General features: G+C 40.7%; 1 protein-coding gene across 3 annotated transcripts; it reads left to right on the plus strand.

Moving 5' to 3' along the window:
- The first annotated feature begins 44,560 nt into the window (after positions 1-44,560).
- Positions 44,561-49,904, plus strand: LOC147897889 (uncharacterized). 3 transcript variants are annotated; one of them, XM_087379994.1, is made up of 6 exons: positions 44,561-45,948; positions 46,302-46,454; positions 46,559-46,948; positions 47,135-47,211; positions 47,315-48,754; positions 49,221-49,903. In XM_087379994.1, exons 1-6 carry the CDS (start codon positions 45,735-45,737, stop codon positions 49,302-49,304), a joined length of 2,358 nt encoding a protein of 785 aa, XP_087236120.1. In that variant the 5' UTR covers positions 44,561-45,734; the 3' UTR covers positions 49,305-49,903. The 3 variants fall into 3 exon arrangements, with proteins under 3 accessions (XP_087236120.1, XP_087236121.1, XP_087236123.1); XM_087379995.1 differs by having other exon boundaries at positions 49,224-49,903; XM_087379997.1 differs by lacking the exon at positions 44,561-45,948 and having other exon boundaries at positions 46,320-46,454; positions 46,543-46,948; positions 49,221-49,904.
- The last annotated feature ends 22,185 nt before the right edge of the window (positions 49,905-72,089 follow it).

Genomic DNA, 72,089 nt, shown 5'->3' on the forward strand with positions numbered 1-72,089 from the left:
AAGCGAGAGAAAGAAAAGTCTCTATGTTTGACAGCATATATTTGGATAGAGATCTCACTCTAGAGGAATTGAAAGGTGCAGTAAACCAAATGGGGAAGGGCAAGACCCCAGGAGAAGATGGACTTGTTTTATCAAGTCTTTTGGGAAACAATAGGCCCCTACCTCATGCTGCTCTAGCAAGACTCCAAGGCAAAGGGCTTTTTAGACCCAAGAATCAACACAAGCATGATAAAACTTATACCTAAAGAGTGACCAAAAGAGGAATTGAAGAACTGGAGACCATTGACTATGCTGAACAGTAGCTACAAGATCTTTGCAAAGGCACTGTGTCCATCAGATATGATATGGATGGTCGATCAAGAATTAAACACCGTTTTTCCCTCAGTGTGATGCACAAACATAAAAAAATACGGTCCTAGGTGTGTTATCTGATCAAGTACTTATCGGATTGGCACACCACTTTATACATAAGTCAATACCTTCTAGTTTGAGAAACTTGCAAAGTATTGTGTCCATCAGATATGATTTGCATGCTCGATAATGCATTATACACCATTTTCCTCCTAGTGTTATGCACCACCGTTAAAAAACGTGCTTCCAGGATTGTTATCCAAACAAGTACTTATGGGATGGGTGTGCCACTTTGCATGCAGGTCAATACCACCTAGATAGAGGCTTGTGCAGATTATTATACCCATCATATATGAGTTTCATGGTCAACCAAGCATTAAACTCTGTTTTTGCCTTAGTGTCATACACAAGCATAAAAAAACACTGTCCTAGGTGTGTTTTTTCAACAAGTACTTATCGGATTGGCATGCCACATTGCATATAACTCAATACCACCTAGTTGAAGGTGCGTGCAAAGTATTGTGCCCATACTATATGCTTTGCATGGTCGATCACAAATTATGCATTGTTTTCCTCCTAGTGTTATGCACAACCGTTAAAAAACAACCTCCCAAGTGTGTTATGCAAACAAGTACTTATGGGATGGGTACACCAGTTTGCATGAAATTCAATACCACCTACTAGTTTGAGGCATGTGCAAAGTTTTTAACCCATTAGATAGGATTTGCATTGTCGATCAAGAATTTAACACCGTTTTTGCCTTAGTGTGATGCACATCCATAAAAAAACAAGCTCCTAAGTGTGTTATCCGAAAAAGTACTTATCGGATGGGTGCACCAAATTTCATGCAAATCAATATCACCTAGGCTAAGGTGCATGCAAAGTATTGTGCCCATCGGATATGATATGCATGGTTGATCAAGATTTAAACACTGTTTTTGCCTCAGTGTAATGCACAAATAGGCCAAAGGGCACACTATCGAGTTTGATGCTGTGTATTATGAAATGCAATGACCTTTGGCATGTATATGAGCAATTATATAGCAAGCAAGTGCATGGAAAAAGAAACAATTCAAATTTGTAAATAGTGTTGGATTTATTAAAATATCTTTGCACATGCACAAATTGCACTTTTTCAACTTCTTACATTTTAGGGTGAATTTAGATACCAATACCGACAACTATTAATGTTTTAAGACCACCATGTAGTAGTCCCACTAGTTTGGATTCCAAATTTTCAATCCATTTTGATTTTTAACAAATCAAAAAAAAGTTATGGAGCATGCCCTCAAATGGGTATGCATCACTTTAGCACAACATTGGAGGCCCATTAATCCATGCCTAATGTTCTCATTTAGGTGTGTCCTTGGGTTGAGGAGAAGCTCACACAGTGTATTTTTGAATGATTAGTTGGTTGTATGTATGTATAAAACAAAATTTTTATGTTCTTGAATAAATTGCTATATCCTATAGTCTTCAAGATGCATGCTTCACATGCAACGCAACACTTGTAATGCTTTGATGGTCTCATTCCAAATTCTTGTTTCAAAATTTTTTGCTCTCATGTTCAATTTTGAATGTGTACTACAACTTGAAGACAAAGTTTGGCGACTTCCGTTGAGTAATGCATACAAGTTATGGGTTATGCAAGACACCTATGTACAAAAAAGTCCCTGAACCTCACCAAAAATGGCTTCACCCAAGCAAACAATGACCCTATGTTGTTGAGTACAATGTTCATTGAATTTAGTGGAACAAAAAAATCAAAATAAATAGGAAGTCATACAAACACTCAAGCAGTGGAGGAAAGTCTTGGAATAATATTGTGTCGCCAATGTTAGAATTTAAGAAGTGATCTCTACAAAGGAAGCAAATTCCAACCACCATACATCAAAAGTTTTATATCACATCAAATCACGTAAATTTGGGTTCCAAATTCTATTTTCCAACTTCACATTCCAACTTCACACTAGCATGAGAAGCCTCCACCACATCATTATTCTTTCCTAAGTAGGGATTATAGTGCATAAGGCTTCTACTTTAGTCCCCTTAGGAGAAGGAAATGATGTTATTTCAAAAGCTTAGGAGACCTATCGAGTGGAGAAGCAAATCAAAACTGATGTCAGAGCAATGAGCCAAATTGTCAGAACTCTATATATGGGAGTGATTGGAGATCCTACTTGGCTACATTCAATAGGTGATTGATAAGAAGAGGCAGAGCTTGAAACAAATAAAGAAAGAAAGTATATTATAGTCTACAAAAGACCAAAAGCTCTATGAGGCTAAAGAAACCAGAGTTAGTTAAGGACTGAGAGTCTAGCAAAACCAAAATGTCAGTTAAGGACTGAGAGTCTATCCTAATGTCTCGAAAGACTTATGTTATTACATCAGTATAGATTGAGTGTCTCCACATCTATGTTGGTGTCTTAGCCAATTTGAAATCAAGTAGAAGGGAGATTGTGGTATTGTGTAAGCAAAGCAATTTCAAGGATCATCATCTATGTGCATGGTAAGGAATTTTGTGATCGATGAAACTTTGGATTCAAACAGCCTTATTGGTAATTTTGCTTTAGGGTGAACTTTCAAACATCCTTATTGTGGTATTTTGCTTCAAGGTGAACTTTAGGATGAACTTTCAATGAAATGTCTGTTTGTTTTTATGTTTTTCACTGACCACACATAGTAAAAGAAAAGAGAGAGAGAAAGGAAGGAGGGGGGGTATGGGCAGCTCCTTTGATCACTTTTTTTTTCAGGTAGCACCTTCGTGTATAGATCTCATTAGAGTCATTACTACATACTCACATACTCATCACCGATGAATCATGATACCATTAGGGTAGTATTTCTCTCCAAACAATTGCCACACTCTATGAAGACTACCAGTGATGCTTGCACAATACCCTATGACAACTACCAAACGATGCTTGCCACACACTTTGAAGAATAGCACAACAATGCTTGCACAACACCCTACATAGCATATTAGTCATCTGCCAATTGAAAATTTACGTCAGTAGAGGTTTTATTCTGAATTTGAGTGTCCTTTGGGATTTTTTGGCTATGATTGAACGCATATGGACCTTCAAAGTCATGAAGCAATTGGCATAAGTTGAGGTAGGTGAGATGAATCCTTGCATGATTTTCAATGAAGACCTATTATATGGGCATGGAAACTAACAAGTGTCCATATAAGTTGCAATGTGCATTAGGTGTCCATTGACATGGGCTACAATTGCAAGAACCTATGAATTGGATGAAAGGTGGCATCCCATTCATTGAGAGAAGCATCCAACCTAAAGAGGTTTGCCAACCTAAAACCCACAAGAATGGCAAGGGTAATCTTAGACTCGCGAGCCTCCACCAAAGTCTGTGTGCCATCAATTAGCATTGGAAAATAAGCAGGAGAGAAACCATGCCCCTTGTGAGATATAAAATTAGAAATGATTATAGCCTTGAAGCTTTCCAAGCTAATTGAGCTATGGTGCACAACTTTCCTTCTTAACTAAGCGGATTCAACTATAAGGCAAAGTTGAAGAAAGTAACTTGCTGAATGCATTGAATCATCACACAAGGATAAAACTTCACTATGGATGATGATTTGTAGTGGATGAAGTCAGGCAAGTTTGGGCGGTTCTTGCTAATTTGAAGCTATATAGATTAACACCTAACATGGATGATTTTGTCAAGTTAGTTTCATTAAGATGCTAAACTTTTATATTGGCATCAAAATTTTGTATGCCCTAATAAATATAAATTTTTGAAACATTTGCTAGGATTTGAAACTTTTATGCAAAAAAAATTAAAGTTTGGCCAAGATTTACATTTTTTCCTTAAAAATTTAAAAAAATATATTTAAAAAAGTACTACATTCTACCAATATTGTGAAACTTAAAAAATGAGCTTGAAAACTTTTGCCAAGATTTTATATTAAAATATAAGCATAGCTTTGATAAAAACTTCCCTGGCACCTAAAGATGTCCAAATACAACACGAGTCATCTTGTATTACATGTTGAACAAGGTTGCCCATCTTTGTTGATGCCTTAACAGACCATGCTATCTTAGCTTATGAGACTATAAATTTGATTAAATGAATCTTACACTTATATCAAGACCTTATTGGCACATTTTTGAGCTGTATGCTCTTTTAGATTCTTCTCTATCTAAATCATCATCTTCTCTATCCTCCAACTCATCAATATGCACTAACTACTCATCTAGATATAGTAAGCTTGCTATCTTGATTCCAAAGAAGCTCCTTCTATTCATTCTGCTACCTTCTCCTTTTGGCCTAGGTGGTCAATAAAAAATCCATGTCATAAAAGACATGTTGGTCTCCCATGGACATTAATAGAATCTCTTTCTCTCTCTCTCTCTCTCTCTCTCTCTCTCTCTCTCTCTCTCTCTTTCCCTCTCTCTATCTATCTATCTATCTATCTATATATATATATATAGGTCGGAGGGTTTTTTCTTTTGGGCAACTAGTCTTCCTTGAATGAACATCATATGGCTACTCATTCAACTGAATTGTTGAGTAAGCTAGCACATTCAATTTTGAAGTGATTTTTTTAACAAACTAATATCCCAAGTGTGATCAAAGGTCATACAATGGTGAGTTGCTTGAAGTTGAGGGTTATGTATCCTACTGTGTAGAATGGCATCTAGTTGCTACTACTGTTGACCTCAAGACTATTAAATGTATGTTTAATGTGGCACATGGAGCAAACACAAGCCATCCTTGTCCAATGTACATGCAAACGAGAGTACTTGCAAAGGGTGGTAAAAAGAATCAAAAGTAATGGGCTTCTAAGATAGATCAGACTAAGGCACCGGATAGGGATGTTTGAGGGGATATCCATCATGGAGCCCAATTCTTAAAATTCATCTTGAGAGAGTACACATTTGTACACTTCATGCTATTGTTAGAATAATTGAAAAGTTAATACATCTGTACATCATTGATGCATATAACTTGAAGCCCCAACAAGAGAGTGAGTGGATGATTGCAAGAATTGAAAAGGTTCTTTTAGATATGGGACTACACTTTGGGGAAGTAAAGATTACAAAATATGAGAAATGATCAGGAAAAATAGGCAATGTTCCTTGTAAGCCAAGCTTTGGTGGCATCAAGGCTTCAAATTTCCTTTTTACAAAGAAGAAGAATGACAAGCTCAAACGTGCTCATGAGTTTGATGTATGGAGAAAGTTACACAATGCATGTTGTGAACGAGGGGGGGAAGGGACAAAAAAGATTGGAAAGGGATTGAGTGTGGTTAGGCTCTTAATAGCTTGGTAGCTTTACTACAAAAGAAAAGATTTGAAGATGATGATGAACAATGTTTCATCAATGCTATGAATGACTTTAGCTGGAATATGGAGATAGCTTGGGTAAAGAATCATTTCACACAGTACATGGTAATCTCTAGCTTGGATATTGACATGTGCATATTTAATGGTCCTATATAATTACTAATTTGTTTCTCTTTTTGGCAGCACATTTTATATGCTCATGCACAATATATGGCATGGAATTATGGATGCATCGAAGTGTGGTCCACTTAAGGCATGGAAAGATTGAATTGGCAACCACGTGCATATAACAGAGTGACCCAATATGGGGGTAGTAGAACTAATTCAAACCCAATGGTTCAATTGGTTCAATGGTGGTACAGGCATATCAGAATAAGAGCAGCTGCAACAATAGCATTGATTGAAAGACTCCTTAGTGTCCCATGCAGTGTGCAAGATGTTAATGCAGAGGATGTAGAAGAAGAATATAAAACTCATCAATGCAAGAAAGAGTCATGCAAGATGGCATGAAACCTGTCATAGATAAGGGTGCATATGGGTGGAGGCAGATGAAAATGATGGTGTAAACTCTACCAATGTGGATGCCCATGCATAAGTTTTCGAATTTCTTTGTAATTTTAGTTATGTGATTTGCAATAAAGCCAACTTATAATGGCCGTGAATTGCACTACAAATAAGAAACTTTGAGTTATTATTTGGATGTTAATTATAAGTTTTTAGCTCAAGGTTGCACCAATTTTATTTTCTTTAGAGTTATATTAAAAATAAGTATTTCTAAAAATTAGGGCTTTGGGCCCTATATAAAAGAATTGGCCCTCGTTTTCATTTCATTATTTAAAGAGCTCTCCATTTCCACACCACCTCCCACCCCCTGACATTTCCACCCTTTCTCTTGCACCCTCACCCTTTCTCTTGCACACTCTCTCCATCCTCCAAGGCCAGGTCCAAGATCAAGACACCAAGGAGATTGGCAGAGCAAAACCCACCTCCCAGACTCAGATACAAAGAGTGATATCCCTCCCTCCTCTCCACCCAATTATCCCCATCGAAGGGAGAAAATGCCATTCCAAAGGCCAAAGAGGGAGCAAGGGGCAAGGCCGTAGATAGAGGGACCGAGGAAGGCACAAGAGGATCATGATGCAAAGATCAACGACTCAGAGAGCATAGAGGAGGATCACAAGGAAGAGCAACAACAAAGGAAAGAGTAGTGGACGAAGTCAAGAGTAGAGAATCAACATTTACACCCGTGGGGGAGAGGACACCCACCTCCAATTCCAAGGCAAAGAGGCCCTCCACATCTAGGAAGAGGCCCTCCATGTCAAGGGCAAAGAGGACCTCCTGAGGAGATATAGGACTGTGGCACTTCGGGAAATCGAAAAGTTTCAAAAATCTATTGATCTACTCATCTTGATGGCAAGCTTCGCAAGGGTGGTATGAGAGCTCACGCAGGACCTCAACAATAGTCCCATGTCCCAACATTACAGGCGTGGAATTTTGGAGGCTCCATGGTGCATTTCCAAAGATTCCTTGCTTGCCTTACATCATGTAGCTGACAAGGTAGGCCTCATGGATGACACCCAATTGGCTACAAACCACAGGAAAAGGGTCACTATGACTGCCAAACATATGCAATTCATTGTTTGTCTTAGGAATCCCAAGGGCACTTAGGTTTTTTGTAATATATACCTTGGGCAATGGTTAGGGTTCAGTTAATGTACTCTACCTTTGGGCATCGGTTTTGTATTATCATCTTTTGAATATAATAAAGTGTCTTTTTTTGTATTGTCTTTGTATGTGCAATCTCAAATTTATTTTCATTGTATTTGCAATCTACAATCTACTTATATGCAATCTCAATTTACTTACATGAAAAATGAAATAATATTCAGCAAATCTCAATGAAACATGCAAAAGGAAATAATACTCAATTTTACTTACATGCAAAAGGAAAAAATATTCAGTAACAACAAGAAAATAATTTGAAATTTGTATTCTTTATTGACTCAGAGTGGCATTACAAAGAGCATCCACTTTAGGGTGCAAGTTACTCAAGCGTATGCTTCTTCTTGCTTGGTTCAGATCCCTTTTTCGCTTGTTGAAAAAGAAAGGGTTGCACAATTTCATTTTCTATGACTTGGGGATCTGTAACACCAGCTAGCCTTGCAATAGCTGTGATGCTATGGAGAGGTCTAGATCATGTGTTTGAGAGCAAAAATAAAGGTACATTACAACTAATCACAACAACACGATCCACAGTAGGATGGATGGCCCTCATCTTCACCATCCAATTAAGAACCCTAAACTTCATAATATTCAACTTTCCATGTGGCAATAATTGCCGATGGAAGACCAAAATATGTTGAGCCACTCTATTGATGTAGTGACCAATTGAAGCCATCCCCCCACCAGACCCTCTGGTTCCACCCTTGCATCTAGCATATTCATCAACCCATAAGATATCCTACAACCAACATATTACATCAAAACCCTAAACCATGATTTGTGATTATTAAAATTTAAAAAACATCATTTTTCAAGAATAAATAAGAATTAGGGTTTTCTCACACAAGAAAAATAATCTATTAAAACAATCATGTTTGGGAGGCCATTGAGACATTAGTTTCCATATGCATGATTATGCAAAAAAACCCCTTGCAAACCCTAAATCTGACATCATGTAACAAGGACCCAATTTTTGCAAAAATTGGGTCTTGATCAATCATTGCATAAATTGCACCCTGGTGGTCGCACAATGTCGGCTTTAGGGTTTGTAGGGGGTTTTTTTGCGTAAAAATCATGCATATGGAAACTAATGTCTCAATGGCCTCCCAAAAATGAATATTTTAATGATTATTTTTTCTGTGTGAGAAAACCCTAAACCTAATTGTATCCCCTATTGGCTGAATAACCCTAAACCTAATTTTTTCCCTATGGGAGAAAACCCTAACAAGTGGGAGGGGGTTGTGGGACTTGGGAGTTTAATTTATCCAATTTCAATTAGTAAGGAATAAAAAATAAAATTTAGGGTTCAAAACCCAACCAAATTTTTTTCTTTTGAACCCAGGCTATCTTGCGTGCATACTAGGCATGTATATGGATTTTTAGCCCAAAATATGCCCTGAAGGCATGATATCCAACATCGTGCGACCAGGGCCCTGTTTTTTCAAAAAGTAGGCCTTGGTCGCACGATGTCGAATATCATGCTTCCAAGGCATATTTTGGGCTAAATATCCATCAACATGCATGAGGCCCTGGTTGCACGATGTCGGATATCATGCCTTCAGGGCATATTTTGGGCTAAAAATCCATATACATGCCTGGTATGCATGCAAGATAGCCTGGGTTTAAAGGAAAAAAATTTGGTTGGGGTTTGAACACTAAACCCTAAACCCTATTTTTAATTCCCTACTAGTTGAAGACAAAGCATAGATTTTCCTTGCTAAAATGAAACCCAAAATTATAGAGATGATATTGAATCACATGATGAAGATGACAAAACTACATACCTTTTCTGACTCATCGTAATGGTATCAGATACGATGTCCAACTAGACTCCCTTTTGTGGTTATCTTAAACTTCATGCTGGCTTGAGGTGCTAGCTTCTCCATCTCTCTCCCCGGACAATGTCCTCTACAAATTCATGAACTCGTCATTAGACATGTCATACTCTGGTGTGGCATCCTCGATTGCCTTTTGTGCTTGTTGGATTGCCTCCAAATCAGTGAGGGTCGAGTCATCAAAGTGTGCAATCTCATCAATTGTTGGATTTTTGACTGGAGCATCAAAGTCAATGACATCATCAAAGGTGTCATTCGAGATTCGACATAGCACCTCATCCTCTCGAAGACCGGTTTCTTCCATCACTTCCAATAGGATAAGGTATTCTTCACCCTCATTCATGATTGGATCAACCGAAGCAAGGTGTGGCTTGGTTGCTTGCTCTGGATTATAGGTGAAGGATGGATATGCACGGGTCATGGATATGATGATAAGATGACCTTGCTCTCAACTTGCTCCTCATCTAGGTTAATAGTATGCTCCTGAGGTTCTATTTCTAGGTTTATGTCATCTCCTTCACCACTTGTTGATGGACCTACTCCACCACTTGTGGATGCAGAAGGACCCTCGGGTTGCTCTCCAACATCCTCATCAAACTTGCTAGTTGCAAGGAGAATGGTAAGGGTTGCATCTCTCTTGATCAAATGAATTGGGGAAGATGAATCATTCCCAATGGTAATAGCATACTCATGGAGAGAGATAGGGACATTATCCATGGCCCTACCTAGTATCTTCTTGAAATTAGCACTGTGGTCAAAAGAGTTCAAAATATCCAATGAAAGCCATTGGTGAGGGGAGTCAGCAATTGCGACAGATTGCCCATGGATAAGTTTATCAAAAATTTGAGAGAGGGGTTATCACCAGGAAGGAGAGCTCTCAAGTGTGACTCAAGATGGAATGCCTTGCAAAAGATATGATAAACCTGATCTGCAGAGGCATGGGAATCAATGGATGAAATCCACTGGCAAAAGCCTCTCTACTAGAAGCCATGATGAGTGCAGGAGGATGCTCCGGAAGATGAAAGAGGAGGCTGTGGAATGCAAGGTTACTCAAAAGTGGGAAAGTGAAAATGTGAAAATGACCTTAGAAGTGTACTTTATAAAATGGGCATTACCCTTAAAAATGTTTTTAATTAAAATAATTTTATATTTATTGCTTTTACTTTGGAAAGTCTCTCTCTCTCTCTCTCTCTCTCTCTCTCTCTCTCTCTCTCTCTCTCTCTCTCTCTCTCACCCAATGATCATCTTGTTGCCTTGTTGCCCTTAGCTACCTATGTCATGGACATTGGACACTGGATTTTACATATACATTTTTTGTCTTTTGTTAGCAACTCCACCCTTTGGATCATTTGTATCTAGGTTTTTCAGTCTCATAGTCTCTCAAAGACCTTAACTTTCTTTTTTTCCTCTTTCTCAATTTAGAGGTGTAAATGAATAAATGCAATCTTAACTCTCTCTCTCCCCCTCTCCCTCTTTTTGTCCCTGCCATCTCCATCTCCATCTTTCCCTCCGCCTCCCTCTATCTCTATCTCTACCTTTGTGTCTCTGGCGAGCTAGAATCAGACTGTAATAATAATGACTTTGCATCTATCTCTCTCTCTCTCTCTCTCTCTCTCTCTCTCTCTCTCTCTCTCTCTCGCATAGTCTAATTGCTATCTATCTATCTCACTATGTGCGACCTTCATACTTTTTTGCTAGATTGTGTGCGACCTTCATACTGAAGACTCCCAATCTCAACATGGAGGACATGCAACACCCAAGTTACACATGCTATAGGATCCCACTCTTTGTAAGTAGATGGATATAGATCTATAAAATAAATATAAGGCATAAGGAAGTCATGTCAAAGTTTCCAAATAAATGCAAGTACTCTAAAATGCAAATGAAATACTAGTACACTTTGAAAAACTTACAATTGGGCCTATGATATGGAAGTCTTGCAGTCAGCAGATGCATGTATATGTTTGCATGGGTAAAGACATTGCTAAATATATACCTATGTCATTGTGTTACTGCCAGGAAAAATTTCAAAATCTAAGATCCTTCCCTTCCAATGTTTGCACGTGCCCATTGCATCCTTCCAACAAACTTTGTAGCACCCATGATTAGTGGGTTAACCATTGCATTTTGATCCAAGAATATTTCCTAGAGAGCTGAGGAATCCATTCCCCATGGTCATCCTTAACATTCTTCAATACAACAGACTATAAACTACTTTGATATCCATCATTTTCTACTTCCATAGTTTCTACCGTGTACCATATGATTAAAATTAGCTCTTTCTACCTCTTTCTACTTCCATAGACCCTCAAAATTTATGTCTTCTCTTCTCTCTTTTTTTGTCCCTATCTTTCTCTTCCTCTGTAGCTCGCTCTCTCTCTCTCTCTCTCTCTCTCTCTCTGTGTCTCTCTCTCTCTCTCCCCCCCCTCCTTCCATCTATCCTCTAACTAAACCTCTCCAACAAACAAATAAAAAATTAGTTCAAAAACATAGAATATGTTTCAGTCTCTCTCTCTCTCTCTCTCTCTCTCTCTCTCTCTCTCTCTCTCTCTCTCTCTCTCTCTCTCTCTCTCAGCATCTCTTTTAAGATACCCCTCACGTCGAGGGTGTAGTACTTTAGAAACCCTATGTATCATGTGTGTTCAAGGGGTGTTTTAAAAACCCACAACTAAAACTTCCCCCCCAATAAAAACACCCCTCTTTACTTGTGAGCTAAGTCATTTTTTTCTTAAGTTGAATTTAAAAATCCCTCTTATTATTGTAAACCTGTTAAAATTTTCCAAAAAGCTAAATTAAAATATTTTGAAATACTTAGTTTAAGATATGCTCTCTTCCTGATCTATTTCTCCCTATCTCCTCACACAAACAAACAAAACATTATCAAGATCATATCTCTCTCTCTCTCACTCCTAAAACTTTTAATTAGGATCTCTTTTTCTTCCTTCCTTCTCAAATACTTCTAAAACCTAGCAATTTGAAATACAATCTCTATCTTTCTCCCTCAATCATCCCCTCAAACAGAAAAAACATAGCATTTCAAAATACTCTCTCTCTCTCTCTCTCTCTCTCTCTTCCCTTCCTCTATCTATCCCTCCTATACTAGTGAAGATACAAATGATTATTTTTTGTCTCTCTCCCTCACTCATCTCCTCAAATAGGAAAAAAACATAGCAGTTTCAAATATAATCTCTCTCTCTCTCTCTCTCTCTCTCTCTCTCTTTCTTTATCCCTCCTATACTAATGAAGAAACAAACGACTATTTTCTATCTTTCTCCCTCACTCATCCCCTCAAACAGAAAAAAACATAGCATTTCGAAATATAATCTATCTCTCTCTCTCTCTCTCTCTCTCTCTCTCTCTCTCTCTCTCTCTCCCTTCCTCTATCTATTTCTCCTTATAAAGAAAAAAATGTCAAAAATAGTCTTGTAGTTTTAAATATCATCTACCTCAATCTCTCCCTCCTCCTTGCCTTTTCTAATAAACATATAGACAAAGCATGATACAAATACGTATATAAACAAAACCTTCAAGACAAAATCACTTCATTACCTAGAAAGTATGTGTTCCTTCTTTCGCAGTTGACTTTCTATGCTTCAAAAAGGTAGAGAAAGAGACAAAAATGATAGAACACCTATTTTTCTCACTCCTTCCAAGCAGATTTAGGTCACAACTTTAGTTGAAATTGTTAGATATCAATGCTCCACTCTCATGTAACTACGCGGGAACCAGCTAACTCTACTTGTAAGCCCCCCATATGAGGAGAAGGCATTTGAGTAGCTCGATTATCTAGTAGGTCCTGGTTTGGACACCAGATGGGGGCCATGTGTGGCCTGATGGCTAGATGGCTTCAGATAGAGTTGGCACACCGCCAACTAAGCTACATGCAAGTGCGAGAAGGCATCCCTTGACTGACCGCATCCCTCTTCTCTTCCATTCATTCTCTACTTATTTCTGTAAGAAAATAATACAACGTCTGTGCTCAACAGATAACAGGATCTCGTACGCAAGAGAGAAAACAAGATAGTATGGAGAATCAAAAATTTGATTACTATAGAATTGATACAATAGATGGCGCTGCCTCCCAACTGTGTGCTCCTGTGAAAGAAGCTTCGATGGCATGCTGGAAACAGTAGAAGACGGAGGCTAAATGCTAAGGAATCAGGGTTGCTATAGCTAGTGATAAAATGGGCTTCACGGGCTTACTCTTATATAGCCACTAGTCATAGTCGGTTAGGCTCAATTGGGTGACTGACCTAGTTTGCCCAAAATGATTGACTGGGGGTCGGTCCCGAAATAGGCCACCAACCATACGATAGAACCGGTGCACAAAACAGAGCAACTAACCTACGGGGCCCAGAGCCATCCGGGATCATCTGAGGCTCCAAACGGGCCTCGCAACTCGAGAGTGGGCTGCCCCGGTAAAGGCTCCTCTATTAGGGAGAAGTTTATCTTAAATATTTTTGAACGTGGAAAAAAAATGTGAGCAAAGAGGAGAGAGAATGACTAATCAAGAGCAGAATGAAGATAGTTTGAAACTAGCTCTACTAGAAAGTGGCAGGAATGAAGATAGTTTGAAACTAGCTACTAGAAAGTGGCAGGACTGAAGATACTTTGAAACCAGCTGCTAGAAAGTGGCGGGAATGAATGTCTGAAACGTTTTGGAAGAGAGAGAATAGTGAGAGAGTTGGTTAGAAAGTCAAAGTTTGGGCCAAATGTTTGAACCAAATTGAAAACGTGAGCATAGTTCTAGCTAGGGTATAGTTTTCCATGGGAGGAAAACAAGGAGGCCTGACATGGTTAGAGCAGGCTTGCCAATGACAATTTTTTATTGTGAATCACCAATGATGTTTTTTGGGGTATTTTGAAAAAAAACTGACACCTCCCAAGATTTGGGGAGCCTCTGTTACAAAGAAGTCCACATGGCATAATCTCCTTCATGGATACCATATTCCCTTATCCAAGCCTTTAATATTTTAGTAATTCTCCAAAGGGCCCCTTTTTTAGTCTAATTTTTTTGTAATGGTTGCTTGGTAGAGTGCATTGGTGAAGAGAATCATGGTTTGTGCTAATAATCTGCTGGCCTTGGTGGTGCAAGCTTGGTAATAGAGAATGCGTTACGGTGAGCTACTCATATTAGGAAATTTTGGAAAATCCCAAGTCCCATTTTACAAAGATCTTAAAATGGCTATGAAATGGAGATCAAAGCTAACTAAAGATTTTAATGAGAGCATAGAGAGGGGACGTTCCCTAAAAGCTACAGTTCTTTGAGAGGCCATCGTTTTGTGCAATGAATCGCATGTGTTCTATGTCAGCACTAATGGATCTCGGGAACTTGGGCTGAATTATTATGTTTCCATTTTGGAAATGCCCCAATGCAGTTGTGAAGGCTTTCAAAAGAGAGAAGCACAAAAAATGGTATATTTGCCTTGCAAGCACATGTACTATGTCTTCTTGAGTGTGTTGGGGATGGACCCACATGTTCATGAGTTCATGCACCAGGCAGTGCTAAGGAAGGTGGAGTTGTTTCAAGCTCTTGGGGGAAGGAGATGTAATGTGCCAGCATAGAGGGAATGTTGTGGGCTTCTTGATATTGATAGCCTCATCGGGCTTTTTTGACATTCTAAGATGCCTGTCACTTCAATGGGCTTTTTGACATTCTAAGATGCCTGTGACTTCAGTGGGATTTTTGACATTGACAACCTCAGTGGGCTTTTTGACATTTAGAACTTATGTGGTTCTTTGCATGGTGTTTACTGTGCCAATGCTAATTTGGTTCAAATGTTTTTTGGTGAAGGGTTTGGTCAACCATTCTTTGTGGTGCAATTTTTGAAGTTTATATGTTTTTTGGTTACAAGTGGTAATGCATTTGCAAATTTGGTTGCAAAAGTGTGAGGTTTTAATGTGAAATATTATTGCAGATGTGAAGGTTTTTTTGTGAAGGGTATTTGTTGCGGTGTTCTTTGTGATGCAAGAGTTGATGTTGTGTACGGTTATTGGTTGGAAGATAGTATTGCATTTGCAAGTTGGAATTCATTTTTGCTTTTCATTTGCTCCTAAACTTTGCATGATGCATTGGATTTCGAATGTTTAAGCACATTGATATTTTCTCATTGTGGTTATTTGCGATGTAGTTTGTGGTGCTAAAGGGGTGTATTATTAAATAGTTCATTGTATTACCAAATATGTGTGATGTTGTTGTAGGTTGGTATTAAATGTCATGTGGTTTTGTGGTCCCATCATTGGGATGCCTTTTGAAAGTCAAGATGTTTCTTACGGAAATCAAGCCATATATTGTTTTTGGGTATGGTTCCTTGTAGTGCACATGGATGTGATCGCTGAATTTTCCTTCGTGAGAGTTGTATTCTTGAGCAATTGCCTAAATGGCCCAATTTGTGTATGGCGTGATGTTTTAGGTTGCTTTTGTAGACTATGAAAAATAATATTAGTTGGCTGTACATCTTGAGAGTGTTGGGGCCGCAATGTGGAAGAAGATTCTTTGAAACTATTTTTGTCGTATGACTCAAAATTGGATGGATTCGCTCGGATTCCTCCTTTGCTTGGAAAGTCTCGCTCAGAGTATGGGAGAACTCTATTGATAGAGAGGATGTTTATTTGAGTTTTATATTTTTGGCATATAACGACACGTTTTGTTCTTAGAAAATTGAATTTAGCACATAGCAATTTGAATTTGGCATATAGCACTTTTTGTTCTACAAAGAGTACTTTGCATTTAGCACAAAACATACATTTATGTGGGTGGGGAGAGTTGGCACACTTCCTCTCCAAAACTTATAAGGCCAAGAAATGTGCCCTTCATGGGTTCATTTCAATTAGCATTTAACATAAAGAATTTTGAATTTTTACACATAGCAATTTGAACTTAGCATATAACAATGTGCATTTGGCTTATAATACTTTACATTTAGTACATAACCACACATTTGTTTGTTGGGAGAGAGTTCGCACACTTCCTCTCCAAAAATGATAAGACCAAGGAATGTGCACGCGCTTCCTTGGGTTCATATTGATTTGCATTTAACACATAGCACTTTGCATATAACACATCATAGCAATTTGAATTTCAAACATATCACTTTGCATTTGGCACATATCACTTTGTATTTATGATAATTTATTGAAAACATTTTACAAAGCTTGTAATTCAAAGAAAGTAATCTTGACTTTTAATATCTAAAATGAGATAAGCTCTTATTTTGTTATATGATTATTAGCAATTATAATTTCAAAATTTCCATTTAGCATGTAACCACATGTTTGGCTTTTAGAGAATTGATTTCTAGTGCACATGCCTCAACCTAGGTGGTATTTACTTTCATGCAGAGTGGCGCACCCATCCCATAAGTACTTGTTCACATAACACATCTAGGAGCTTGTTTTTAAACGGTTGTGCATAACACTAGGGGAAAAACAGTGCATAATGCGTTATCGACCATGCAAAGCATATCGGATGGGAATAATAATTTGTATGCACCTCCAACTAGGTGGTATTGAGTTACATGTAATGTGGCAAGCCAATCCGATAAGTACTTGTTGGAAAAACACACCTAGGACAGTGTTTTTTGATGCTTGTGCATGACACTAAGGCAAAAACGGAGTTTAATGCTTGGTCGACCATGAAACTCATATATGATGGGAAAAATACTTTGCACAGGCCTATATCCAGGTGGTATTAACCTGCATGCAAAGTGGCATGCCCATCCCATAAGTACTTGTTCGGATAACAATCCTAGAAGCGCGTTTTTTGACGGTGGTGCATAACAATAGGAGGAAAATGGTGTATAATGCATTATCAAGCATGCAAATCATATTCGATGGACACAACACTCTGCACTTTTCTCAAACTAGATAGTGTTGACTTGTGTACAAGGTGGCGTGCCCATCCAATAAGTACTTGATCGGATAACACACCTAGGACCGTGTTTTTTGGTGCCCATCGGATAGGATTTGCATTGTCGATCAAGAATTAAACACCATTTTTGCCCTAGTGTCATGCACATTCGTAAAAAAACAAGCTCCTAAGTGTGTTATCCGAATAAGTATTTATCGGATGGATGCAGCAAATCGCATGCAAATCAATACCACCTAGGTTGAGGTGCATGCAGAGTATTGTGCCCATCAGACATGATATGCACGATCGATCAAGAATTACACACCGTTTTTGCCTCAGTGTGATGCACAAACATCAAAAAACACGATCCTAGGTGTGTTATCCCCGATCAAGTACTATCGGATGGGCATGCCACCTTGTACACAGGTCAATACCATCTAGTTTGAGAAGTGTGCAAAGCATTGTGTCCATCAGATATGATTTGCATGCTCGATAATGCATTATACACCGCTTTCCTCCTACTGTTATGCACCACCATCAAAAAACACGCTTCCAGGATTGTTATCCAAACAAGTACTTATGGGATGGGCATGCCACTTTGCATGCAAGTCAATACCATCTGGAAAGAGGCCCATGCAAAGTATTGTACCATCGGATATGATTTGCATGGTCGAACAAGCATTAAACTCCCGCATAAATGGAAAAAGTATTTGCAATAATGCATGTCGCATTACTATAGGATTATCACATGACACATTATGGGATTTGTCTAACAAAGCAAAGTATGGAGTAAAGTTTAACATTCATGGAAACACACGAAGACCCAAAACAAGGGCCTCAATGGTCTCGACAACATCAATTTGAAAAGACTACATTCATGAAAATGCTTTACCTTAACCCCATCTACCTGAAATGCATCTTCTGATAGGTTTGACAAAAAAAGAAGTTTTTAAATCTATTGGAGAAACACAGAGGCAAAGAGGGCATGCTCTGACATCTTTTCACAATTTGTATACTCTTTGGAAGAAGAGCTTTGTACATGTTAAAAAATGTCAAAGCGCAGTGATTGTGATGATCTAAAGCAAGCACTTTAGAGTGCAATGTCTCGAGAACAAAGAGAATCATACCAAAAAAAAAAGAGAATTTCATCATGGATTGGTTCGACATTCTAGACTAAAATATGCATTTTGGAAGGAGCAAGCTATTTCTCATCCAAATGAGTACATGTGCATTATTGTAGATGGTATGGATCAGAACACAATAACCATTACCTTGATTCATTAATAATCCACCTAAGCTACAAGGAAAATACTTTTTGAAGACACATCTATGTGGAATGTTAGTGCATGGATTTAAGTTTTTTGAAGACATATGGATTGATTCCTTGCATCTACATGACAGAAATCAAATTGTAACGTTAGTTATGAAGGCAATTCATAGTGTACATGTAGAAAAAGGTCAGGTGCCTACCAACAAATTTGAGAATATAGGCAGACAATTGCGGACGAGAGAATAAGAATGTATACTTTTTTGCATTTTTCTCAATGCTAATCACTCATCGAATCTTCAATGAGATTGAAGTTGGGTTTTTGTTGGTTGGACACACACATGAGGATATCAATCAAGTTTTTAGCACAGTCTCAAGAGAGCTAAAACACAAGGACATGGAGATGATGGATAACTTGATAAGAAAATGTGGGAGGTAAGTTGGTGGCCGCAAGGAAGGTACAATATGCTCCATGGTTGAAAGGATGTATGATTGGAAGAGCTTTATTCTACCTTTCATAGAAAAAGGTGGTGATGCCCTAATTGGTCATAGTGCTCCACACTACTTTCACTTTTTCTTAAAGGATGAAAAACTAGTGATGCAGTGGCAATACTATTCTCATGATATAACTGTGGGAACCTAAAGAACCTTACTATCTCTTAACTTCAATCCCGAGCAAAGAAATACATCTAGTATGGGCTCCTATAAAAGAATTTAGCAAGAAATCTAAAGGTGAAATAGAAGGCTTAAAATATTTTATTACATACAAAGAGGAAATTCTTCATAGATTTCTAGATTGGAAGCCCTCTTGGAAGGAACGCACTGCTGTTGTAATTAAGAACACCTATCAATTGATAAAGGACTTTAAGAAAATGCAAGCAGATGATGCTAAGGCAAAACGGCCTTTATTATGGCCAAATGTTGGTAATGACTTGCGCCCATCGTTTGATGTATTTGAAAATGAGTTTGATTCACTACTCCCACATCCATAGTGGACCAAGGAAAAGAGAGTTTATGCCACAAGTAGACATAGACATCCACTGTTTTATTGCAGTTCAGCCATTAGACGATGAGCATGAGAATGTTAAGTTCTAGGTTGCAAAAGTGGTGGACGTGAGCATGGATGACAAGGGGAAAGTTGCAACATTTACAACACTATGGTATGAGCCAAGGGGTAGGAAGGAGAACCAGAATAACAATACACTGTATATTGGCCATTTGAAAAAGAAATGGGTTCCAAACCATGGAGCAGTTTCAAAGCTTTCCACAGAGATAGTCATAGTATCCTAGAAATCAAGGACAAAGAAAACAAGGAAGCACATGGAATATGATGAAAATAACAATTGAAGATGCGCACTAAGAAGGAAGTAGAAGGAGATAGCATGAATGAAGAATGCCCGTGACAATACCATTCAAGCATCAATAAAGACTCCAGATGATGACAATCCTCAAACGATATTGAATGAGGATGGCATCCAAGCAACAAGTGACCGATGAATTGGAAATTCAAACAAACAAGTTGCCCATTTGTACTTAACACATTTGTAAAGGCAGAATTGAGTTATTGAAAAGGCTGCGTGTCAAACTCCTTTGTATAAAGACTCATGGAGAGTAATATTTCTTATAAACATATGACAATGTAAAATTGCAAGCATAGCTATTACTGTATTTGGAGCACATTTAAAGAGTCTTCCATCGTCCATGCCTCGTCTATTTTAACCTTTAGATTTTTTGTTACTTCAAGAGTGGTATAGTTTTCTACATTAAATTTTAAGTGCATTCTTTTGGATTAAATTATTTGAATAAGTCTTTATTTTGAAAGTGATTTTTTATGGATTTAAATTAATAACTCATGATTTTTTTAAAACATGAATAGGATTGTTAAATCAATTTAGTGAGTGGCATGCACACATGTGAGAGATACTTCAAAAATCTTCTATGCGATTTGATTTGGGCAATAACCTAGACAAATGCTTTTATATTCTTAGGAAACAAAGATTTTTGTTTGACAGATACCTTTCTTGGATTAATACCCATTCCATCTTCAGATATAATATGCCCTAATAACACATCTCTTTCCACAGCAAAAGCACATTTGCTTGGATTTAAGCTTAGTCGAGCCATTTGACATTTCTCAAAATATAATATGAGATGATATAAATGATCTGATCTCTTACCAAAAACTATAAAATCATCCAAGAATACTCTCATGAAGGAATTAAGGTAGTCTGCAAATACCTCTTGTATCCCCTTCTAAAAAGTATCTAGAGCATTCTTTAATCCAAAAGTCATTACATTGCTTGCAAATACTCCCCATTCACTAACAAATATAGTTTTGTCCTTGTCTTCCTGAGCCATCCTTATCTAATTATAACCCACTAAATCCATCCAAGAAGTTATAAAACTCATGTCCTGCTATGTCTTTCAATTCAGTGTTGACATAAACCATCTTTGGGTCATCCTTGTCACCAAGATTCATGTCTTCAAGCTCATCTTCTTTCACCCTAGCACTCTTGCTCATATGCTCTTCAAAGGCTTTTGATTCTTGAATTACTACTTGAATATGAGTTTTCAGACTCCCCTCTACTATTTCTTCATGAAAAGACAAATAATTCCAGAGGTACTTATTGATGGGGGATCTGGTGTTAACATTTTTTCTGAAGAGTTGTATAAGCACTTTTGTGGGAATGAATTGGTTCAAGCACCTTTTCAGGTCAGAATGGCTGATCGGAGGAGAATTCAACCACTAGGTATACTGAGAGGTTAGCAAATCACTATATGGGAACTGACATTTACAATAAGTTTTGTGGTGCTGCGAATGGAGGAAAAAGAAAGTTCTTACTCTATGTTACTAGCTCCATGCTGCAAAGGCTAACCAAGATTGGGGAGCTGAAAGCATTACTGTCAGGAAAGGAAAGAAAAAGCTAAAAATAGTATTAACACCAAAAAGAACTCTTCCTAGGCATATGCAACCCACGGAGGTAGAGGGAGTTGATATGGTGGCAGGCTGGAAGAGGATGAAGAGGATTATTTTCTAAGAAGAAACCCTCATTAGTACCATTGTTTGAAGTAGATGTGGTAAGCATTCTACAGAAGTACGCAAATGATAAGAAGACTGATTCCGACACATCCAACAAGCTAGACAGTTCCAACCAGAAAGCAGATGTGGCCCAAAAGAAGTCAAATGACCGTACTTCATAATCAACATCCTCCATAGTAGACGTATAGGTATCCATAACTTCTTCACTCTCCATTCTTACTCCCACCTCTTCTATAGAGGGTTGCTTCTTTTGAAAATTGTGCCACAACTGTTCTTTAAAAGCAGGGACCAGGTTAAGCAATTGGTCAAGTGTTATGTGGATCCTTGAATGCAATAGTTCCCTGAAGAACTCCTCTTGTCCTTCCATACCTTTAAGCTTCACTTTAGGTTCTTGTGCTTCATCTTTGATAGCAAACTTTGCTCCCTTTTAGGTGCTTCATTTCCTTCTCCTCATCTTCGGTTTTCTCTTTATTGCTCTAGCTGTTTTTAGATTCTTGTCCAATCCATAGTACGGCTGCATGTGAAAACTTCCTCCTTCGTTGGGTCGCTTTGAGTACTATTTTCATGAGACTGTACTTATTGGTGCTTGAGTTGTTTGATCTCCTCCATTTTGGTATAATTATTGGCAGGAACATTATGCTCCTTCATTTGATCAATTCTTCACTTTGACCACTACTAGCCCACCTGGTTCATCTTTTTGTGGATGGATTTTTTAATTGAAGAAACTCATATAGATATCTTCTTCCCATAAATGAATGTGACATTACTATATTCTAACTATTGGATAATTTGAGTATAATCATATACATATCTTCTTCACATACCGAATGCTAGATTACTATATTCTAACTATTGGATAATTTGAGTATAATCAATTGATTTTTATATATTCGTATTGATCTAGGTGCTTGTTTGGGTCTGAATTTTTAATCTATAAAAAACTATTATTGTTTGTATGTAAGAACAATGATTATTCATTATATAACTTGGTAGGACATCAACCATAAAATTAAGCAGCCGTGAATGCTACTTTTTCAACATAAATCATTGCACTAGAATGTGAAAATTAACAAAAGAAGTTTCCTAGGAAGGAAAATGACCTCCTTTGGCGATGGTAGAGGAGATAAGGTTGCCACCACCCCCAAAGCTTCCCCTTCTAAAGCCACCAAAGATAGTGACTCCACCAGCATAGATCTAGGTCCCCCTAGGAGGACAAGGCCCAATACAGACACTATCAAGGAGCAGGATGTAGACATGCAGGAGATGACACGAGACAAGACGATCCAACTTACTGGGTTTCACCTTACACTTGGAGGAAAAGGACATGCAAAGCCTGCCAAAAGGCGAGGCCTCAAAAGACTACTGGTGGCGAACTTCAGATCCTCACTAGATAGTTTTTCACTCTTCCAATAGGATACGAGTAGATTACAAAATTTGAAAGCATCTTCATTTGTAGCCCAAGCTCATAAGCGTCCGCATGGAGCCCCCCCCAACATGCAGTGCACTAAGGAATCTTTAGATGCCCGACAAAAAGACAAAAGGAGCATGCAAGATCCAAACGAGATCATGGATTTAGTCTTGTCCCACTTCTAGAATATACTTGGAGAGGTTGAGACACTCTCAACCAAAAAGCTTAGAGCTAGAGAACCTTGTCGATAAACTAGAATCAAGCAGGTCTCCCCCTTTGATTGCCAATACCTAGACAGAGACCTCACACGTGAAGAATTAAAAGGAGTAGTTGATGCTATGGCAAAAGGTAAGACACCTGGGGGGATGGGCTCCCAGTGGAATTTTACCAAGTTTTCTTGGACACAATGGGCTCTTGCTTAGTGAAGCTATGGCAAGAATCAAAAGAAAAAGGATTCTTGGATCCAATAATCAACAAAGGGATGATTAAGGTAATTCCGAAACGAGGCCCTAAAGAGGAGATTAAAAACTGGAGACCTCTGACCATGCTGAACACCAAACTAAGGATCAAGATGCAGAAGTGGATAAGAGAAGAGCAGCAAGGGTGGCACATCCTCAAGGCAATCTTGAGACTTTGGGAACTAGCGAAGGAAACCCAACAAGATATCTGCTTCCTCAAAGTTGACTTTGACAAAGCTTACAACAAGATGGAATGGGGCTTTTATCCTATCCTCTACAGGACTTGGGGGTAGGTCCCAACTTCATCTCTAATGTGGACATCCTCCTTTCCTAGGCTAGAGGAAAGGTAAAGATTAACAGTAAGACTTCACCCTGCTTTGTTTTAAAGAGATTCATTAGACAAGGATGCCCTCTAGCACCCTTGCTTTTCGCAATAGCAGCGGATGCACTTGGTTGGCTTATTTAAGACAAGGCTGACAGCTCAACTTTGAAAGGTATTCAAGTTTAAGAAGGAAAACAAAACATCTATCAACAATTTGTTGACGATACCAATCTGATCTTGCATAACAATGAGCAATCCGTGGATGACATTTTGGATTGCTCAAATGTTTTTTTTGTCTAGCCTCAGGCTCCAGAATTCATCACAAAAAAACAAGCATTTATGATACCAAGAGTCTGCCTCCCTAGCTCCTATTAGACAAAGGATGCAAAGTCATACGAGAAAGAGAGATTTTCAGATTACTAGGCATCCCTATGGGCTTTAGATGCTCGTTAAATAATCGTTGTGACTGGGTAATCGACAAAATCAAGGATAAAATCAATAAGTGGCAAGGCCTCCAACCAACTATGGCAAGAAGGAAGTTTGTACTAAATCACTACATCTATCCTTTGATTTTGTACTTCATTCCCTGTTGGGCATGAACCAAAAAGAGTCAAGAAAAAATTAATAACCTTTTTAGATCTTTCTTATGGGGGGGAGACACAGACTACCACAAAATGGCCAAAGTAAAATGGCAAATCTGCACGATGCCCAAAGACTCAGAAGGACTAGGGATTGTGGATATTGAGAAGTCTGCGGCAAGATTCATGAACCAGTTTGGATAACCAAATCCGTTCTAGATCCCGACTCACCTTGGGCTACTTCAATTCTTCGCAACATAAAAAAAGTTAGACTCAAGAGATGCAGACACTGGAAGTAGATTCCACTTGAGGTGACACTACTGAGCAAAGAACCATGTATCACGAAAGGGCCAAAACACTGGAAGGGAATGTGGTAAGCGTGGGAATCAATGCGCCCGTACATCACTTGAAAGGGCTTTTAAAGAAAGAAGGGTACCTTTTGTAACCAAGACTTAATTTGGTTCCTCCTAATCTAGCCAAATGCATAAGTGAGCGATGAAGACCTGAAAGGAGCTCTCAGACTTCACAAGAAGGGAGTAAGAGTTTGGGGTGATCTCTAGAATCGAGAGCAAAGAAAGTGGATGGACGATGAAATCCTGATAGCTAGGTTTCGAATCAATAGGTTCGACTTGAGACGGATACACGAGAGACAACTACTGTGGTCGACAAATAACCTACCATGGATGGGAGGCCATCTGAAGCCCTCCCTAAAGGAGTTCAAATGGGCAGGTCAAACTCAGATGACTCCTATCCCCATCTAGGTAGAAGGACAAGAAGAGGTAATAAGGCTCCTCAACTTAAAAAGGCACAAGAAGACTCTAGCAGAACCTGGAAGAAGAGATTTAAAAAGGCATGGGGTAAGAACATCTCATAGAGACAGTCCTACCTTCTTTGGTTAATCTTCTATGACAATCCTACCTTCTTTGGTTAATATTACACAAAGGAGTCTAGACAGCTAGTCGAGCACGGAGGATAGGTTATGGTGATGAAATATGCAAGAGATGTAGATGTGCATAGGATGACATTCCACACCTCTTCCTCAACAGTAGACTTTCTAGATCTCTATGGTCTTCTGCACAGCTACAACATGCCAGGCTCCCGTTCAACTTGGTCAAGTGCCAGATCTGTGTGGTCTTCTGCACCACATTTTAGGAATCCTTAGTGAAAATTTTACCTACTTCCAATTAATTTATATCGTGTGTAATCTTGATTCAAACCTTACTTTCAAATACTCAAATAGTCATTGTAGCCACACGAATACACAAGAACATTTTATAATTTAAATGCTTTCTTATAGAGACTATTTCATGTCAAAATCAAGAAACATGAATGATCAATTCAAAAAAGCTTTGGTGTGCTTGAGGGATAATCAAATTTTAATTTTTGATTCATAATTGGTAAGAGCATGAGAAATTGAGTTTACATCTCGTTGATTTGAGGTACAATTTGCAAGTTACGTCTTTTGTATCCACTCCCCTCCCTAATTTGCCAACAAAATAGGATTTGAGGGATGATCAAGTTTTAATTTTCAATTCATAATTGGATAGAGCATGAGAAATTGAACTCCTTTTCTTTTCATAGCCTCTCCTAGTCCATCTTGTTTTAGCCCATTCATATTCCCTCTTTAGTTTAATAGAAATTTGGGCTCATGAGCATCAGAAAATAGTACTGTAGCTGTTCTAGAAAATGATTGTGATGATTGGAAGGACATACCTGATTTCTTTGTCTTTCTGAGCTGCATCGCCAAAAGGCATCAGCCTGAGAAGAACATCTGCTGACTCTGATGATGATTTTCCTGCTGTTGTTGCTGTTGCTGCTGCTGATTTAGTTTTGCTTCTGCCTCATTCTGTGTTAACAGAGGAGGTATCATAAATTGAGGTGTAGCCGAGAAAGAAGACAACAAAAAGACTGAGACTGCACCTGCTGCTGGCGCGTTAAAATATGTGGTTTCAGCTTATGTAACGGCAAAAGCTGTTGCACAATCTCTCGTTTGGCCTTTGTATCCTGATGTAGATCATCCTGGGCTAGAATATCTACCACAACGGGAGGTACTAGGAGGCTACCCTACAAAAGCAACAGACGAACTAAACCTCTCAGTGGATTTGACGCCACAATGGACAAAATAGCAGGTCCGCCTCCATGACGCTAATGGAGATAAGAGACCTTTATTATTTTTCTTGTTTTCCGTAATTTCTTCAGAGGTACCTCCATTCCCAATGTGATCCAAGCTTGCTTACATCTAAGTTCGAACAATCCAGGCGTGCTACCTGGAGACGTTCATTAGAGATCACACACTAAATCCCATCGCCCAATTCCATAAACCTTCCCCATGAGAAATAAATGCCTTGAATCCATTTACACAGAAGCCACGGCCCACGCTTCATCATTGATCATAGAAAGACTGCTTATGGAACCCTCAAGTGTCTTCCCCGGTACAGACATTTCGTAAGTGGTGCAAAAATTACGTGTTCTCACCTCGGAAAGATGGTTCACACACGGGACAGACGTTGCGCAAGCGTCATTCTATGCTGCACCCGGAATTTCAAGTTCTGGACCATCGGCATATTGGCAGCTCCTGCGACAAGGCAATTAAGTGAATCATACGTATCTACGGTAGTCACCGAATGATTATCGCCATCTTCAGCCTGTGGTATGGTAGGTTCGTTGGCTCCGACCCTTGCAGATCCAACATGAGAGCTTGAAGCGGCAGGAGTTCGAGAATCACTCAAATCACAACGCAAAAGGCAAGCAAGCTCTGCTGCAGATGGGCAACCCGTAAAGCAGTCGATTGTGCGACGTTTGTGCTGCGAGGCTATGGGAAAGGCTCCATGGATCTCGCAATCACACTGTTGGCAGAGAGAGATGTTATCCGTCGGGAAAAACACCGCTGCTGGTCGTGAACCGCAACCATTGCATAGCAGCGTGCGCGAATGTCGCCTTGCAAGAGCATTTGCAGCATGGACTTGCCGATCACAGGATAGGCAAACTCGAGCCGCATCTGCTCTGCAATGTACCGTGGAGCGTCGCAAAAATCACAGGTTGCGTCCATAACCTTCATTCACGACAGCGTATAGCAATCAGATTTTCTCGCAAAGCTGATGCTTTTAGACGGGCATGAGCACCAATGAGGACAAACTGTAAGACAATCGAGCTGCCTTCCCGCAGCAATGTATTCCTCTATCTTTTGCTAGCTCGACCGAGCTCGTGATGAGTTGCAACGATGTCCGCGCACTTCATGTTGAGCCTCTGGACACAGAAGATGTCGGAGAACGTACTGATATTGGGAATGAATCTTGGACGAGATGGATCATGAAGCGCAGTCCGACAAACGAGGCCAAGCAGAGCGAAAACGGACTCAGGATATTGAGAACGCTGTGGCGATTGGCCTCTCTCGCTCGCTCTCTGATCTCCTCTCTTTCTCGATCGTTTGATATTTCGTTCGCTCGATACTAGCTGCTCGCTGGCTCGACGCAGACAACTCCTCGCCTCCTGATAACCAGAAAATTCTTGGCTCGATCGCCTCAATTCCTTGAGGCTTTCAAGCTTCCAAGTTCCTCCCAGGCGAAGCAAAATCCTGGTGCATTAGCTCTGCGAGAGGCGATCGATCGGACAGCGAGCTCGCGACTAAGAGATAGCTGGTGATGCAAAAAATGAGGAGTCATCCACCTCTAATCCACGTGATTATTCCGCTTAAACCTGTTATTTAACATTTAATTGAATTTAGCCCTCTGACGTGGCACACGATTCCCGGCACGTGCCGACCAAAAGGCTGGTCACGGCAAAAGGCCCTGACCACCTGTACCAACCACCGCTTTCCACCTGGTGCTCCCGTATCTCGCCACGCAGTGCGGTCCCCATTCCTTATCTCACGAGTTTAGCCACGCCATCTACTCTTTGAAATCCTTCCATGAGTCTCGTTGGAACAATTCTCTCTATTTATCCAACTCACCTCGAGAGAATTGATATTATTTATTGGTGATAAAGGAAGATTAAACGATGCAAGGTTCATTCTTTTGGCATTTGGAAGCACACGAATGCAATGGTGTTTAATAGAGGCTTCAAAGCCTCATAAAGCGATAGTTGTAGATATAATCAAATTACTAAAGTTTTTAGCAACCCTATGCCTTGGTGGTAAGATCATCTCAAATTGTTACTCCCCTCTTTTTGTTTTCTCAATATAAAATTTTGACTTTTTTCGCAAACATGATTACCTACAAATTGGCAATGCATTGCCTTGCTCTAGATTGGGAAGAAAGAGTCTCTAACTAAGCATTTCAGGGCTAACATGGATGGCATTTCAGGGCTAGCATCCATGTTGTTAGTCTCATTTGTGGCAACTTCTCATATTGTACTCCCCTCTTTTTGGCCTTGCAAGGGTCCTAAGGGATGAGTGGTTATTGAGTTGCTAATCCGGGCCATACTATTTGAAAATAGTTCATTTGGTCAATTTGACCTTGCAAATTATGGTTAGTATGAGGCTTAAATGTGGGTTAGTAGAAGTTTAAGGGCTTCTAATGTGTTTAGGGTTTAAGGTTTTTGTTTGCTTGTGGAGGTCCTAAATGCTTTTGTCTTCTATTCCTAAAGCTTTTCTCTTTTGTTAGGTATTTCTCTCTAAAGATGGAGGCTCTCTTTGTCTCGTGTATGTGTGTGTGTGTGTGTGTGTGTGTGTGTGTGTGTGTGTTATCTCATCTATACCATGCATAACAGAGGAGAATCTCCTCTATATCATTCCTAAAGTCAAATGACAACTTCATTCCTTTCCATTTTTTAAATTTCTTCTACAGTCTATGTATGTACCATTCAAATTTATGTCTCAGAGGTATTCCAAGACCAAGTCGACATCCCAAATACCATACAATTGACCAACATGCTACCATTTGAAAGAAAAGTGTGTTGACCAATTAGGGGTGTCATTCCACCCAAGCCAAATAGCCAATAGCATATCATCCACATATAGTGCCAAGATTATCAGGCTATTATCCTTAGCTCTTTTAGTGTAGAGGCAGTGATCAATTTCACTCCTTCTAAAACCCTGGGACCGAATGAAAGCATCAAACTTCTGATACCATTCTCTAGGCGCTTGCTTAAGACCATAGAGACTCTTCTTCAGCTTGCAAACTAAATGCTCTTTGCCCTTTTCTTCAAAGCCTTCCGGCTGCACCATGTAAATTTCCTCATGCAAATCCCCATGCAAGAAAGCTGTTTTGACATCCATCTGCATAAGCTCCATATCCTCTGATGCTACTAGTCCAAGCATGCATCTAAGTGTGGTCATCTTCACAACCGGAGAGAATATCTCATCAAAGTCTACACCCTTCTCTTGCTTGAACCCTTTAGCAACCAAACGGGCCTTGTACCTAGGCACATCATCACCTGTGACCTTCATCTTGTAGACCCATTTACATGGCAATGCTTTCTTTCCATGTGGCAAAGAAACCAAGTCCCAAGTCTTATTCTTCATAAGTGAACTCATCTCTGATTGCATAGCATACTCCCACTTGCGTTGATCCTCACGCATCATAGCCTCTCTGTAGCAAGAAGGCTCCCCACAATCAGTAAGCATCACATAGTCTACCCCTGGAACAAACCTATCAGGTAGTCTAGACACTCTAGATGATCTTCTCAAGGGCATTTCAACTTGCTGTCCCACCTGCATAATATCAGTCACATTTGGCTCATCATTTCCACCAATAGATGATCCATCATCTACCCTTGATTGTATACCTGTGGGAGTACTTGGTGGTACCATTTCTTGCACATTTGGTGCATGGACAGCTTGCTGTCTATCAACATATGCATGTGGATTGACATCCTGGAAAGTGATTCTCCTCATTTCCACATCCCTCATGGGTGCCTTATGCATCTTCTTCTCATTGAAGACCACATCATGGCTGCGTACGATCTTCTTTGCTTCTGGATCCCAGAGACGATAGCCCATCTCTCCACTTTCACCATAACCCAGAAAGATGCATTTCCTAGACTTAGGATCTAGCTTCTTTCGAAGCTCTTTTGGCACATGTGCATATGCCTCACACCCAAATATACGCAAATGAGAGTAAGAGGGCCTCTTGCCACTCCATGCCTCTTCAGGAATACCACCATCCAAACTTTTACTAGGTGATCTATTGATCACATGCACTGCAGTCTTCATTGCCTCAACCCAAAAACCACTAGAAAGACTTGCATTGGAAAGCATGCATTGCAACCTTTCTTGAATGGTATGGTTCATCTTTTCTGCAACTGGATTTTGCTCTGGAGTATGAGGAGATGTGAGCTCCCTCTTAATCCCACGTGTATCACAGAAATGCTGAAAGTCATGAGAGAGATACTCTCCACCATTGTCAGTCCGTAGGCATTTAAGCATTCTACCTGACTGATTCTCAACCAAGGCCAACCATTTCTAAAATACCTGGAACACATCACTCTTCCGAGCTATAGCATAAGCCCACACTTTCCTAGTTGCATCATCAATGAATGTCACATAGTATTCAGCCCCGCTTAATGACCGTGTAGGCATGGGACCACATACGTCTGAATGTACCAAATCAAGTATTTCAAACTCTTTCTTTCCCCTTCTTTTATGGGCTGATTTAGTCTGCTTCCCATAGAGACAATGCTCACAAAATTCAAAATCAGAGAAACTCAAATGCGGTACATAACCCAAACAGCATAAGAGTTTCATTCCATTCTGGCTCATGTGCCCCAACCTGCAATGTCACAAAGAAGTGCTTGGCTGCTCGGTTATTGCAACAACATGATCAAATACCCCTGATACATGTAAGGGATACAAAGTCCCACACTTGGCACCCCTGGCCAAAAGCATAGAGCCCTTTTGAATTTTCCAACTCTGAAAGCCAAAAGTGGTGTGAAAACCAGCATCATCTAGCTGACCCACTGAAATAAGACTCTTGGTCAACTTAGGCACATGTCTCACATGTTTCAAAATAAATGCAGACCCATTTGCAAAAGAAAACTTTATGTCACCTACTCCCACTATGTCACATGCATAGTCATTTCCAAGATGCACACAACTTGTCTTTCCACCACTGTCATAAGTAGAGAACCATTCCCTATGGGGAGTAACATGGAATGAAGTACCAGAATCCAAAATCCAATCCTGGGAATATGCATCATCTGAAGTGGTAAGCAACTCTGCAGATAAACTAGACATGAAGAGAACATCATTGTTACTATCATGTGTGATTGCATTGATCTCCTCGATCTTCACTTTTCCTTTGTCCTCCCTTGGACTCTCTTCCTTTTGATTTGCACCCCAATTTGCATTCTTTTTCTTATCCTTTTGCTCTCTTTTCAGCTTGTAGCAATCCTTTTTCATATGGCCCTTCTTGCCACAGTGGTAACACTCAATGGTACGTGCCCTGGATTTGCTACGAGACTTCTCTCTTTCTTGGGACTTCCCCCTGAACTGTGATCTGCCCCTTTGCACATTTAAGGCTGCATCCTGCTTGTTGCCATCCATAGACTTCCGTCTAATCTCCTCAGCCAACAAGCTACCCACATTATCATCAAATTTCAGTACTCTACCAGGTGCAGAGTTACTGACAGCTGTACGGAAGGTATCCCATGAGGATGGCAATGAACATAAGAGAAATATTACCTTAGTCTCTACATCAAAATTCATCTTCTGAGCCTAAAGCTAGCTGAAAATAATATTGAATTCATTCAAGTGAGAAGCAATGGAGACCCCTTCCTTCATCTGCAGCTCAAACAACCTCTTCATGAGGTAAACTTTATTAGAGGCAGTTTCCTTTTCATAAGTGAAACATACTTTCTCCCACAAATCTTCCGTAGTCTGTCATTTACTACTGTGAAATAAACTGACTCTGCAAGATGAAGTCTAATAGTAGACTTTGCTAATGCATCCAACTCATTCCAATCATCCTCAGACATATTTGCAGGCTTAGCTTTAATCCCTGCCAAGGGTTTAATCTGCTTCTTTTGAATAAGCACATCTCTTATCTGTTCTTTCCACAAAGAAAAGTTTGACACATCAAACTTTTTAATGTTGAAAAACTCCTTTTCAGACATGGAAGAGGATGCCATAATGCAAATAAAACAAAATCCCAAATACTAATGCATACAAGAGAGAATCACACCAAATACCAGGTGCACCCAAATGTGTATGCCACAGTAGAGTGAAATATCACCAAAACTCAAAGCTCAAAGCATCAAAAGATGCATCTGACTCATGTGCATATACTATGCATCCATATGAGCAAATCTGGCTGCCAATAAGTGCCAAATGACTCAAGCATAAACACCGTCCATTGGTATATGCATCAATAATATCTCATCCAAAGAGCATAGCACTATCAGTGCATCACCTGCAATGTGTCAAAGCTGTCCCTTAGCATAACATAGCATCCATGTGCAAAGCGTCCATAAAAAATAGCATCCCACAAGGCAATTTGGGCCTATCAACGCATCCAATAAGGACCGCAATGCATCCAAATGGCCTATAAATCATCCACTGCAACCCAATGCATACCACGAATGAGCGCACACTGCTCAAACTGCAACCAGAGTGATCTGCATAAGGTATGCTTAAGAAATCATAGTCCCACGGTAATGAGCGCTATGAAAATAGAACCTGAGATGCCTTAAAACATGGACGCCATTGTATAATCGGACTCAACAAGAATATTTCTCTTCTGCCAGAACTCCAAAATCCCAACCGATGAGTGAGAAATGGGAGTCAACACTTATCCACTGCCATGTGGCATAAATCTAACGTTTCAAAACCTTAGAATGAAAAATGCATAATAGAGAGACGAAATCGAATACACAGAGATCTATAACTCTAAAAATCCTCCACCGAATCGTGCAAGAATTGACAGATAGGGGTTTTTGGATGTCCGGAATGCAATGGGATAGACAGTTTTGAAAACCGTGGTCTCAATCACTGGGTCCAACACACGGACTGAAAAACGTTTTTGAAAACAGAGTTGTTTGTAAACTTCACCGGAGTGCGAATGATGAGCAACATAGAAGTTTTAGGACCTCCTGAGTCCACCGGAACTGACAGATCTACAAATGGTTGCTCCAAACTTGAGTTCCAATACCGGACAAAAAACGCAAAAACTGACACAATGAGTCAGAAATCCAATGGAATGATCCCAAATTCAATAATGAAGGTGTTTCCAAGCTCTTGAAGTAATGTGGACACCAAAAGCAAGCAATAGTTGGCTCTACAAGTCAATAGGGAGTCTCTGTCATCGAACGGAACAGGAAAAAGCTCAAAAAATGACTTTTTCTTTGAAACCACTTAACAGGCTCTCAAAACCACTTCGCAAAGCCAAAGTGACTTTTCCAAAGGTTCCTCCAAGGTCTCTGCACACTGGGATGCAAGTAAAGTCACCCACAAAGCTTCCCACAGAGCTTCTCCTGCTTCCCACAGAGCTTCTAAGCTTCAAGCATTCATGCACGCTCAGCTAGATCACCTAGGCTCTGATACCAGTTGAGAGTGCTCTCAACGGAAGTAAGAACGGAAGGAGAGAGAGAGAAACAGAGAGCCACACAAGTTTTAGTGGGTGCAGAACTACCCTAATCTTTTTTTTCATTCATTTATATGTGTGTTTGAGTATTGTACATAACCGGGGTAAAGGCACAGTGACCTTTAACCCCCACAAGATGTAGGGTGCATTTTGTAAAGAAGTGTGACCTTGATATTGTTTAAGGCTAATACATTCCAGTTTGCATGAGTTGAAAAATAATAGATAGTCGTGGCTTGAACCTTGAAAGCTCTTCTTCTCCCAAATGCAAAATGAAAATAGCAACAAACATCGTGAACATCTCTGCACATCATGCATAGTAGATCACGTCTTTTGAACGTATTTGTATCCCTTTAGTTTATACTGAAAGTCTCATAGCCTTAGTACTTTGAGAATAGAGCTCGCACATGGAGATCTATAGCTCATATAGCTGTAATACTTGACCTAAGGTCAACCTCAAGCCTTCCTAGGACTCAGCTATCATCATCAATAGGATCATCTACAGTCTTTTATTCCAAGCCCTAAGTCATTCTTGAAAGATTTCGAAAGCCTTTAGATGGCTTGGGATCATGTCGCATCCTATTTGCCTCAACAACCATATCTTGCCACATCTACAAGACACATGGTATACCATGTCATCAATATCACATAGGCCACATAGTCACTAGTGACACATGGCACACCTACCACCTTAGTAAGACATGTGGCATCCCTACCACCTCAGCATTGAAACTTTAGCAAACTACTTAAGCATACTAACATGTCATCACATAGAGCCATCAAGATGTAATGCTTCACAAGCAGATATTGCATGTGCACAAGAATTACTTCCTTTGAAGAATAGTCCTTTCCAAACCCCTCAAAATCTTATTTCTCTCTCTCTCTCTCTCTCTCTCTCTCTCTCTCTTAGATGTGGCACAAGGACTACCACTAGGAGAGATGTGGATTAGAGGATACCACATGGGTTGACTACTCTAAAGGCTCTGTTTATATAAGAAGCCTCTCTTATATTGTTGATATGTACATTGGAATAGATTGAATTGAGTGTCCCTATCCCTCTCATGTTGTACAATCCTTCTGTGTACTAGGCTTAGCACGATCCCAAATCTCTTGTCATCATATCAAAGCGATGTTAGTGTGTGCTTATTCATTTTATCATGCTTAGACAAGACATAATGGCACACTAGTATCCTTATCTTAGGGAGAGATTAGCTATTATGATGATTTGCTCGAAGAATGCACGATTGAAAGCTACCCATGGAGTCCAAAATGGAGACTTCTCCTATGAAGAAAAGATGCTGCAAAGAAAGGAAGAATGGAGCTATTGCCGTGAAACAAAGACTGTTGTAGAATAAAATAAAGCAGTCGCAAAGGACACAGACGAGCTATACAAAAGTTGCTATTGTCTATGACCACAAAGACCATGCTACCTTTCTTGACGGCCAAGATCAGAGGACCTGATAAAGAGCCAATAACAGCTCAAGGAGAGACAAAATCAGGCAAATTGAGAGCTCAAAGATGCAAAGACATTCTATGTCTCGATTTTCTCAAATGTGGATTAGAGGAGCCAAATTAATTGTCACTGACAAGAATTGTTGCAAGTGAGAATTGTGTAGATTCTTGAGAAACGATGTCTTATGACAAAGTACTCTAGTAATGATGGCCACACTCTAGGCAAGAAGAAAGCAATAGATCATGATAGATGAGGGATCTTCCTACTAAAACCTTTATATTAAAAAAAAAACAAAATGTGTAAAGTTATTGATTGATGAGGGACCTTTCTACTTAAAACCCTACTTTTTACAATGTATGCATCATTAAAGACAAACACTAATAGACATCTCAAAACCCCTTACTTCGTTCTAGTGCTCTCGCTCCTTTCCCTCTTTCTTGCCAAAGTGATCCCCCCCAACCCCCCGTCTCTCTCTCTCTCTCTCTCCTCTCTCTCTCTCTCTCTCGGGAACACATCTTATTGCTTTATAAGTGACACTCGTACCAAAATAAGATTCATTTTTTTTCAAAGTTAAGGTGCCGACTGTATTAAGGGGATGGTCAGGCCCTAAAAAGACCAAATACAAAAAATGGTTGACCAAAATGGGACCAAGCCCTCAGCGTATGCTATAGCCAGCATAAAGCACACCCTAGGTGCGCTAAGCAGAATGAGATGATGACTTACCACCAGATCTTTGTGAGTTAAAGTCCACGAAAGGTCTCTCAAGATCCGTTTAACTAAACCTGGAATTGCAGTCTCACGGTCCCCGTACCTTGCCTCGGAGTTGAACACCAAAGAGTTCCTAAACTCCCATGTGGCGACCAGGAAAGAAGCTCTGATGTAGGGCCAACAAGCTGCCAGTGATGAGGGGAGGTTAGCGACTTCCCCAAGGAGGACCAATCTCCATTTGAATCCTAGGTAGAACTTGAGCATGAGTCCCGAGGCACGGACCGCCCCTTTGACTCACTACCAAACTTATTTGGTAACGACGCAATGCCACAGTAGGTCAGTCATAGATTCCATGGCCCTATTGCAGAGCGGGGGAAATGGGGAAATAGGAAGGTGTTTGGACAGCTTGCCTCTCGTTGGCAGCCATTGGTCCAGGACTTTCTAGAGGAGGAAGTGTGCTTTCTTGGACATACACACTTCTAGATGGCTCTGATTTGGTGTCGCCACCAAACATCGCCTCTTTTAAGAGACCATTTCTGGTTCACCTCAAGAACAAGTGAAACACCTTCAAACATATGTCGATATGCTGCCCGAGCTAAGAGTTTCTGAGTCTGGTCTTCTCGAGGATCCATTGATCTTCACGCCAACGAAAAGATGGCACTATATTGGTCGACCAGCTTTCATGGATCCGTTCAAAGACATGCTTAAGCAGGTCCTTCTCCCCATCGGAAATCCTATTGGTAGATTCTATCTATTCCAAAGTTAGCCATGAAGCATGTTTTGAAGCTTTTGCGGAATAAGGAGCAAGCCCTTACCACATCATGGGTTCCAAAGTAGTCATTGTGGAAGGCGAGGCTCCACCAAATGTTCTCATGCAAACTAGCATCACCTCTAAGGTCGGGGCGGCATTCCATTTCAGGAGGCCGATACATTCCTTCCAAGCAGTGACTAGGCCGACTGCCATGTCAGACCCGGGGATCTGCAAGGGGAAACCTAAGACAAGACGATCATACCATGACAACCCCTCCCAAGATCCCACCCTTCTTCCTCTGCCGATTTTGATGAAGTTCTTTACTAGGTAAATCCATGGTGTATTACCAAAGAAGAGACAGGGTAGCCATTTCAAGATGAGGCCCCTATTGCAGAGCCTGATATTAGGAAGCCCTAGTCCACCTTTGCGTTTTGGGGTCTTGAGAGGTTCCCACGGGATGTGGTGCATTCTACTTCATCCATCTATTTCAGCCCACAAAAAGGCTCTCAGCAACCTTTCAATCTCCAACCAGTTAGTCTTGGAGAAGTTGTAATCAGGTTCCAGACAGAGGAAACATAAGTTATAGCAGCGAAGAGGACATGCGAGAGGACATGTTGATTATTATAGTCCTAGTGTTCCATCCCAGCTGAGCACCATGCCAACTTTTTAACTTGGCTTTGATTTTGGAGAGGAACCAGTCGAACCTTTGATAGATGGTGAGGCCCATCCCTAACGGGGCTCTGAGGTATCCAATTACTTTGCCTCCTCTGACAACTTGGATCTACAAGTTGGATAACAATGAGGGAGGTGGGTCATCCGTCGAGTGGATATCACAAGTCTTGGCCGAGCTACGCGCTGAACCAAAGGCCCTACAAAAGTTCTGAATAACATTCATAAGATTTTCAACACTATCCTTTTCTTTGACAGAGAATGAGATCATATCATCAGCAAATAGTTGAGTGGTAAGCAGATTTCTTGAGGGGAGAGCAATAGCTTTGATCCATCCTGCTATAGTAGCTTGTTTGATCCGATGGATGAGGGGGATTGTGCAGATGGTGAACAATAGGGGGCTAGGGGACAACCTTGTCCTATAGACCTCTTCAAGTCATAAGCTCTGACCACACCACAATTAAGGCAAAGTATGGCAGAGGCATTGCCAAAAAACGATGATACCATACGGTAGAAGCGGTTATCGAAGTCGACCCTCTCAAAAACCTTGAGGATGAAATCCCATCTTACCTGGTCGTAAGCGTTATCAAGATCAAACCCAAAGAGAATAATCCTTTGCCTCGAGTTGTAGGCATGATCCCAAGCCAGCATGCCATTTAGAATGTTATTAAAAAATTATCTTCCTTTCACGAAGCCACACTACTCAAAGTCAACAGTATCCATGCAGACCTCTCTAATCCTGATAGCTAGAGCTTTAGAAATGACCTTATATGAGGTATTAAGCATGGAGATCAAGCACCAGTCCCCTACCTTGAGTCAGAGTTGTCTTTTGGGGAAGAGCTTTACCAGCCCAACATTCACATCGGTAGAGAAAAACCCCTATCAATGGCAGTATTGGCCATCGCAGTGAGATCATCTCCTAAGCAATCCCAGAACTCTCAAAAATTTCGATCGAAAAAACATCAAGGCCCGAGGCTCTGTCATTCGCCATGGTGAAAAGAGATGCATACAACTCCTTGGAAGAGAACAGGCGTTCTAGCATCGACTTGATGCAATCGGATGCCCTTGGTTGGAGCCCCCATTAAGGACCTCGTCGATGACAAGGACACAACCTAGTGAGCATCTCGAACTGCGACGTCACCAACTATCGTCCTGAGCTCAATCTTGAATACATTTGCAACATGCCAAAACTCATTAATGATGTTACCTTCACGGTCTTGGATTCTGTCGATTAAATCACACTCTTGCTTGCATTTTACTGCCTGGAAGAAGTGCTTTGACAGGCAATCTCTAACTAACAGCAGCCAATGCTGGTAGCTGCATACATTTGACATGGGACCAATCCGCCTTTTCAAGCTCTCTTGCCTGCAGACAGTCTTCAGTTTCCATGAGAAGGGTAGAAAGGAACGGATCAATGGGAGAATCTAGCATAGCTTTGATCCATCTTGCTATAGTAACTTGTTTGATCTAATGGATGAGGGGGATCTTGTAGATGGTAAAAAATAGGGGGGCTAGGGGAAAACCTTGTCCTATGGACCTCTTCAGGTCATAAGCTCCAACCGCACCGCCATTAAGGCAAAGTATGGTAGAGGCATTGCCAAAAAGCGATGATACCATGCGACAGAAGCGGTTATCAAAGCCGACCATCTCGAGAACCTTGAGGATGAAATCCCATCTTACCCGATCGTAAGCTTTATCAAAGAGAATAATCCTTTGCCTCGAGTTGTAGGCATGATCCCAAGCCAATGTGACATTCAAAATGTTATTAAAAAATTATCTTCCTTTCACGAAGCCACACTACTCAAAGTCAACAATATCCGTCCAGACCTCTCTAATCCTGATAGCTAGAGCTTTGGAAATGACCTTGTATGAGGTGTTAAGCATGGAGATTAGGCACCAATCCCCTACCTTGAGTCGGAGTTGTCTTTTGGGAAAGAGCTTTACCAGCCCAGCATTCACGTCAGTAGAGAGAAACCCCCTATTAATGACCGCATTGGCCATGGCAGTGAGATCATCTCCTAAGCAATCTCAGAACTCTCAAAAAATTTCAATCGAAAAACCATTAGGGCCTGGGGCTCTGTCATTCGTTATGGTGAAAAGAGCTGCATGCAACTCCTTGGAAGAGAAGGGCCTTTCTAGAATCGGCTTGACGTAGTCGGATGCCCTTCGCTATGGAGCCCCTGTCAAGGACCTCGTCGATGACTGACTCAACCCAGTGACCATCTTGAATTGCGGCGTCACCAACTATCGTGTTGAGCTCGGTCTTGAATATATTTGCAACATGCCAAAACTCATTAATGATGTTACCTTCATAGTCTTGGACTTTGTCGATGACTCTTCTTGAAGATGAATGGGGTGTCATGTGACCTGCCTGCCGTCCTTAGCATATAGAAGGACCAAAACAACGACGCACGGTCAGAGAGCCCCGTATACATCACGTATTCCCCACTCAATGGCCCATGTAGCCACCAACCTTCTTCCGAATCGTATATTCTGTCAAGTCTTCTGGCCCTGAAGTCGAGCCCCTTCCTGCAATAGGATCAGGAGAACCCTGTGAGACCATCGGGATCCAGCTCCTAATAGTCAATCAAGCCTTTGTTTAGAACTAATTCTTCCCTTGCATCCTTTTCCTTAGTGGCCAGCGGTTGAGATGGGTGAGTCCTATCTTGGTCGACCTCCGTGAAGTTCCAGTCCCCTCCCAGAATCCAATGCTCGCCATCGAGTGTTGTAGCCAAATCGCGCCAAAATTCAGCTCTCTTCTAGGGAGCATGGGGTGCATAGACACTTGCCACCCGGACTTTGAATCCATCTTTTTATAGGGACATAGTGACCTAGCTACCTTCCTCATCACCATCAAACAACTCGGGCTTCAAGTCTTTGATAACCACAATCATGACACCACCTTTACCACGAAACAGACAATTCAGAAATGAGGTATAACCCATTTTATCACAGTGTCAATCAAAACCAAAATCATCAGAAGGTCCACTTTTTAGTTCCTAAAGGAGAATTATCTATGGTCGCCGCCTTTGAATCACACAAGCATCCTCTCCCTTTAGTGTTGTTACACCAATCTCTAGTGTTCCCCGGATGCTCCCTTTAGTCTTGTTACACCAACCTCTAGTGTTCCCATGAGAACACTCCTAATCTACCACTACCCCCCAACCCCACCCCCCCTACCCCCCAAAAAAAAAAACAAAAACAAAAAAATATTGTGCGAATGCCTTGTAGGCATCTCTGAAGAAATTGAATCTTCTCTCCCTCCCTCCTCTTGCATTCCTAGCCACTTCCTTGATTCTTTTACATAAATTCTTAGCTGGCAGCTTGATGCCCAATTGCTCAGCCTTCGCTTGTGCGCCATCCTTGAGGGGTCTTTCTTCCAATAGCCTTTTCTTATGATTAGCATCGGGGAGCTCTTCTTCCCACCTCGTGCCAAGGCTGTGTTCGCTAGTTTATCTGGACATACCCTTGCGAAGTGACCCAACCGCTTGCATATAAAGCATGAGTCCGGGAACGGACCAAGCAATATTGATGTAGTCAGGAGTTGGTTGAGCCCTATCCCACATGATCCACGCTCTCTTCCGATCCACTAATGAACGCGCTAAATGTGGAATAAGCAGCAGCTTACCAAGCGAAGTAGAAATCCTCTCAATGGACTCGCCCAGCCATTGTGGGAGATTTGGGAAATCAACCCATACCGGGCAATCATGATACAAAAACTCATCGATTGAGAAAGAGGCACTCCAGGGAATGACCAAAACAGAGGCACTTGCCAACATGAAGGATCTACCAGACCAAAACAGAGGCACTTGCAAACATGAAGGATCTACCAAGGGTATCATTCCGCAGAGCTTCGGACACAAAATAGACCAGGTAGAAACCTTTACCCACGAACTTTGCAGTGTATGTTGAGGCGGAATGTCGCATTCAAAGACCAATAACTATTGCAGCTCTTCCAACATCGGCACCCTCCCGGTGAAGAAAAAATATGCACTTCCCCTTGCCAACTCCAGCTTGATATCTTCAACCTCGAGCTCATAGGTGGACGAGTGTTTGAGGCTTGCCTCGAACCTCCCTTTCGAAGAGACTTCCAGGGCTCTACGGGCCACCTCGGCTTGTAAGATCTTGGCAGCCTCCTCCGCCTCCAGGGGAGAGTATCTAGCTTTTAGCTTAGCTTTCACATAAGACAAGGATTCACCATCTTCTTGGCATCAAATGCCTCCCTCGATACACTCGCCTCATCACTGTTACCTTCACTCATGACCTCCGCACGCTCTAACCAAACCTTGGGGTCCCTTCAATGTGGTTTGAGGGAGACAGCGCTCCCTTCAGTGAGTGGTTGCCGGGTGGCGGGCATGCACTAGCCTCAACTCTAGCTCGTCAAGCCTAAGGGACTGAGATAAGGTTCAAGTTTTACTCTACCTCAAGCTATCCAAGTATTGTTGTCACTTTTGATAAATTTGTAAATTTAATACATTTCTTAAAAAGATCCTTGAGACATTTCCTTAAATAGGATCATTTATTTACCCAAAAAAGTCGAATGATCGTTTACCCTTTAGATAACCTACAAAAAGGTCGCATGATCATTTACCCTTTAGATAACCTACAAAAACACTGTAGCCCTAATATGTTGCTCGTACTAATAATGAAGGAGACATAGGGTGTTACTCTCTTTTGAATAGAAAGGTCTTCACAAGGATGCCACATTGCATCTAGTCATAATTGTAAGGCATCTTAAATCATGAAAAATTACAAGTGTTTGATTTCACTAGTGTTCAGAAGTGCAATTGCTAGAAGTACAACCTCTACACAATCATTGCAAAATTGATTCGTTGTGTGTGGCATCTTTAAGGATGTCATAGCTTTAAGGCATTTAAATCATGAAAATTTACAAGTGCTTCATTTCACTAGAGTTTAAAGTGCAACCGGTAAAAGTACCTTATGTGCACATACGCATTGGGAAATTGATTCGCCATGTATGCTGCTAACTTTGGTTGACCTTTCTCACAAAACTTGCACCCTTTTTTGTCATTTAATAGGCTAGAAAGTGAACTTGAGTGTGATATGGATAATGATGAAGAGGACCACACAACGTAGAAGTAAATGGCATCAATAATGAAATGAATGGCAAGAAAAGTGAAAGAGAAATTGTGATAGAGTGACTTTACAGGCGGAGGTGGTGTGGAAAAAAGTCATGGACAATCGAGGGTATTATGTGCCTTTGAATGTGTGCATGTATACATGTGTGTGTTTGTGAGAGAGAGAGAGAGAGAGAGAGAGAGAGAGAGAGAGATTCCTACTTTGGTATGCTATGTTGCATTTGTAAGACCTCGTACTACTAGTAAAGGAAGGGTATGACTCTTCCTCAAGATTGAAGTGTTCTTAACAACTAGTCTAGGGAAAGAGGAGAAAGTAGGATAGGAAACCAATAAAGGTGAATTTGTAAGACCTCATACTACTAGTAAAGGAAGGGTATGACTCTTCCTCAAGATTGAAGTGTTCTTAACAACCACAACATGCTAGTCTAGGGAAAGAGGAGGAAGTAGGAAACCAATAAAGAATCCATTCATATATCATCAAATTTCATAATTTGTGTTGTTAAGTACAATGAACGTAGACTTGAAGTGTGATTGAATTGTAGTACAATTGTGGTTAAACCATCAACAATTTTTTAAATCTATGCTAGGGTTTTTAGTCATATTAAAAGGGAGAGGTTACTCCATAAATGGCACACCCACAATAGTTAGTAAATATGTGTCCAAGTGTCCTCATTTAACTAGTTTTTGAGAAAAGTGAAATTATATTAAAAGGTGAAAAGAAAAGAAACCTCATTTATTTAATTGGGGAAGAAAGGAGAGGCATGAATAATATGCCCCCCCCCCTCTCTCTCTCTCTCTATATATATATATATATATATATCCCTCCCCTCTCTCTCTCTCTCTCTATATATATCCCCCCCTCTCTCTCTCTCTCTCTCTCTCTATATATATATATATATATATATATATATGTTACATGCATTTAGCCTATCGCATCTCTAATATTGTTCACTTAAAGCCCATGTGGGTCTACTAGTGCTTATTTCAACACTTACTCTAGTGTTGCTTAAATGCTTACTCAACCTCCCTCAACGCAAGGGCCCTAGTGGAGGCTCTTTGTGTGTGTGGAGAGAGAGAGAGAGAGAGAGAGAGAGAGAGAGAGCATTTTAGTTCGTTTTCTTGTTGCCCACATGTGAACTTTTGTTGGTGATTGCACCCTCCCCAAAGTTTCTTTACATGTGCATTTTCTTTTCAAAACTAGGGTTTCTTGCTCATTGGGTTTATGACTTTCGTATGTGATTTAACGCTGTTTATTTGAATTTTGATGTTTCAATAAGAAAATGCCTCCAAGAGGTCTCTAGACACAAGGGATGCACATGGGCACATGCACATGCCTTGGAATAGAGAGAGAGAGAGAGAGAGAGAGAGAGAGAGAGAGAGAGAGAGAGAGGCTTGGGGGGGTTGGGTTAGGGGCTGGTGTGTGCTCTCCCAAGATTGTGTGAAGCTATACAAACTTGCCCTACAAGAGGAGGTGGCTTGTGCTAGAAGCAACAAAACCGAAACACAGTGAGCACTTATTTCCTACACAGCCAACAAGACAATCGCTCTTGTCCAGACGGCCACTACGCCCCCAGCGTAGAATGAAGACCAGCTGCATCACCAAACCTTTCACCTAAAGCCAACGGCAAATTTCACCATTAGCCCCAAACAATAAATAGTTGGTTTGACTCTGCTTCAAACCGCCCATCAACTCATGGCCTTTCTGCCTAGAGGGCAAAAAAGAATCTTCCACATAAGGAAGCTAGCTTTCCCAGATTTGTATTTTTTGTGATTTAATTCGGGGATAAGCATGCACTCTCACCCTCTCTAGAAAGAGCAATCCACTTTATAGGGACTCATCACCCCTTCTTTTGGAGGGAAAAAAAGATTGTGTGAAGCTAAGGGAGAGGAAGATAGGTCTATGTGTGTGTGTGTGGATTTGTGTATGTCTCTCTCTCAAGTTTCTCTCACAAAAATACACGAGATTCCAAAAACACACACTGACTCTATGTTCGTGCTTGCGCGCACGCACTCAACACACCTGAGGACACACACTCACAATAGAAATGTGGAGAGAGAGAGAGAGAGATTGATTGGGGCGAGGAGAGAGAGTGATGTATGTTGGGGGATGACGATGATGCCCACCATGGATGCCCTTTTCTGGCCCTCGTCCCGCCTCTCAACCTTTCAAGATTTGTGTATATAATGAATGAATGAATGGAATAATGTTTTAGCAAGTTTCCTCACTACACTCCCTAAAGCGATCAGGCACCTCCCTTCTTTCTCCCCTTCACCCATTGTTTTCTTTCCTTTGCAAAATTCTTTCCTCTCTCTGAATCTGTGCTCTGCGTCCCTGCATGATCCACCTTTCCCCGTCCTCTTCTTCTTCCGCCATCCCTCCAAGCCTCCCAAATCTGGATCTTGGCTCTTCTCTCGGCTGTTCTCTCCCCTGCTCCCTCTCCCCTGTGCAGTGCATTCTTGTGCACCCTGTGGAGTTGGGTCGTCACAGATTCCACAGTGAAAATCAGCCCAGATTGAGCTTGGCATCCAGCAAAGGACAGTGAAATCAGCCCAGATTGAGCTTGGCATCCAGCAAGGGACAGTGAAATCAGCCCAGATTGAGCTTGGGATCCAGCAAAGGACAGTGAAATCAGCCCAGATAGAGCTTGGCATCCAGAAAAGGACAGAGAGAGAGGAGGAGAGGCAAAGCAAGATATGTGGGTAAGGAAGAAAAAATGCAAAATAAGAGGCAAGGAGGCGTGTGGGAAGACGATGGGTGCTCTGCTGCTGCTACTGCTGTCAATGTAGAGGGATGAACTGAATCTCTGCTGGGAATTGGGGTGACAGAGGGCATGATCGAGTTGCATTTGCTCTCTCCATCGTCTTTTGTTTATTGCCCAAAACGAAATCCACGTTACATCCCCCCTCCATAGCTCATAGTTCCACTCGCAGCTTCCTTCCCCGAAGCTCCTCCCTTTCTTTATCCATTTTTCCGTTTGTGGGTTTCCTTCCTCTCCACCACCCACTTCTCTTTCAACCCCTCCTTGCCTTTTCCCCGTGTCCTCTCCCCTTCCCCTGCCTTGCCTGCTCTTCTACTCTCCCCTCTCCCTTCACCTCCCTCACTGTCCTTCCTTGCCTTCCCTTCCTTCTTACATGCCTCCCCTCCCTCCCTTCCTCGTGAATACTTCAGCTCCCTCATGCTCATTATGCCAGTTTTGATTCCTTCCTCATCGATGGCCTCGGCTTCTTTACCAAAGTCTCACTTCCTTCTTTAGATCCTTCTATGGTAGTAGCACCTCCCTCCAGTTCCCTTTGCACTCTTGCCTTCTATCACAGATGTGAGAAATGAATGCTCAGACCACCTTTCTCTCTCCTTGTGCTCATCCTCTTACCTTCTATCCACCCACGTAACTGAATTCGCAAAATGGGAGCGATGGATCCACAGTTGGCTATGGCGACCACGCAGCCGTTGACAACTTCCGCCTCTAACAGCTCGATCTCTGGTGGCCGAGGCTGTGTAAAAGTAGAGAGCCCCTCCAGCGATCCGTTTCCTGCTGGGCTGCGGGTTTTGGTGGTCGACGACGACCCCATCTGTCTATTGATCCTTGATAGAATGCTGCGTCGATGTCTTTATCAAGGTTCGTGTCCTTGTAGGATGCGTGATTTTCCGTGGCGATAAAACGACATTATTTATCTGTTTCCCGTTGTTCCTGTTCACATTCCGAAAATCCTATGTTTGATTGCAAGGGGTTATGTCAAGTCCCTGTCAGTGTTGTACTATGACAGAGTCGATGCTTAAGCTACCCTTGTTTACTTTTATAACGATTGTTGATCCGCTCGAGCAATCTTGTTCGTACGCTTTGTCCATATAAAAAAGTACACCAGGCTATATGTCAGTTTTTTCTTCTGTAAGACAGGGTCTTGATTCTGAGGTTGAAGCAACTTGTCCTTTATGCCTGAAACAACCATATATCTGTATATGTGATTACAGTGACTACTTGTGGGAATGCAACTACTGCCCTTGAGATGCTCAGGGGAAACAGAGACAATTTTGATTTGGTCATAAGCGATGTCTGCATGCCTGACATGGATGGTTTTAAGCTTCTCGAGCTTGTGGGACTGGAGATGGACCTGCCTGTCATAAGTGAGTCGAGACCTTAAGTTTTTCTTGGTGTGATTAATCAAACGGGTTGTGGTAAATCTGATGCTTAGCCATTTTAACATGGATCTAGGACATCTTAATTGCAGTGATGTCAGCGAATGGAGAGACGAGCGCAGTAATGAAAGGTATCAAACATGGTGCTTGTGATTACTTGCTAAAGCCTGTTAGAATTGAAGAGCTTCGGAACATCTGGCAGCACGTGGTTCGAAAAAAGTGGAGAGCTTCAGGACAAACAGTTAGCCATGAAGATGAAAAACATAAGCGGGTTGCCGATGAAGGGGATAATACTTCCTCAGCGAACGAGGGGGTTGACGGGATGTGGAAGCAATCCAAGAAGAGAAAAGACATAAAGGAAGAGGAGGATGATGCTGATCTGGACCATGACGACTCTTCGACAACAAAAAAGCCACGAGTAGTTTGGTCTGTAGATCTGCATCAGCAATTTGTAACTGCTGTCAACCAATTAGGAATAGATAGTGAGTATCATACAGTGCAATTTGGCTCTGTTTTTTGCTTTTCAGTGTTATGAGCGGATTGTTCTAGGGCCATGCTCGATTGTAGATTACCAGTGCTCCGTTGTATGTGTTGTGGAGCTTGACTTGGTTTTTGCAGTCTTTGAGGTTGTTAAGGATATGTTTTGATGTAATCTAATGTCCTTTCAGAAGCTGTCCCTAAACGAATACTTGAACTGATGAATGTTCATGGGCTTACGAGGGAAAATGTTGCGAGCCATTTACAGGTGAGTAGGTATTTGCTATGGTACCTTGCAATCTTCTTGGGGTGCATAAATCTTTGGATGAAGAGGAAAAGTTGCATTTCTCATCTCTGTTTTCCCTCTGCAGAAATATCGTTTGTACCTTAAGAGGATCAGCGGTGCAGTGCATCAGCCAGGAGGCTTGAACCCGTCATTTGGAGGTTCAACAGATTCCAATTTTGGAGCTTTGGGTGCAGGTGGGCTTGGAGGTTTGGGTGATCTGCGTACACTTGCCGCGACTGGTCAACTGTCTCCTCAGGCTTTGTCAACATTGCAGGCTGGACTTCTGGGAAGATTGGGACAACCTAGCAATCTAGGTATCGGAGGTGTGGATCCACTGTTACTGCAAATTGCAGCACTACAAGGTGCAAATAGCAGTGCTCTTGCAAGGCCCTCATATGGCCAACCGGTGCTAGGTAGTCAAGGGAACCTTCAGAGTGCGGCCTCTGATCTGCAGCAGCTTACCCAGGTGTCTCAACAGCTAGCAACGTTTGGGCAGATGGCAGGACCTCTAGACAAAGGACCAGCGATGTCAGCCTTGCAGCAGCAGCAACAGCTTACTCCTGCTGTTGGTTTAGGTGGCTTGGGGCAGCTGGTCGGAGTAAATAGCAATGCTCAAGGCAATCCCAACACTAATGCCTTGATGATGCAGGCTCTGCAGCAGCAGGCTGGTGGTCGTTTGACAAATGAAGGGGGTCTGACTTTGCCCTCTGGTGGAATTCTTGGACACCATGGTCTCTCAGCTGAACTGGGAGCTTGGGCCAGCTCACCGTCCAATGTGAACAGTACAAATGCCTGTCTTGGCAGTGGGGTTGCTATCCAAAATGCTGGCTCATTCAGGTCAGCACTGGCATCTACCCTGGCTGCTACTGGCTCTTCCTCCCCAAATATACTAGGGTCTCTTGGAAGAAGTTCATGTGCAGACAGTAAGGGTCTACATATTCCCAGTGCAGGAGAACTCAACCCTCCTGTTCCAAGTTCTGTGAGTGTTTCTTCTCCCTTGGCTTCAACTGGACTGGATAGTGAGGTAGGTGCTACTAGAATGAAGAACATTGGATCGACCTTTGGTGCCATGAATGAGGTTTCCCCTCACGGCTTGAGCAAATTTGGCTGTAACTTCACTCCGCTGGCTGGATTAAAACATGGGCTAGGGCTTAGCACGGGCCAGAGAAATCAGGCAGGCTGGCAAGGTTTTGGCTTGAGCCAGGAGTTTGTCCAGGTTAATAGCCCTGTTCTTAGTCCAAGATATAGCCAGGCTTCTTCAAATAGTCAAGGTTTGAATCTGGGCATTGGTCAAGAACAAGGGCAAGTGCGTACTTTGGGTTTCAGCACGGGAGGTCTAAGTAACTTGGGTATGGATGGTGGACGTATGAAGGCTTCTGTTCCCAATACTTTGTCACAGAGCGAGCAATCAACAGCTGATAGTGATCTGAAATTGAAGGAAGGCAGTTTGGGTTTATTAAAGACAGAGCATGGTTGGCTTTCAGAATCATTATCAGATGATTTGTTAAATATTTTCCTCAAACAGGTCAGGTTGCTACCATATGCTTTGATTTCGCTTAATCTTTTGTACTTTTTTGTTCAAGGATGATTTGTTTGGGGGTTTTCATACTTATCCTAAAAAGAGTGGGGAGGTTTGCGGGTGAGAGGGTGATGGGGAGTGCCTCTTTGTTAGAGAGGTACATGTTGACATGTAAGCAGGACTAACGTGTCTACCAAATATCTTCTATGCATCATACTCTTAAGCCCTGTTCTTCCCTAGCCTCTTTGTGTCGAAATGTGATCAATGAAGCTTTTCTATGTTCTGTTAGTGTAATTCAGTGATATTGTGAATGAGTTTGGGAATGTTCCTGGATTCTTCTATTGTATATTCTGTTAGTGTAATTCAGTGATATTGTATTAACTTCTCAAAGGCATGATTTAAATTTGGTCCTGAGAGGAAGGTTTCTGTTACTTCTCTTCTTGCTTCTTTATGGTGTCTCTTTCATGTGCAGCAGCAGCAAGAGGGTGCAGGTATGATGGAGGGCGAGCTGGCGGCAGCTGATGGTTATGCATTGGATAACATGTATGTAAAATGAGACCCTCATTATGCACTTATAATTTCGATGACTGGGATGTGTACAAGCATGAAGCGTTTGGGAGACACGAATGCAAGATGGTATATGCCAATGCGGTGATTCACAGACCAAAATGGTATACGGGATCATTAGCTGCTGGTATGGGACCTTTGTAATATAAACTTTACTAGGGACCCTCGGGGGGGTTGTAGGCACATCTGTATTGTCTCTGTTCATAACCCATCATCAGTTTATCCTATCATGGTGTCAAGAAAACCCTGTGGTTGAAAGGCTCTCAGCAGAAGACAGCAGTTGGAATATAAGACAAAGATACTTGTGCTCTGAAATCTAGAGAGGACATGAATGTGCCTAGTAATCACCATGGAGGATTTCTTTGCAGAATTTTCTTGGAAGAAAGGGGATTGCCCCCTGTAACTGGTTTTCATGGTTCTACAGGACTGATAACGCTTCTACTGACTTGTAAGGTTTGCCTATCTATTGTTCCTGAGAAATGGTGTCAGGTTATATTTGAGTGGGATTTATCAAAACCCATTGTTATTATATATTTTTAACTTATTTCACCAACATGGTTTTAGCATGTGTACGTCATTAGTGCACTGGGACTCGTTTATCTACATCTGTAGTAGTGAAATATATTGCCGTTAGCTAGGAATCGTGTACTTTTGACATGTAGTCTCTTTTCATTCAGATGTGCATTCGTTAGTCTATGCAGAGGCAGTTTACCTATCTTCAGGTTCAGGTTTGCATTAAGAAAAAATTTGCTTAGTGGAAGACATACTCACTTGCTCACAATTCCTCATGCAGTGTGTTCATTTGTAGGTGAAGGAGAGTGATGAACAAATGCGGATTGAAATGCAATTTTGGAATGTATTAGTGGCTCAGAGAATATATAAAATTTGAAGAAATAGGTGTCCGGTATATTATGTAACAAGTGACATAAGCTGAACTTAATACCCAAGCCCTGGAGTCTCACACTCAACCCAGAACTTAATACCCTGGATTCAAATGACATAAGCTGAACTTAAATACCCGAGTCCGTGAGTCACACTCAACTCATCACTAGCTGAGTACTCGATGCCTTTCTTTAATGCACCGCAAACTTAATACTTGGCTCCGAGACACACAACTACAAAAGTGATAATCCAAACTAATGGAACTCTTGGAATTGGATTTTAGAATGGGACTACTTATATATTCCGTGTCCTTGATGCTTAGTGTGCACTTAATGCCTTGTGCCTTGCCTTTGATGTCATTGTGTACATTCTCTCGAGACTTGGGCTGGTCTTCCATCGAAATGTATGGTGTGATTCCTTATAGAATGTTTTGGTTCTAGCGTCATACCTTCTTTGTGATTTGTCTCGACAATGTTGTTTTGTCTAGATGACTCGTGTGTTGGTGAATGGGTCACCTCGTGTTGCATCTGACCCATTCGTGCTGCATCTTCTTCATTCATGCCTCACTTTGTTAGTTGGGGATTCACATTTTGTCCAATTGTTGTAGTTGTGTCCTCATTGGTTCAGTGCCTCATTTTCTTTGTTTTGATCCACCTTGGAATGGATGGATTGCCACACCGAAATAGCAGATCCTATATCTACATGACCTTGACTTGTGAGACGCAGTGCATTTGATCCTTGCTCAACTTGTACTATATGATCAATTCCTTGTTTTTTTAAGGGTTTGAAGATTTCACAATTGTATCCAAGAGAGTTGTTTGCCACCTCTCTTATCTTTCTAGCTTTTGCAATTTGGAACATTATGGCCTTGTGTTAGCCTTGCTCGATTTTTGGGCTTTCCATTGCTCAAGTTGGTTGTGTGTTGGTTGGTGGGCATTAGCGTGGTTGGGTGGCTCTCACAATAGTGGTGCTTAGTTTTGTGCTGGTGGCTCCTCTATCTCTATTTGTTGAATTTGGATCTTGATCATCCTTTCGTTGCACATTGCTAATTAAAACTTGTACTCTTCTTTTAGCTTTGTTGCAATTGGTCCAGTAGGCCTCAATGGATATGACCAAAAGTTGTCTCCTTTAGGTTTGATTGAGTGACAAGCGCTTTGTTTGATGTTGGTATTTTATAAAAGCGAGATATTTCATTACTTCTTTATATAATAACCTTAAATTCTATATCTTTGTCATCTATTTTTTATATAAAATAAAGTTCTTATTTGATTTATTTTATCGAATGTCATTCTATTATTTTTAGTATAATAAATGTTAAAATAATGTGTTTTAATGATTTTAATTGATTAAATTAAGACAATATTATTTTTAATTTTTTTAAGACATCTTTATATATTTTGTTTTGTGTGTAAAAATATGCATAAATAAATATTTTATTATAATCAAATTTATTTTATTTATTTAATCAAATTAAGATTTTACATTATTTGTACTATATGAATTTAAAAAGTACATATTTATACTACTTTTAAGTTTTAAATCTAATAATTTTTTAATAATTGTGTTTGTTTATATACATGTATACTTAAATTTATATATTTAATTTTCAGTTGCTTTGTTAAATATTTTTAAATAAGTACCTATGCTTTTATATTTTGTTTTACTATGAATTTAATTAATTTTATAAGTCTTTTTTGATAAACTAAGAATTTTGAAATATTTTAAAAAGGTTGTATTTACTAAGTCTTTATTATGTTTTCATATAGGATTTGAAATCATAGATTTTGAGCTTAGAGTGTGTGTCAAGAATGTTACCTTGACTCACAACATGCAAGACTGTTGGAATATGGGGCCTTGGGGTCCTTGTGTGTGGTCCTAACCTCCCTCGTGGCACCTAGCAAATGTATGATGTTAGGAGTGATTGAAGGCTCTTGGCACGTGCACATGACACGTGTACAATTGGGGGATAGAAATCCCATATGCACAAGGCAATACATGGAACCTTGGATATAAAGAGGGAAAGAACCCCTCCCCTTCATCCTAGCCGGCTCCTTTTGTTGGATGTGGACGATGCATGTGCAGTTATGGGGTGGGATTGGGAACCCTTACTCGATGCAACCTGATAGTGCCATGCGACTTTACGTGGTTGTTTCCAACACGGTATTAGAGCAGAGGATGTCCATGTGTTACTATGGTGATGACATGTGGGATCTGCATGATGCACTATAACATAAGAACTCTGCAATTAAGTATTGTTTGTGATGGCTATTGGACCTATTCAAAGAGAGTAACTAAACATGCATGTGGGAAGTGACGACCTATGTGCTTGCTTTGACATCAGTGCTGAGGTGGCAATAGTTTACTGCTCTCTGGACTGGATAAGACAAATGCGCACTCATGGGAGCTGGCGGCCTGCATGTGCTTCGACTACAGTGCCTGTCTAGAATTTGACGACAGTATTGAGTATTCTGTGGATTTGGCAACGGCCTGCCTTTGATGATCAATTTCATGTTGTTGTTGGCTATGTGACCTGTATACCCTTATGGTATTTTATTGACTAGCCTGGCTCTGGCTTTGGTGAAGTATGAGTATGGTAAGTGGTAATTGGCTGATTTGGTCCTTATGGATGTTCAGCATTGATTGGTTACTTGGCTGGTCTATGCCAACTCTTGGTGTTTGGACCATGGGGGGTGTTGGAATATGGACCTTGGGGTCCTTGTGTGTGGTCCTAACCTCCCTCGTGGCACTTAGCAAAATGTATGCAGTGCGTGGAAAAATGGAGTGATTGAAGGCTCTTGGCACGTGCAGGCGATATGCATACAATTGGGGGATAGAAATCCCATATGCATAGTGCAATACATAGAACCTTGGATATAAAGAGGGAAAGAACCCCTCCCCTTCACCCCAATGGGATCCCTTTGTTGGATGTGTTGCTATGGGGTGGGGATTGGGACCCCAACACTCGGCACAAGTGGGTAGTGCAATGTGGCTTTATGTGGTTTTTTCCAACAAAGAGGATACTTTCTTGCAACAATGACGTGTATATTTAAGAATCCCATAAAATATATGATTGAGTTTGAAATATTAAATTATGATATTGTTGTGATGCATAAGATCAACTCTATCTCAGAGATTCCTAAGAAAGCAAGGGGGTTATCTGGGAGACAAATACTTCTCCAATAACTACGTTGAAGAGAATTGTACAAAAGTAGAGGCACACAAACTCATAGCCTTCTATGCTTAACTTTTAAGATGGTGAGGGATGAGTATCAGGATTATACTAGTATTATTGAATGTGAGATAGGAGATATAACATATGAAGTCCCATAATTTCTTACACAGAAGGCCAAAGCTAATAAAATACTATCCCGATCACTAACAATACCAGCTGCGCTAACAATACCGGCTAGTACACAGATCTGTGCTCCCTCTGTGTCCTAGGTAATCCCACAATAAAATCCATGGAGATGCTTTCCCATTTGCTAGATGGAATCTCCAATGGGTGTAGGAGACCTCTTACCTTAAGGCATTCAGCCTTATTGACTTGGCATTTTGGCACTTCAATACATAATTTTGGACGTCCTTACCTATTCCAGGCCAAAAGAATTGTCTTTTCAAAAGCACACGTCTTCTGAGTTCCTAGCTGTCCAGCACTCAGACTATCATGACATTCAAAAAGAATTTGGCGCCTAATGCCATTATTATCCGGGACACATACTCTACCCTTGTAGAGCAGGTAGCCATCTTCAATAGTATACTTTTTCCACTTGAGTCCTTTATCACCAAACTATGGTGTGTAGCCATTTCCATTCGACTCCTTCGTGAAAGCCCCTCGATTAGTTGGATCCCTATTTCTAATTGCTTTTCATATTTTAGAGAAGTGAGGATCAAACTCACATTTCCCCTTCAAGGACTCTACGAAATCATTCTGAAATTGAGTAAAACTCAATTCATTAACAATTGACATTTGGCTAAGGGAGTCTGCTACCACATTGAACTTTCCCTTCCGATATGTCAATTGTATATCAAACTCTTGCATTAATTCAGCCCATCTAGATTTTTTGCTTTAAGCTCTGGCTGATTACAAATCCACTTAATGCTCTCCTGATCAAAGATGATCTCAAATTTTGCACCATATAAATAGTGCCTCCACTTCTTTAAATATAGACTATAGCATATAGTTCCTTCTCATATGCCGAGTAATTCCGTTGGGCACGATCTAAATTTTTTCTTTCAAAAGCCACTGGTTGAACTTTTTGTAAAAGAACAGCCCCAACAGTAAAATCATTGGCATCTGTCTCAACCATGAATGGTTCATTGGGATCCACTACTTTTAAGATAGGAGCTGCTACTATAGCTACTTTTAATGTCTCTTTTGAGGTTCATCCCATATAAAGGTGCTTCCCTTCCCCTTAAGCTGGTCCATCATCAGAACAACAATCTTAGCATAATCCTGTATGAATATCCTATAGAATCTAGACAAACCTAAGAATATCTATAATTCTTCTAGGTTTGTAGGATGTGGCCATTCCAATATGGCCCTTACTTTGTCAGGGTCCATATGAACCCCTTCTTGGGATATTATATGTCCCAAGTATTTCACTTCTTTTGCAAAGAATTCACATTTGTATTCTTTAGCAAAGAGTGAATTATCTCTAAGTAGCTGGAACACTTTTCGCAAATGTTCCAAATACTTTTTTTTTATTTTACTATATATAAGGATATCATCTAAAAATACCACATCAAATTTTCCTAAATATGGCCTTAAGACACTACTCATAAGTGTCATGAAAGTTGCTAGAGCATTTGTTAATCCAAATGGCATTACTTTCAATTGATAATGCCCATACTCAGTACGAAATGATGTCTTAGGGACATCCTCTTCCCTAATTCGTACTTGGTGATATCTTGACCTTAAATCAATTTTAGTAAAATATTTTGTCCCTTGCAATTGATCAAAGAGCTCATCAATGTGAGGCATAGGATACTTACTTTTAATGGTGATTTTATTTAGTGCTCGGTAATCTATGCATAAATGCATAGTACCATCCTTTTTCTTTACCAGTAAAACTGGTGCAGACCAAGGTGAGATACTTGGTTGAGTTTGGCCCTTCCTAAGGTATTTCGTTAACTGTCTTTTGACCTCACGTTCCTCCGTTTGACTAAGCCTATATGGGGGTTTACAAACAGGGGTAGATCTAGGAATCAAATCTATTTTATGATCTACTTCTCTCTCAAGGGGTAAACCATCAGGTAAATCAGACGAAAAAACATCTTTAAATTCAAACATTAAATCATTGAAAGAAGATTGATACTTTTTAACATTATCAAAAACAATATTACTTCTTTCCAATGTAGAAGACATAAAATCACCAATAAAAGTAAGTTCATAGAGATATACCTCACACTCTTCTTGGTGTAGTAGTTGTTCCAATTCCATCAAAAAAATAAGAGGAGAGTTGGGCACATCATGTTCTCCTTGAATTTGGAAGACTCTACCCTCTTTTTCAAACATAATGGAGTTATTAAGATAACTCAGTTGTAATTTATGCCCAAGACTATACATCCATTCTCGACCAAGCACTACATCTGTTCGGTCGAGATGCATGCTTTAGAAATCCAAGGCATCTTGATAACCTTGAATATCCACCTCTACACCATGTATCATGGTGTCCCAAACTTTTTTATCACTGCCTTTTGCCAAAGAGACCACATATTTATGAGCACTTGGACTCTCACTAACGAGTAGTTCAAGAAATTATGTATTGCACTATCATCGACCATCACTCTTCCTCTTTGCCCCTTAATTTTTCCATGCATCCTCATTAAATCATGAGGAGCAAAGGTGGGCTTCCACGTTGTCGATGTTAGACAACACGTGGGTGCTATCCTCATGATGAGAGTGCTCTCAACGGAAGCAAGAACGGAAGAGGGAGAGAGAGAGACAGAGAGCCACACAAGTTTTGGTGGATGCAGAACCACCCCAATCTTCTTTTTCATTCATTTATATATGTGTTTTAGTATTGTACATAACCGGGGTAAAGGCACAGTGACCTTTAACCCCCACAACCTCCCACTTAAAGGACAATGTGCCTTTAAGGGAGAACAACCAGTGGGCATACTATCCAATGCCCATCAATACACGACAATATTCAAACCGCTGACTAGGTAGACTCTTCGTCAGCATATCTGCAGGGTTATCATCTGTATGAACCTTGACAAGCTCTATGCGCTTGTCCTCAAGTACCTCCCTAATGAAATGGTACCTGACCTCAATGTGTTTGGTCTTTGCATGAAAGACCGGATTCCGTGCTAGCTGAATATAGCACTCATGGAATCACTATGCAATGTTGGTACACCTGTATGAATCCCCAAATCTCCCACTAGCCGATCAAGCCATATAGCCTCCTTACAACCCTCTGTGGCTGCAACATACTCAGCCTCTGTGGTAGACAAAGCAACGCACTTCTATGCGCGAGACATCCATGGCACTGCACCACCTGCAAAGGTGAACACATAACCAGAAGTGGATCTCCTACTATCCACATGCCCTGCATAGTCTGAATCTGTGTACCCAAGTACACGCATGTCTCCTTTACCAAAGCAGATGCACATCTCCTTGGTACCCTTCATGTACCTCATGATGCACTTAACTGCCTCCCAATGCCTTTTTCCTGGATTAGCCATATACCGGCTAACAACTCCCACTGCAAATGCAATGTTTGATTTAGTAGCTATCATAGCATACATAAGACTCCCAACCGCTGATGCATAAGGAACCTTGGCCATCATGGCTTTTTCCTCATCTGATTTGGGACTATCTGTATGACTCAGTTTCACATATGGAGGCAATGGAGTACTCATTGCCTTCCCCCCCTCCATATTGAAATGCTGTAATACTTTTGTAACATACTCTTTTAATGAAAGCCAAAGGAGTTTCCTACTCCGATCACGCGTGATGCGCATACCAAGAATATGACCTGCAAGTCCCAAATCCTTCATATCAAAGGCCTCATGCAACTTGGCCTTTAATGAATCTAGCTCATAAGTATTCTTGCTAGCCAATAGCATATCATCCACATATAGTGCCAAGATTATCAAGCTATTATCCTTAGCCCTTTTAGTGTAGAGGCAGTGATCAATTTCACTCCTTCTAAAACCCTGGGACCGAATGAAAGCATCAAACTTCTGATACCATTCTCTAGGTGCTTGCTTAAGACCATAGAGACTCTTTTTCAGCTTGCAAACTAAATGCTCTTTGCCCTTTTCTTCAAAGACTTCCGGCTGCACCATGTAAATTTCCTCATGCAAATCCCCATGCAAGAAAGCTGTCTTGACATCCATCTGCATAAGCTCCATATCCTCTGCTGCCACTAGTCCAAGCATGCATCTAAGTGTGGTCATCTTCATAACCGGAGAGAATATCTCATCAAAGTCCACACCCTTCTCTTGCTTGAACCCTTTAGCAACCAAAGGGCCTTGTACCTAGGCACATCATCACCTGTGACCTTCATTTTGTAGACCCTTTTACATGGCAATGCTTTCCTTCCATGTGGCAAAGAAACCAAGTCCCAAGTCTTATTCTTCATAAGTGAACTCATCTCTGATTGCATAGCATACTCCCACTTGCGTTGATCCTCGCGCATCATAGCCTCTTTGTAGCAAGAAGGCTCCCCACAATCAGTAAGCATCACATAGTCTACCCCTGGAACAAACTTATCAGGCGGTCTAGACACTCTAGAAGATCTTCTCAAGGGCATTTCAGCTTGCTGTCCCACCTACATATCAGCCACATTTGGCTCATCATTTCCACCAATAGATGATCCATCATCTACCCTTGATTGTATACCTGTGGGAGTACTTGGTGGTACCATTTCTTGCACATTTGGTGCATGGACAGCTTGCTGTCTATCTACATATGTAGGTGGATTCACATCCTGGAAAGTGATTCTCCTCATTTCCACATCCCTCATGGGTGCCTTATGCATCTTCTTCTCATTAAAGACTACATCATGGCTGCGTATGATCTTCTTTGCTTCTGGATCCCAGAGACGATAGCCCATCTCTAAACTTTCACCATAACCCAGAAAGATGCATTTCCTAGACTTAGGATCTAGCTTCTTTTGAAGCTCTTTTGGCACATGTGCATATGCCTCACACCCAAATATACGCAAATGAGAGTAAGAGGGCTTCTTGCCACTCCATGCCTCTTCAGGAATACCACCATCCAAACTCTTACTAGGTGATCTATTGATCACATGCACTGCAGTCTTCATTGCCTCAGCCCAAAAACCACCAGAAAGACTTGCATTGGAAAGCATGCATTGCAACCTTTCTTGAATGGTACGGTTCATCTTTTCTGCAACTGGATTTTACTCTGGAGTATGAGGGGATGTGAGCTCCCTCTTAATCCCACGTGTATCACAGAAATGCTGAAAGTCATGAGAGAGATACTCTCCACCATTGTCAGTCCGTAGGCATTTAAGCGTTCTACCTGACTGATTCTCAATCAAGGCCAGCCATTTCTGAAATACCTGGAACACATCACTCTTCCGAGCTATAGCATAAGCCCACACTTTCCTAGTTGCATCATCAATGAATGTCACATAGTATTCAGCCCCGCCTAATGATCGTTTAGGCATGGGACCACATACGTCTGAATGCACCAAATCAAGCTTTTCAAACTCTTTCTTTCCCCTTCTTTTATGGGCTGATTTAGTCTGCTTCCCATAGAGACAATGCTCACAAAATTCAAAATCAGAGAAACTCAAATGCGGTACATAACCCAAACGGCATAAGAGTTTCATTCCATTCTGGCTCATGTGCCCCAACCTGCAATGCCACAAAGAAGTGCTTGGCTGCTCAATTATTGCAACAACATGATCAAATACCCCTGATACATGTAAGGGATACAAAGTCCCACACTTGGCACCCCTGGCCAAAAGCATAGAGCCCTTTTGAATTTTCCAACTCTGAAAGCCAAAAGTGGTGTGAAAACTAGCATCATCTAGCTGACCCACTGAAATAAGACTCTTGGTCAACTTAGGCACATGTCTCACATGTTTTAAAATAAATGCAGACCCATTTGCAAAAGAAAACTTTATGTTACCTACTCCCACTATGTCACATGCATAGTCATTTCCAAGATGCACACAACCTGTCTTTCCACTTTCATAAGTGGAGAACCATTCCCTATGGGGAGTAACATGGAATGAAGCACCAGAATCCAAAATCCAATCCTGGGAATATGCATCATCTGAAGTGGTAAGCAACTCTGTAGATAAACTAGGCATGAAGAGAACGTCATTGTCACTATCATGTGTGACTGCATTGATCTCCTCGATCTTCACTTTTACTTTGTCCTCCCTTGGACTCTCTTCCTTTTGATTTGCACCCCAATTTGCATTCTTTTTCTTATCCTTTTGCTCTCTTTTTAGCTTTTGTAGCAATCCTTTTTCATATGGCCCTTCTTGCCACAGTGGTAACACTCAATGTTCCGTGCCCTGGATTTGCTACGAGACTTCCCTCTTTCTTGGGACTTCCCCCTGAACTGTGATCTGCCCCTTTGCACATTTAAGGCTGCATCCTACTTGTTGCCATCATAGACTTCCGTCTAATCTCCTCGGCCAACAAGCTACCCACAATGTCATCAAATTTCAGTACTCCACCAGGTGTAGAGTTACTGACAACTGTACGGAAGGTATCCCATGAGGATGGCAATGAACATAAGAGAAATATTGCCTTAGTCTTTGCATCAAAATTCATCTTCTGAGCCTGAAGCTGGCTGAAAATAATATTGAATTCATTCAAGTGAGAAGCAATGGAGACCCCTTCCTTCATCTGCAGCTCAAACAACCTCTTCATGAGGTAAACTTTATTAGAGGCAGTTTCCTTTTCATAAGTGGCACACAGTTTCCTCCACAAATCTTCCGTAGTCTGCTCATTTACTACTGTGAAATAAACTGACTCTGCAAGATGAAGTCTAATAGTAGACTTTGCTAATGCATCCAACTCATTCCAATCATCCTCAGACATATTTGCAGGCTTAGCTTCAATCCCTGCCAAGGGTTTAATCTGCTTCTTTTGAATAAGCACATCCCTTATTTGTTCTTTCCACAAAGAAAAGTTTGTCCCATCAAACTTTTTAATGCTGAAAAACTCCTTTTCAGACATGGAAGAGGATGCCATGATGCAAATGAAACAAAATCCCAAATGCTAGTGTCTGCAAGAGAGAATCACACCAAATACCAGGTGCACCCAAATGTGTATGCCACAATAGACTGAAATATCACCAAAACTCAAAGCTCAAAGCATCTGACTCATGTGCATATACTATGCATCCATATGAGCAAATCTGGCCCCAAAGAAAATGCTAATAAGTGCCAAATAACTCAAGCATAAACATCGTCCACTGGCATATGCATCAATAATATCTCATCCGAGAGAGCATAGCACTATCAGTGCATCACCTGCAATGTGTCAAAGTTGTCCCTCAGCATAAAATAGCATCCATGTGCAAAGCGTCCATAAAAATAGCATCCCACAAGGCAATTTGGGCCTATCATCGCATCCAATAACGACCGTAATGCATCCAAATGGCCTATAAATCATCCATTGCAACCCAATGCACACCACGAATGAGCGCACACTGCTCAAATTACAACCAGAGTGATCTGCATAAGGTATGCTCAAGAAATCATAGTCCCACGGTAATGACCACTACTGAAAATAAAACGTGAGATGCCTCAAAACATGGGCGCCATTGCATAATCAGACTCAGCAAGAAAATCTGCAAATATCTCTCTTCTGTTGGAACTCCAAAATCCCAACCGATGAGTGAGAAATAGGAGTCAACACTTATCCACTGCCATGTGGCATAAATCTAAGGTTTCAAAACCTTAGAATGAAAAATGCATAATAGAGAGACAAAATCGAATACACAGAGACCTATAACTCTGAAAATTCTCCACAGAATTGCGCAAGAACTGATAGGTAGGGGTTTTTGGGCATCCGGAACGCAATGGGACAGACGGTTTTGGAAACCGTGGTCTCAATCACTGGGTCCAACACACGGACTGAAAAACGTTTTTGGAAACAGAGCTATTTGTAAACTCCACCGGAGTGTGAATGATGAGCAACATAGAAGCTTTAAGACCTCCTGAGTCCACCGGAACTGACAGATCTGCAAAAGGTTGCTCCAAACTTGAGTTCCAACACCCGGGCAAAAAACGCAAGAACTGACACAGTGAGTCAGAAATCCAATGAAATGATCCCAGATTCAAGAATGAAGGCGTTTCCAAGCTCCTGAAGTGAAGTGGACACCAAAAGCAAGCAATAGTTGCCTCTACAAGTCAATATGGAGTCTCTATCATCGAACGGAACAGGGAAAAGCTCAAAAAACGACTTTTTCTTTGAAAACACTTAACAGGCTCTCAAAACCACTTTGCAAAGCCAAAGTGACTTTTCCAAAGGTTCCTCCAAGGTCTCTGCACACTCGAATGCAAGTAAAGTCACCCATAAAGCTTCCCACAGAGCTTCTCCTTCCTCCCACAGAGCTGCTGAGCTTTAAGCATTCACGCACGCTCAGCTAGATCACCCGGGCTCTGATACCAGTTGAGAGTGCTCTCAATGGAAGCAAGAACGGAAGAGGGAGAGAGAGAGACAGAGAGCCACACAAGTTTTGGTGGATGCAGAACCACCCTAATCTTCTTTTTCATTCATTTATATATGTGTTTTAGTATTGTACATAACCGAGGTAAAGGCACAGTGACCTTTAACCCCCACACATGATAGATATCTACCTTAGTGTACTTTTCAGTATCATTAAGAGGAAACACTTGCACCACATCTACTTGTTTTTGTGGAGGTCTATTTGGGGCTTTAGCTCCTGCTTGTTTATTTTTACGGCAGTTCCAAGCAGCACGGTCTTTGCCCAAACATTTGAAGCAAAGATTTTCTTACGTGGCCCTTTCATATTCCTCTTTCTTCAAGAGAGGATTTTGTGTTTGAGGTTTCTTAGGTGGTGCTTGAGGAATCCCCTTCTTAAAGTGCCCCTTCCTTTTCAAATTGGGAAATTTGTTGAACTTAGGAACAAAACTTGTTTGCTCTGAGTTCCAACTTTGGATTTCCCCATCATATCATCATATATTTGGGCATACTTAATGGCTTCCTCAAAGGTTTTAGGAGAATTTCTTTTCACCTCAACCTTATAAGTATCTTTAAGACCTCTCACAAAACCCCTTATCTTTTGGAATTCATATCAATTCCCTTCAGCTTAAGCAATGCCTCCTAAGAGAGCTGTGGTAGGATGGGTCATCACAAAGTTTCTGCTTGTTGGCGATCCAATTTGAGCACCTCACCCAACTCAGCAGACACCCCAAAAACACAGCAACAATTTCTCTCCTCAGATTCGGAATGAGGCTCTGATACCAATGTAATAGTTCCTCAAACAAAGGTCTCTAAAAGAGTTCACCACCCAGCCATTAGATCCCTGCGTGAGTTCCTTTCTTTCTTCTTACCTTGTGTGAACTCCTTCCAAAATCCACCCCTGAATCCAATGCTTGCCAAGTGGCCTCATGCCTTTGTGCATGTGTCCCATAAGGGACCTTACATTCTAGCCCTCTCATAGAGCCCATTTGCACCTCTACATGAATGTCTAGGCCTAGGCCTGACCCTAGACCCAAACCCTCTAGACCTCATAGTATGCAAGCATCGTTGAGCCCTCTGGTTTCCTGCCTGACCATAACCACACCACAGGATTTCAGAATTATGGCTGACGTAACAAAATGATATAACAAATATCATTGATAGAGTACCAATCACTATGTTGCCTAATCAAGACCACTCTATGCCCAAGGTAAAAATAGCCAACCACAACTCCACAAATCTTAGCCAAGGAATGCAATGTTTAGCCTACACTCCCTAAATGGGGTGAACCAACAATCTTCACATACTGCAAAATGCGACTCTACTGTATTTGAAATTTGAAGCCATTAAAACCACCTTGATATTTTCATTAGTAATTTGCCGGATCTCTTTTGAGACAGATAAAATCACATCCAATAGTCGTTATACAAGAATAACTCCTCGTTGATCCACAACTCAGGGCGATTGTTAACTATTTTTTGTAAGGCTGTGTTGAAGCTTTCCCCAACTATCTTCATACGAATCACATAGCCTCACGAATCCATCCATTGTAGGTATGGAAGAACTTCCCTAATATAAAAACACAAAGAATATACATCAGGGATCTTCCGCCCCGCTGACCAGCTCAAATATTATCATCTCGAGTGTCATCATGGAGATGATACTATTAGCTCTGCAGATAACAACCATGAACGTCCGAAGCTAGGCCTCCTCCCAAACCCACGAAGTTTACTATTAAACCCTAGTCTTCAGTGTCTACACCCCACCTGGCACTGCCCCTTCTGTGTTGTTGTCTTTCCAAAGAAATCCTGTGAGGGCAATGAATTCCTATTCTCTCAGGGTATTTATAGACCACTACACGTTTCCCAAAGGGTGCCGATTGTTGGGGCACTTAAAAATGGGATAGGGTAGGTTGTCATATGTAGAGCCTTTACAAATACATTGCTTACTCGAACATGGGATTAAAATTTTGAAAAACCCACTTATTAGATTCATTTAGTGGGAAAGCAAGCCATTGGCTGGAAGAATGGGTGCCCATCCATGGCTAGCCAAAGTTGGTTGCCCATAGATCGGGAGATTTTGGGCATGACATGGTGGCCAAGTAGGACACAAGGAAAAGAGTGTGGTGGGCAATGTGTAAAGCCCTTAGTGCCCACCATTGGTTTTCTTTTTTCCTATTAGCTTTGAGGAGAGTGTATGGCGGACAGAGCCTTAGTGTGTAAAGACCCTTATAAGCTTGAAAGCTTCAAGGCTGTTTAGTTAACCCTGCTCAAGAAAGACCCTATATGCCAGCAAATATGCCATCTTGACAAATGTATCCATACTCTCCACCTTCACAATGTCCTACAAAGACCATATTAGATAATTCAAGAAAATCCTAATTCCCAACTTTGTAGTATTTGAAGAATTTACAACCTTCTCCATGAAGAAATGAGACTACATTCTCATTCACAAAAGTATGAAATATCAATTAAGTTTACTCAATCAATAGAACCACGAATTTCTATAAAAGACATTCTCATTCACATAAGTATCAACTTCCAAAGTCAATTGAGTGAGAATCAGATGATGAGCCTTAGACTAAGTGGTGTTCATAAGTACCTTAACCATGATTATAGCTTTCAATTTACATTATTATTGAGATTTACTTTCTTTTCAATCTCTAAACCATCATGACCCTTAGACTAAGTGGTGTTCATATGTGTTATATAAGTGCTATTTTATAAAACCATCATGACCTTACATTCAGTGGTGTTCATAGATGGTATCCCATGAACCTTGGTGGTGTTTAGTATCTCTTATATTATCGATACATGCTTTATTGTGAGCATATTTCATTTCAAAATATAACAATGTGGCTCTTATTAATATCGTGATCTTCCATCACATATTAACTTAGCAGTTCATGGATGCATATTTGGAAACCTGGAATTCAAATATCTTGTAAATATTTTTGACTGTATAGAGAATGGCACCAGTGCCATTCGCAACCAAAGGGTTATAAAAAATGTAAGACCATCTTGGTACATTATTTAATCAAACATCATACACAACAATTCAGCACCAACGTGCATAATTGGTAAAAAAGAAAATGGTTTAGACTAATATTAAATGTACAAATAGATACAATACCATTTACAAAACTCATAGCTTGCAAATAGCTCCACTCTTGCACATATATTATCTATGGTTTCAACACAAACGTATCTATATTCTGTAACATCAATTTTCCTCATGGAGATGGTCCAAGGTGGTAAATCGAGGGAAAATACATAACAAAAACTTGGCTTTGAATTTGAATTTCTGTCAAAATTGATCAACACGGCCACATTGCCATACCGAACATCACCAATAATGTGCACTCCTTCATAGAGACATTAGGGTCCTCTTGGATGGAGTACTTCTTTAGCCTTGGTCTACCTTCACACAATTCTTTCCAATCCCTGTATGTGTACTTGTCACCTCCATAATGGGGAACAATAGTCCCTCTCTTGATGGAATCGTGCACAAATAAGCCCTAGCTAGCGCTTGTAATACATGAATGATGCACCTCAAAAGCCACATTTCTAATTTGAAATACTTCCTTGATAGGATACGAAACTTTGGTATTCCAAGAGGATCACGTTTTGGTATGTACCTACTCAAGCATGAATTGAAAATCTATTTGTCTACATGGCAAAAGACAATCCAATTAAACACCTATTTCATTAATTTTGGACTTTTTCTATTGTTTTTGGACGAAGCCCAAAAATCCTTCCCAAATGAAAACTTTACTTTGTGAAAATATCCTTCCCAAATCAAAATTTTACTTTCTGAAAATATTCTTCCCAAATCAAAAGTTCACTTTGTGGCACTATCATATTCACATAAAAATATTGTTTTTTCAATCTATACTTTTGCACCAATATGCAAGAATTTGAAATAATCCTATATTAGAAATTCTGGCTATATCTAAGTTATTTGTTAATTTAATTATTTTTAATATTTTTCCTTGACGTGATAAATTTATAAATCCATGAAAGGAGACTTAAATATTTCATGAAAATAACATTGTCACTCGCAATATGCACAAAATTTTTAAAACTTTTAATAAATAGAAAAAAGACATGACTCCACCTAAATTACAAGGAAAGCACTTTCTAAAGACACATCTATGTGGAGTTTTAGTGCATGGAATTAAGTTCTTTGCATATATATGGATTGATTCCTTGCATCTACATGATAGCAATCAAGTTGTAACATCGATTATGAAGGCAATTCGCAATGTACATGTAGAAAAAGGTCGCCTACCACCGACTTTGAGAATACAAGCTGATAATTGCTGGCGAGAAAATAAGAATGTACTCATGTTTGCATTCTGCTCCATGCTAGTTGCTCATCAAATCTTCAATGAGGTTGAATGTGGATTTTTGTATGTTGGGCATACACATGAGGATATCGATCAGGTTTTTAGCACAGTCTCAAGGGAGCTTAAATGCAAGGATGTGGAGACAATAGATGACTTGGTAAGAAGATGTGGCAAGCAAGTTGGTGGTCGTAAGGAAAGTATAGTATGTGAGAGGCTCGAAAGAATGTATGATTGGAAGAGCTTCATTCTACCTTTCATACAAACGGGTGGTGATGCATTGACAGGTCATACCAATCCACACTACTTTCGTTTTTTTTTTTAAGATGAAAAACCCGTAATGCAATGGCAACAGTATTCTCATGATACAAAATGGGAACCTGAAGAACCTTACACTCTCTTAACTTCAATTCCCAGCAAGGAAAGGTATCCAACATGGGCTCCTATACAAGAATTCAATGAGAGGTCTAACTGTGAAATAGAAGGATTAAAAGCATTTATTACATACAAAGAGGAAATGCTCCGGAGATATCCTGATTCGAAGCCTACTTGGAGAGAACACACTACCATTGTAATTAACAAGACACGAAATTTAATAAAGGACCTTGAGAGAATGCGAGGCTCAAAGGATGTCAAGGAAGAATGCAATATGTTTTGGCCAAATGTTCATAACGATTTGCGCCCAGCTCCAGTCTTTGAAAATGAATTTGTATCATTACTCCCACGTCCATATTGTGGACTGAAGAAGAGAGAGTTTATGCCACAAGTAGATATAGAGGTCGATTGTTTTGTTGTGGTTCGGCCATCGGATGATGAATATGAGAATGTGAAGTTTTGGGTTGCAAAAGTAGTTGATGTGCAACAGCGGTATGGTATGAGCCAAAGGGCAGGAAGGAGAATATGGATAACAACACATTGTATACTAATTGTATAATGAAGGAGTGGGTCCCAAATGATGAAGCGGTCTCTCAAGTTTCGACAGAGACAATCATAGTGTCTTGGCATTCAAGGGCAAAGAAATCAAAGAAGTGCATGGGATATGAGGTAGAAGGAAAATTAAAAATACCACAGCAAACTATTTTGCATATACACGAATTTTTAAGGATGCTCGCCATGGAGGAAGTAGAAGGAGATAGTGCAAATGAAGAATGTCCATGATTAAAGCTTTGTATTGAAGTCCATTGAAGGATTTTATTTGGGTACTAGGTAAGAAGCCAATCCAAGACAATTATAATCAGAGTCATCACCTCCTATGTCAAATGAGAGTCAAAATATGCACTGGATATCACCCAAGGATCAAGGCTTGCCAAGACAATAGGGAGTTAATGCGGATGGCACCTAGCAAGGGACTATCACATTGAGCAATAAGACAATGGGGAGTCAATGCACCCAAGGGGCAAGGCTTGGCAAGACAACTTGAGGGAGTTAATGCAGATGGCACCTGTATTTTGCACTGGATGTCACCCAAGGGTCAAGGCTTGGCAAGACAATAGGGAGTTAATGCAGATGGCACCTGGCAAGGGACTATCGCATTGAGCAATAAGACAATGGGGAGTCAATGCACCCAAGGGGCAAGGCTTGGCAAGACAAGTGAGAGTCAAATTATGCAGATGGCACCTGGCAAGGGACTGTCGTGACATTGAGCAATAAGACAATGGGGAGTCAAATTATGCAGATGGCATGAATTGAGGCTCTTTAAGAGCAACAATTTAAATTGTAAACATATGTTCAATCTATATCATTTTGGATATAAAGACTCTAGCTGAGAGCAACGTCTCTTAATGTAATCATATAATAATAGCTATAATTGCTATTATACCTCTTTGGTTCAATACAAAACTTGGGTCTTATGGCGGCAACAAAACGAGGCAATGTTGTTGTATTCTGATCCATGCCATCTACAATAAGGCACATCTAGTCATCGGGATGCGAAATAGCTTGCTCCTTCCAAAATGCATATTTTTGTCTGGAATGTCGAATGAGGTCATGATGAGATTTTTGGTTTTTTTTGTATAATTCCCTTTGATTTGGACATGTTGCACTCTCAATCGCTCACTTTAAATCATCACAGACATTGCACTTTGACATTTTTTGCCTCCTTGGGATTTTAACATATCCAAAGTTCTTCTTCCAAAGAGTATACAAAGTATGAGAAGAAGCTACGGCATTCCCTCTTTGCCTTTGCTTTTCTGCAATAGAGTCAAATACTTCGAGCTTTGTCAAGCCCATTGGAAGGTGCATTTCAATGATCGCGTCACCGTTAGGGAGTTTGGTAGATATATGGGGTTGAGGTAAAGCATTTTCATGTATGAAGTCTTGCGAAATCGCTGCTGCCCTGACAATTGAGATTCTTGATTTGGACCTTCCTCTATTACCGTGAATGCTAAATTTGTTGCCGCCCTTTGCCTTGGTGACTAAATCCCAATATGTACCATGGGATAATCCAGTAATATTGCGATATGCCTTATTGCAAATCCTTTTTCCATTTACGAGAGGTTTTACCTTTTGTCTTGAACTTAGCCTTTTATTGCCATTCTGAAGAAAGTAAGAGAGACTTGTGAGAAGGTATTCATTTCTTTTGCTTCCTCTTCTTTGCCACACGTGTCCTCTACATTCCTTGATGTCTGCAAGATCAATGAAGCGCATACATCTTCGCTTGCAACATAGATATCCCAATGCATTTAACATGTTCTCCTCCTTCATTACTCTCTTCCTCTTTGGTTGCTTTTGTGGATCTGCTTGGATTCACTTTCTCTTCATGCATATGTATGACCGTTTTCGTTCCTCGTGCACGTTGTTATTTGTATTTATGCACTTCTTCTCCTCACATTTGTTTGTAACCAAGCATCCATGATTGGTCGTTGCATCCTTGGCCATATCACAATCAAAGTTAAATATTGAATAATCCTCTGTTGATCTCATCCTCGTTTTTAACATACTCTCAGGACCATTCAATGAATTCAATATTCTACGAGAGTATTGAGAACCTTGAAACTCTTCCACTCTTGAGAGAACATCACTCATTGGGACATCTTGCATGGCTTTCACAAATTTACAAGCTTGATTGACACCAGGTTTGTTAATATGCATGAACTCATCCACACTTGTCAAGACATCGCTATTGAAACCTTTGCCCTTCTCACTGTGCAAGAATTCATCCACCCTAGATAAGGCTTCGCTTCTAAAATCATTTTGTTTCTCGGAACCAATGAACTCATCCACTCCAAATAAGATGTCACTTCTATAATTTAGTACATTGAAATCATCCACATTTGAAGTGATAGAGCCTGGCACATGGGCATGCTTTTTACGTCCTTTGATATTGTAGTATACCTTGTCTTTATCATTGAAAACCACGTGCCTCTTTCTCATGTTTAAAAATTGCACTCTCCATCTTATATTCTTGCCTACCTCATAGTAGGGATCACATAAGGATGTTATGTTATCAACCATACCATCATCAGTGACTTTTAGAATCCTCATCTGTGCAAATGACCATTGCTCCACTTGTTCAAATCCCAATACTTCACCTTCTGCTACAGTCTTATTTGCAAATGATCTCATTTGTAAAATGTCCCCTATAGTCAAATCCAAGGTGGTGCACTTTGTATTCTTGATAATGTCTGTTGCATAAGTCTCATCTTTGTCCCATGCTATAAATGATTTGTTGGATGTATTGTAGGGCATAACATCTCCAAGTGTTTCCATATCTCCACATTTATACTTTAGCTCAACATGTGCGCCAAGAATCTTTGATATAGTAACTGCCACCTTATCTTCCCCAAGTCTTCGAAAGTGGCAAACTGAATTGGGATCACTATCATGGACTGTAGCAAATGCAACTACTTCTCTTTTGCTACATAAAATCACATCCATCCCTGGAACAAAATGTATAGCCATCTCCTTTGTGAGAGTCCTTCGCAAGCAAGCTGTAGTAGCAACAATTACATAAATATTAGTCTCTTTTTAATAATCTACTCATTTCTTATAATTTATAATTAGTACTTAATTTATTGGTGGGAGAAATTATCCGATCAAGTACTCATCAGATGGACACGCCAAGTTATCCTTTGCATGGTCGATCGAGCATTAAATACTATTTTTGCTCTACTGTCATGCACATCTGTAAAAAACACGCTGCTAGGTATGTTATCCAATCAAGCACTTATGGGATGGGCGTGCCACTTTGCATGTAAGTCAATTCCACCTAGTTGAAGGTGTGTGCAAAGTATTGTGCCCATCGGATATGCTTTGCATTGCCGATCAAGCATAAAACACCGTTTTTGGCTTAGTGTCATGCACAACCATGAAAAAACACGGTCCTAAGTGTGTTAATCAAAAAGTACTTATCGGATGGGGGCTCCACTTTTCACGCAAGTCCGTTTCAACTAGGTTGAGATGCGTGCAAGGTATTGTCACCATCGAATATGCTCTGCATGGTCGATTACGCATTATACAACGTTTTTCCCATAGTGATATGCACATCTACAAAAAAACACGACCTTAGGTATGTTATCTGACCAAGTACTTATCGGATGGGTGTGCCTCTTTGAGAAACTTTCAATACCACCTAGGTTAAGGCGTAGGAAAAGTATTGTTCCCATCGGATATGCTTTGCATGGTCGATCGAGCATTAAATACCATTTTTGCCTTAGTGTCATGCACATCTGTAAAAAAACACGCTGCTAGGTGTTTTATCCGATCAAATACTTATGCGATGGGAATGCCACTTTGCATGTAAGTCAATTCCACCTAGTTGAAGGTGTGTCCAAAGTATTGTGCCAATGGGATATGCTTTGCATTGTGGATCAAGCATAAAACACCGTTTTTGCCTTAGTGTCATGCACAACCATATAAAAACACGGCCGTAGGTGTGTTATTCAAACACTTGGTACTTATCGGATGGGGGCTCCACTTTGCAAGCAAGTCTGTTTCAACTATGTTCAGGTGCGTGCAAAGTATTGTCACCATCGGATATGCTTTGCATGGTCAATCACGCATTATACACCATTTTCTCTCAAGTGATATGCACATCCGTAAAAAAACACGCCCTTAGGTGTGTTATCTGACTAAGTACTTATCGGATGGGTGTGCCTCTTTGAGAACATTACAATACCACCTAGGTTGAGGCGTACAAATAGTGTTGTGCCCATCGTATATCCTTTGCTTCATCGATCGAGCAATAAATACAATTTTTGCTCTAGTGTCATGCACATCCGTAAAAAAACACGCTGCTAGGTATGTTATCTGATCAAGCACTTATGGGATGGGAGTGCCACTTTGCATGTAAGTCAATTCCACCTATTTGAAAGTGTGTGCAAAGTATTGTGCCCATCGGATATGCTATGCATTGTCGATCAAGCATAAAACAACGTTTTTGCCTTAGTGTCATGCACAACCATGAAAAAATACGGTCCTAGGTGTGTTAATCAAACAAGTACTTATCGGATGGGGGCTCCACTTTGCACGCGAGTCCGTTTCAACTACGTTGAGGTGTGTGCAAAGTATTGTCACCATCGGATATGATTTGCATGGTCGATCACGCATTATACACTGTTTTTCCCCTAGTGATATGCACATCCGCAAAAAAACACGCCCTTAGGCATGTTATCTGACCAAGTACTTATCGGATGGGTGTGCCTCTTTGAGAACATTTCAATACCACCTAGGTTGCAGTGTAGGAAAAGTGTTGTGCCCATCGGATATCCTTTGCATGGTCAATCGAGCATTAAATACTATTTTTGCTCTAGTGTCATGCACATTCGTAAAAAACACGCTGCTAGGTATGTTATCCGATCAAGCACTTATGGGATGGGCGTGCCACTTTGCATGTAAGTCAATTCCACCTAGTTGAAGGTGTGTGCAAAGTATTATCTCCATCGGACACGCTTTGCATTGTCG

This window comes from Dipteris shenzhenensis, chromosome 10, assembly GCF_047967505.1.
Source record: "Dipteris shenzhenensis isolate YYH24624 ecotype China chromosome 10, Dip_SZ_1.0, whole genome shotgun sequence".
Taxonomy (NCBI): domain Eukaryota; kingdom Viridiplantae; phylum Streptophyta; class Polypodiopsida; order Gleicheniales; family Dipteridaceae; genus Dipteris; species Dipteris shenzhenensis.

What these genes read in the sequence shown, in the direction of transcription:
- LOC147897889 (XM_087379994.1), top strand. Translation starts at nt 45,735, where the DNA reads ATGGGAGCGATGGATCCACAGTTGGCTATGGCGACCACGCAGCCGTTG. An exon ending in CAACCAATTAGGAATAGATA is followed by an intron (nt 46,949 to 47,134) that starts GTGAGTATCATA and finishes ATGTCCTTTCAG; the next exon opens with AAGCTGTCCCTAAACGAATA. An exon ending in ATGTTGCGAGCCATTTACAG is followed by an intron (nt 47,212 to 47,314) that starts GTGAGTAGGTAT and finishes TTCCCTCTGCAG; the next exon opens with AAATATCGTTTGTACCTTAA.